Consider the following 72089-nt stretch of genomic DNA (forward strand, 5'->3'; position numbering starts at 1 on the left):
ATATATATATATATATATATATATATAAACACAAACTAAGTTAAATGGAGCGAAATATTTTGGACACTACGAGTAGTGAGTGATTTGTGATTTGAACGCTCAGAATTGTTAATATTTTATTTCTCAATATGAGGTAGAGACTCATAAGTTCTATTACACCCAAGAGTTTTTTTCTTTCCTTTCTTCTTTGTCCATTTTTTTAAAAGTAAAATAAGTGTCTTTTTTGTGTATGTCGCAAATCATAATTTCGCTTTAGCATGCCTAAGAAATAATATATGTAATTATTTTTTTCTTCTTTCCATTTGTCAATATGATCAAATATATGAAGTCTTACTAAAGTATAACTCTACGTATTCTATTGATATATAACCAAGAACTTGTGCTTTTAATATTTTCTTTATAATTATTTGTTTTGTCCTTTCCTTTTCACTATGAATGTAATAAATTATTTGTACCTTTGTAGCTAGTTTTTTTCCTTTAAACATATATACACTGTCCTGAGTGAGTGAGCGAGTGAATGCATGATAGATTTAATTTAAGTAATTTTAGTAATATCAGTTGTCATATTAACGTCTATAATATATGTGTCATGTTTTAATATATGTGTTAAGGTAAATATCCTAGGTCATGAAGGACCGCTTTTAACGGTTCAAATCGGCTCTAGGAGTGAGACGAAAATAGCAGGAAGAGCCTAAATACGACATCTTTCCTCCAGGAAGTTGAAACTCTTATTGATACGATACATAAATTTATATTGAGTTTATAACTTTGATTTTTTTTTTGGCTAATTCATATGTGTGGTCGATCCCAGAGAACAGAGACCAGATGCTGGATGGTTATCAATCATCGTTTGGAATAACATTACAAGGAATAAATTCGATTTTCTCCTTTCCTGGTTTAGGTCTGGGCAACCCCACGAGCGTGGTGCTTGGAGTTAGGTCGTGGTGGTATGTAGGAACATGTGTCTATTCCGAAACATTCTAAAATTGATTAGTCGTTAATAACACTTAAAATGATTCATCTTTCAACGACTTTCCCGACTTCTTACTATATTTCCAGTAATCTGTTTCTTATTAAAATATCCTATTTGTCTTCTTTCTTTTTCCTCCCTTTTCCTACCTCTTTCTTTTACCCTTCTACTTTCTTCTCTTTCTTTTCCTATTTCTGAATGAAAGAAAACGGAGTCATGACTGAGAGTAGTCGCTATTGGCACGGTCAATAAGTTGTTTCGATGAGTTTCTTCGGAAGTCCTATATGGGATAATTAACCATGAGATGAGTATGCGTTGAGGGACGAACAATAATAAAAAAGTTTATTGAAATTTACTTTATTGGAAAATAATCATAATTTCAATTAGTAGGTGATGTTTCGTAATCGCCCTCGTTAAAAAATTAAATCTAGCGACTCCTCTACACTCTCTCACTCTTCTTTTTTATATATATTTTATATTTTTTTTTCGTTTTCTTTCAAATCTGTTTGGTAATCACTGTCAAAGTTATCGTTGATGGACTGTGATTGGCTGTTCACTATTTTAGTTGTAATCTGATTGGTTAATCACTTCAAATCTTTGCTACAAACTTTTTTAAAAGTTTAGCTTAACATCTTTCGAATACTGATTTCATTTTTATTTAACAATCTTGGTTTGAAAAGATTTAGTTCGAAAATTTTAGTTTTAAAGTTTCATTTTGAACATTTTCGTTCAATGTTTTAGCACTCGCAAGGAAATGTGAAAATTTTTTGTTTGTTAATCGAATAGTTGAAAACGGATAAAGTTTGACGGTTAACTATCTAACGTGAAGATATGCTTGTTGCGTAAGTTCGAAATTTTGTTCTAAAATTTTAGTTGAATATTTTGTTTTGAAATTTTTAAGTTTGGAAACAGTTTAGAACATTGTTGGTTTAAATTTTTTGCTTTTCTTAAATTTTTGGTTTGAAAATTTTAGTTTCAAAATTTTGTTTAGAAAATGTTTCAAAATATTGTTTTGAAAAGTATTAGTTTGAAATTTTTTAGTTACAAAATTGTTTTGAAATTTTTAGTTTCGATAAGTTTGGTTTGAAAAATTTGTTTCAAAATTTCGTTTCAAGATTTTGTTAGAAAAATTTGTCTTGACAATTTTTTAGTTTCAATATTTTTGGAAAGTTTTACTTTAAAAACTTTGTTTGCAAATTTTTATTTTTCAAAATTTTTAAGTTTGTAAATTCTTGCACTTATTGGTAAAGAACCGTTCCGAAAAATCTAGAACTGCTTAGAACACAAAGATCTGGCAAGACTGCTTCATCATGATGCAATATTACATGACAGAACATGATACTTGCTTTAGGTTGTACTTGTAATGAAAAACAGGAATCATTGAAATGGATAATTTTGTTATACTGCACTGGTTACCACATACATCAATGCAAATTAAGGGATGCGATTATTGTTGATACAATTTATTTTGTACTCCGTGCACCAGTTTGTCTTTAGTGTAAATTTTAGTTTTAATTGAAGTCTTTTAAGATCTATTGTAATGTCAATTGGTGGAAAATCCGTGTCCATATTATCACAAATAAACTGTTTTTCAGTACAGGTATGTATCTCACACAGTCTATATACATCTTGTATCCTCGTCGCCGAAAGTGTCTTTACATCGCCGTGACGGGTATGTGACCGCGCAGTACTCCAAGGAAGGGATGGTTGCATAAGAAATTGTGATTAATTTTGAACAGTTTTTATTTTGATTAGGGAAATAACGTATGTATAAGGAGTAAAGGAACAGATTTAAAGCATCAGTACACTGTCATCTCTGAAAAGATTCGTATTTTCAGTTTTTCAGTTTATTATCTTCTATGTTCAGTTAATAACTGCTAACAATTGCTACTAGCGCATGTCACTCTTCAGGAATTCACTACGACATGTTCGCAGGACACTTTTCTAAGTCCTAAATGTATGCGTCAATAATTTCTTTCGTCTCACTGTCCTTATTTCAGAATGGAAACTGATTACGCTGAACGTGAACATGTTTCGCTGTCGTAAAGCAAGGTCCGTAATAAATGTAGATAAGGTTCTTCTTATTAAAAAAAAACAGATGTATTTATTGTTTGTATAGCACAATATAACACAGTAACTAAGCAACATGATAATCCTTAACACCAGCAAGATTTTTCTAACAGGAGGGGGGAGCAAAAGGCCGATATAGAGTTTTTCGATTTATTGCGCTATATATATTAAGTTAAAATTCATAACATTTGTAATTGATAGCATATATCGTCTTACTTTTTAAAATCGCCACTGTAGCCTATTAGTCAGAACATTCATCTCCAGACATGATGTAGAGAGAAGAGAAAAAAGAGATATGATCAGTAGCGTAACTAATTTTCCTGCGCCAGGGATCGATTAATAATCGATTTACTCATACCCGCCGCCTGCCCCACGCATTTCAGCTGCTGCGTTATATATATGGTTCTATGTCAGAAGGACAAGACGAAAGGGCGAGGACAGATAGGCCGGAGTCAAAACAGGAACGATCAAAAGGACCCGCGACATAAGAGCTCAAGGCAAAACGGACCCGCATCAAACGGGCCTGGGTCAGAAAAGGCTGGGTCATAGGAGCGGCCTCTAAAGGGCACAAGTGAAAAGGATCCCGCAACAAAAGGGCCCGAGTCAAAAGGACCGGTTTCTAAAGGGCAAGGGTCAAAAGAGCGAAGCAACGAAAAGGCCTGAGTCAAAATGGCCCAGCTTCAAAATTGTACGGGTCAAAATGGATAAAGTTAAAAGGCCCTGTGTCAAAAGAGCCTGGGTCGAAAGGAACCCTCCTCAAAAGGACCCGAATCAAAACGGCCCAGTGTGAAAAAGGTCTGGGTATAAGGGTATCCGCGACAAAAGGGAACGACTCAAAACGACCCCGCGTCAAAAGGGCTCGAGTTAAAAGGGGCCTGCGTAAAAAGAGCGCCAGTCAAAAGTATCCCGCCTCAAAAGGGCCCGGGTCAAATCGGAACAGCGTGAAAAAGTTCAGGTCAAAATCTCCTGCGACAAAGAGACCGGAGTAAAAAAGAACCTTGTGTTAAGAGAGCTCGAGTAAAAAGGGCTCTATGCCAAACGGACTGTGCCAAAAAGGGCCCCGCTACAAAAATGCCCGAGTCGAAAAGGACCGGGTCTAAAGCTCTTTGCAACAAACGTTCCCGGATCAAAACGGCCCCGCGTCAAAAGAGCTCGTGTCAAAAGTGGCCTGCGACAAAAAGACCGGAGTCAAAATGGACCTGCGTCAAACAGGCCCAAATAAAAAGGGCTCCGCGTGAAAAGAGCCCAGGTCAATAGGGCTCGGATAAAAGAACCACCCGACAAAAGGCCCGGGTTGAAAATATCTCTGCAACAAAAGGGCCCGAGTCAAAAGGACCTGTATGAAAGGGTCTCCGCGACAGAAGGACCCGAGTCGAAATGGCCCCACGTCTAAAGGGCCCAGGTTAAATGGGCTTGAGTTAAAAGAGCCCTGCGTCAAAAGAGCCCGGGTCGAAAGGATCCCGCGAGAAAAAACCCGAGTCAAAAGGTTACTACGTCAAATGGAAGCGAGAAAAAGCGGCCCCGCGTTAAAAGAGCGCAAGTCAAAAAGTCTGCAGGTCAAAAGGGCCTAGCGACAAAAGGCCCCGAGTAGAAACGGCCCCGCGTGAAAAGAAGCCGAGTCAAAAGACCCCGCGACAAATGGTCCCTACTTCGAAAGAGGCCGGGTCAAAAGGATGCAACTCAAAAGGGCACGGTTCAAACCAGCCCCGCTAGAAAAACAGCCCGCGTCAAAAGGTCTCCGCGAGAAAAGTACCCGAGTCAAAACGATCCCGCGTAAAAAGGGCCCGGGTCAAAAGAGCCCAGTGTGAAATGTCCAGGTCAAAAGTCTCCGCGAAAAAAGAGTCCAAGTCAAAATTACCACACGTCAAAATGGCCCGGGTCGAAAAGGCTTGAGTTAAAAGTTTCCGGGATAAAACGATCAAGCGTGAAAAAGACCTGGGTCAAAATTGTCCCGCGACAAAAAGAACCGAGTCAAAAGGGACCTACGTCAAACGAGTCCGAGTGTAAACAGCCCCGCATCAAGAGAGCCTAGAAAAAATAAAGAAACATTCGCAATAATGTTACCTCGCCGGATTTGAATGCTTAAGGCACCGGCTGAGAGTTACGCGGCTGAGCGAATGTAAAAAAAGAGCACAGGTCAAAAGGTCTCCTGGTCAAAAGGCCCCGCGAGAAAAGTCTCCGAGTCAAAAGATCTCCGCAACCAAAGGGCCAGAGACACAACGGCCCCGCTACAAATGGATACGAGTCAAAACAGCGGGCGCCAAAAGGGCTTGGTGAAAGGGCTCCGCGACAAACGGGCCCTACATTAAAAGAGCCCGGGTCAAAAGGACCCGCCTCTAAAGGACACGGGTGAAAATAGCCCCGCTACTAAAAGGCCAGAGTCAAAACGGCCCCCACGTCAAAATTTCCCGGGTCAAAAGGAATCGAGATAAAAAAGTCCTGCGTCAAAGCAGACTGGGTCGAAAGAACCCTGCCTCAAAAGAGCCTGAGTCTTACGGCCCAGCATGAAAAAGGTCTGGGCGTAAGTGCTCCGCGACAAAAATGCACGAGTCAAAATGGCCCCGCGTCAAAATTGCCCGGGTCAAAAGGAATCGAGTTAAAAGAGTCCTGCGTCAAAGCAGACTGGGTCGAAAGAACCCTACCTCAAAAGGGCCCGAGTCTTACGGCCCAGCATGGAAAAGGTCTGGGCGTAAGTGCTCCGCGACAAAAATGCACGAGTCAAAATGGCCCCGCGTCAACGTTACCCGGTAAATACGGTTTCACGTGCAAAAAGCCTGAGATCAAAGTAAGAGTGAAAATCAGGTACGCACGAGGAGATAATATCCCCTTCGTAAGTTGAAGTGATTGTGCCAAAGAAGGAGAAACATCTGTAGTTATTATTAACAAGTAGTAAATTTGAATGGTGATATTAATTTTGTTAATTGTTCTGCAACATTCTCTATCGCTTCTCCATCAAAGTTCGCTTGCTTTTCCGACTTTCTGAATCAAACCTTATCTATTATTGACTTTCCCCTTAGGTCTAAAATTCCATTTCCACCCCTGGATCAAAGTATAGAATGAAAAATATTCTGTGGAAAAGATTAGTTTAATGTTGCTCTGAGAAGACATATGTGGATCTCTATACAGGGCATTGGGACAGAACAATAATATAGAGTTTTTCGATTTATTGCCCTATATATATTAAAAGTCATAGTTTATCATTGATAGCGTATATCCTCATACTTTTTAAAATTGCCACAGTAGCCTATTAGTCAGAACATACATCTCCAGATATAATGTAAAGAGAAGAGAAGGAAGGAGATATGCCCAGTGGCCTAACTAGTTTTACTGTGCCCTGGATCGACTCATTCCATTGGTGATCGATTTGCTCATACCCTCCTGCCCCACGCATTTCAGCTGCTGCGTTATATATATATATATATGCAAGGTTTGTCCGGAAAGTAATAGGACTGAGTCGATTTAAAAAATATATATTGAGCCAATCGTTACAATTCTTTGAAAACTTTCAAAATAGGCTCCTTCTGTGTCGATGCAGCGCTGCGAGCGCGATTTCCATGCGTTGAAGGCGTCACGGAAGTCATTCTCCGGAATAGCCTTGAGAGACGCGGTGCAAGCTGCTTGGATCCCCTCTGTCGTCTCAAAAACCTTGCCTTTCATCGGGCGTTTCAGGCGAGGAATCAAAAAGAAGTCCGGGGGGTCACATCTGGGCTGTAGGGCGGCTGCGGAAGCGTTGGGTTGCAGGCCTTGGTCAGGTAGCTGATCACAAGAAAGGCGGTGTGAGCCGGAGCGTTGTCGTGGTGCAGCTTCCAGTCAGCTCCGATGTGTGGTCGAACCCGATTGACCCTTTGTTTGAGTCTCTTGAGCACTTCCACGTAAAACTTGGCGTTGACGGTTTGTCCAGGAGGAACAAATTCATATGGGACGAAGCCTTTGATGTCAAAAAAGACAATGAGCATCGTTTTCACTTTGGATTTGCTCATTCTTCTCTTTTTGGGCGAGGAGACGCCGGCGTGTGCCACTAGGAAGATTGCCTCTTTGTCTCGGGATCATACTCAAAGATCCACGATTCGTCACCTGTGATTAGTTTTTTCAAAAATTGGGGGTCACTTTCACATATGTTCAAATTTTCTTGGCACAATTCCACTCGTCGCAATTTCTGGTCGTCAGTGAGCACTTTTGGGACAAACTTCGCGAACACCTTGCGCATGTTCAAATGCTCCGTCACAATTTCATGAACCACAGTTTTTGGTAAATTTAACATCTGGGAAATGAAACGAATACTTAGTCGACGGTCTGAGTTCAAAACTTCGCGCACACGAGTCACATTGTCGGTGTTTGTCGAAGTCGAAGGTTTTCCAGCACGGTCTTCATCGGCGACCTCTTCCCGGCCCTCCGAAAAGGCCTTGTGCCACCGAAACACACCACTTCTTGCTAAAGCATCATCTGGGTAAGCCTGCTTGATCATATCAAACGTCTCTGTCGCAGATTTACCGAGTTTAACACAGAATTTAATCGCGTACCTCTGCTTTAACGAACGCTGCATTTTCGGCTTGCACCACTCACAGAAACACGTAGCGCGAAAAAGCCTGTCCTGACTCTCCGTGTGCTCGGAGACAACTGACCAGCCGATCGTTCGTTAGCTAGGAACGCCCTCTACTGGATTCAGTCAGTGCGCGCACGCTCCGAAGTACAGTCATGGCGAAATAAAATCAGTCCTATTACTTCCCGGACAAACCCTGTATATATATATATAAACAGTATACAACAGTATACAAAGTTATTTTTATTAAGAAATCTAAGTTTTTACTTATCTTTTTCCTAAGTTATCACTACATACTTAACTCGTAACTACTATCGAGGGGGATCAAATTTGACCTCCGCAAACACATTTCTAGCTGTGGACAATATATATATATATATTGTTTCACTGAGGTTTCAGTCGTCTATTCTCAGTTGACCTTGCTAGGGGGCCGCGGTGGCTGAGTGATAGAGTATTCACCTCTGGTGCATGGGGTCCTGGGTTTGATCCCAGCCCGCGCAAAGTGAACCTTGTGCTGGATAAACACTGTGTGCGTGGGTTTTCTCGGGGTTCTCCAATTTCGTCCCACTTTCTTCATTCCACCATTTCTCACTATCCTCCTTTAGCCTAGCCGGCATAATCGTGGGTCGTTAAACTTAACGGTTGCATTTTTTCAGTTGATCTTGATATTTCGTAGCGACTTGTTGTTCGTGTCCATGCACTTTGTTGTTTCGATAGTTTCGGACCTCTGGGGTCGAAATTTTCCCCAGGATAGTACTTGCGCTATACGTTTCCTGCATTACATTTTTTTCTGTGGTTTTCTTGGGGAGTGTTACGGAGATGTGTACAGAACTCGGAACTGGCAGATTTTGCAGAAGGTGGTTTCTTGCAATTTTCTATAGAATACTGGACGTTGCATGCTTAAATAGCCTTGTTTTTTTTACCATCTTTCCAACGAACCAAGAAGACTTCAGAGAGGAGACTTCATGAGGAGTATTACGATGACTCTTGCTCAAGATCACCTAAAAGTAAGGGGCGAATGCGGAACACTTTCTCGTAGGCTTCGGCAGTCATTGTTACGACTAACTGATAGGAACATCAATGAAGACTGTCCGCAAACAAATTCTCCAGCTAAAAGAAGGAGATGTGCTATTTGTCCTCGAATTGATGACATAAAACGTTCTTGGATTTGTTCTATGTGCAACCGAAATGTGCATAAGGGTCAATAAAGAAAAATCACTATATGTACTGACTGTCAGTAGAAGAACTAAAGTGTCTATATTTGTTCTGTGTCTAATGGATATGTGATTAAGACACATTTAGGGGTCGTCCACATATTACGTAACGCGGCAAGGAGGGAAGGGGGTTCGGCCTTGCGTTATGAAGAGTGATAAGGGGGAGGAGGGGCTTTAGGTCTTCGCTACGTAACAGTTTTTCTGCTGTATTTTTTATTTTTATTCTCAGATTTATATGCAATCTTTTAAACAAATAATTTTATTGTTTTTTTTCTTTTTTATAAATTAGCTAGAATACCCGTTTTTCATACGGGGAGAATACGTTTCATTTTGGATATATAAAGCACCAAAACTGTCACCATCAACTTACGGACTCCAAAAACTATGGATTCGACACAAATATCGGTCATATTCGATCACTTTTATATATCTCCCCTTCCCCAAGTTGCATGGCCAAATTTTAATTTAAACGACATCGAAAGTGTTACTTTTCATCTCAGCGACCCCTAACATCATGGTCTCGACTCTAATATCAGTCATTTTCGAACATTTTGTATATGTCATCCTCCACTTTACCCAAGTTGCGGGGTGAATTTGGATTTAAACTGCATCGAAAGAGTCACTGTTTATCTCAGCGACGCCGAAATTTATGCATTAGACACTAACATCGTTCATTTTCAATCATTTTTTATATATTCCCCCTCCCCCAAGTTGCACCTTCAAAGTAAAATGATAAAAAAAACATCCCAGGTCAGAACTTCATCTATGTTGAAAATTTGAACGAGATCGGTCGGGTGGTTAAGAGTTATTAAGTTACAAACATAGTCACTTTCATTTATATATATATACGAGGGTTGGAACTTAAATAGTGGCAACACTGCTGTGGAGACACTATGCAATGAAATGTACTAGTGGCGCTGATAGCGCACGTTGTTGACATATCTACCTAACCTCAGAGCAAATAGACTCGCCCGTCCCACGTCACTGGCAGGCGCACAAGCGAGGGAAGCACAAATCACATGTGAGCAAGCGGTCTAACGTAAAGGTGTCAAATTCGCTAGTGGACAGTGATCCACACCTGACGATTAGTGAGCTCGTCCACGAAACCGGATTAGCGCGTAAGACTGTGCTTCGCATTCTGAAGGAACGCCTGGGCATGCGGAAAACTGCATCACAATGGGTTCCGCATGAGTTGATGGAAATGCAAAAATGGATGCGTTACGACGCTGCTCAGACGCGCTTGGAGCGGTATGAGCGCGAAGGCGAGGCTTTCTTACGCCGTATCATAACACTGGATGAAACATGGGCCAGATCTTACGAGCCAACACTGAAACGCCAATCCAACGAATGGCGTCATTATGGGTCGCCGCGAAAGTCGAAAGTGCGTCAGAGCCCCAGTGTAGTGAAACTTATGGTGTGTTATCCTAACGCATTACGTTCCTCCAGGGCAGACCGTCAATGCCCTAATCCGGTTTCGTGGGCGAGCTCACGAATCGTCAGGCGTCGATCACTGTTCACTAACGCGGCAACAGCTTGCACTTCTTCTTCAGAGACGCTAGGACGACCTGCCCGATGCATGTCCGCCACAGTTTGCCGACCTTCGTTAAAGGTTTTTACCCACCTTGCCACTGTTCTGTACGGCAATGCCGATTCCCCACACGCCTCTTGAAGCCCTTGATGACACTGTCGTGCTGTACGACCTCTGGCACATTCAATCTTGATCCAACTCCGTTGTTCCTGTTTCGAAAACATAGTGACACCTTTACGTTAGACCGCTCGCTCACAAATGACTGTGCTTCCCTCGCTTGTGAGCCTGCCGGTGACGTGGGACGGGCGAGTCTACTTGCTCAGAGGTTAGGTAGGTATGTTAACAAGGTGCGCTATCAGCGCCACTAGTACATTTCATTGCATAGTGTCTCCACAGCAGTGTTGCCACTATTTAAGTTCCAACCCTCGTATATATATATATATATATATATATATATATATATATATATATATATATATATATATATATATATATATATATATATATATATATATCGATATAGATAAATAAATATTCCTATTGTTTTGGAAAATTGCGAACTATAGCCTATATAAATTGAATCATACAGAAGAGATTCGAAGACGCACTAGACACCAGCGTAAATGGTGGCGAATCCTGCATGTATTACAATACAATAAAACTCCGTTTTGTGGCTATCGCAGCATTGGATTTAGAGAACACGCTTTTCCGGAGTTAGTTGTTAGTGATCGTAACCACCGCCTGAAAATGCCCTCATGTTCCCACTAGTATTGCTATTTCTGAGAATGTTATCTGAAACCTTTGATTTGAATCATTACTCACTCTATTCTTCTAAGGGGTTTTGCATAGGAAACAGAAGAAATTCTTTTTCGTGAAATTATATTTTCCGCGATGGAACGATCCAGGATTTGTAGATCAAAATAAGATATTAAAAAACCTAATTCGTCGGATATTATCTCGTACTAAATTTTTGATTTTTGAATTTGAATATTTCTGAAGAAATTGAGTTTATTCGCATTCTCGCACTGATTTAGGACAAGAAGAATATGAAAAGAGGTAAACTGAAGTCCTAAGTCCAAAAAAGATGCTCGAGAGCTTCTTCACAAACGAGATGTCCCTGCTTCTTCACATGCGCAGCCACTTTGAATCTGTGGTCGACGAGGAAGGCAACTTTGCATCGTCGAAACTGGCGAATTTCAAATGCACGAAGCATCCTGGATCCCTGAAAAAGAGATCGATGTTAGTTCTTCAGATCCTGTTCCACCTTCATCTTCCTTGTCAGTACGAGGGTCACTACGAAAGTTTTCAGATGTGAAATAACTTACTTAAAATCAATTTAACACTTACATTTTCTCAAAGTATTCACCATTACACTGTACACACTTTTGCATCCTCGAAAGCTACTTTTGGAAGCAGTGTTGCCAGCCTTTTTCTTCAAGTGTTGAAAGTTCGTTCTCGTAAGCCACTACAGCTTCTTCAGGACTGCAAAATCTCTTCCCACGCAAGCGATCTTTGATCCTGGGGAACAGAAAAAAATCACACGGGGCCAGGTCAGGGCTATACGGCGAATGAGACATAAGTTTGACCTCCCTAGCTTCTAAAATCTGAATTGTGATATTGACCGTGTGTGCGGACGCGTTGTCATGATGAAGCAGGATCCCACGCAATCCAGTTCTTGGACGCCGTTCAAGAAGCTTCTGGAACACTTTTGTTAGGCAAACAGTAGTGTACCACTGAGCAGTAACAGTCCTTTGTTCTTCAAGTGGAACAGTTGAAACATGGCCAGATTTGGAGAAGAAAGTTGCGACCATATTCTTCCCCACACTTCGCGGTCGTTTCACTTTCGTGGGTGGATTTTCGTCTGGAAAGATCCAAACTGTAGACTGGCGTTTATTTTCAGAGTCAAATTGATAGATCCAAGTCTCATCATCAGTAACAATGTCAGAGACGCGTCGAAAATTGCCTCCATCAAATCTTGCAAGCATTTCTTCACACCATTACACACGCATGCGCTTCTGCTGTTCAGTCAAAGTGTGAGGCACCCAACGAGATGAAACCTTCATGAACCGAAGATGAACATGAAGACTTTTTGTTACTGCTGGCGATCCAATGTTCACTGTAGATTCAATGTCGTTGAAAGTTGTTCAAGGATTTTCTCGAATCATTTGTTCCACAGCGGCAATGTTTTCATCTGACACAGCTTTTGCAGGACATTCAGCTCTCTCTCCATCTTTAAGCGATGTCCGGCCTCTTCTGAATTCACCAAACCACGGAAAAATTGTAGCACGGGAACTAGCAAGGACCCCAAATGCCCCCTGCAAACGGTCAAGCCTTTGTGTTTCGTTCAAACCACTTTTGAAATCGTAAAGGATCATTGCCCGAAAAGGTTCCCTTTTGAGCTCCATTCTAGACAGCCGAATACTGCTCACATCAACAAACAAGTGAAGGCGATACGCCGTTGAAACCTGCTTCGCTTCTTTGCTCTGGATACCACTACCGAACGCAATTGTTGGAATTCAAATACTGTGCCACAACAATTCGTATCTCAAAACTTTCGTAGTGACCCTCGTTGTCATCATCTGACCGAAAAGGATAGGTGTGATCTCCTTGGGAAACGACAGTATGCAGTTTTGAAGAATTAGGACTGTTAATTAAGCAATCTTATGGGGTTAAAATATTATTACCATCCTACCATTTTCTAATACGTACCGGTACTTTGATTTATTAGTTAAAAATACTACAAATATATTCAGAAAAAGAGCATTTTGTAATAAAATTTCTGCTATTAAAAATAGTTTTTATTATAATAACTCCCAAAATAAGGAAAATTGGTGAGAAAACAAAAATCCAAAAGTGTTACGTAACGAACGGGGGAGGGGTTCAGCCTTGCATTACGAAGTGTGACAAGGGGGAGGGAGAGGATAAAAATTGGTCAAAAGTAGCGTTACGTAATATGTGGACGGCCCCTTAAGACTAATCATTGTGTGTATTGGTAGGTAGCCGTAGCCAGCCCAAAAATATGAGGGGGCGGTAGAAGTTAGGGGGCCGATCCAACCATATTATAGTTCATCATTATAGTATAGCAGTTCATTTGCAAGCCTACCGTGAATATTTTAGGGGGCATACGCAGGGTGGGTCCTGGGGGTCCGCCCCCCGAAATCCCGACTTTAAAAAATGTAATCTATTTTTAGGGGCAATTTTAGAAATTTTCATATAATTTAGTCTCAAATTGTATTTGAACCCCTCCAAAACGCTTTACGCCCCTCCCGAAATAAATTTCTGGGTACGTCCCTGTTAGGGGTAACAATAACACTTTAGGGGGGCCCGGCACCCTAGTTCCTTTGTGGATACGGGCCTGCAGCCAAGCAACTAATCAAACACAAAAGCATCAATTGTCAGCTTTTTGAATGACAAGTTACATTTTCTCAGCACTAATAATTGAATGCTTTTTTACATAAAAATAAGTTTATTTTCATACTTTATTTTCGGATAACAAAAAACTTTATTTCATTTAAGTATGTTCTTTCGCTTCGTAATAATCTATTACCAAAAGACCATTAGTCAAAAATATTTTGAAAATATCTTTTGTCCCCAAAACTAGTTAAGTCCATTAAAGTATAGCACTAGTAAACGGTCCACAATCAACTGCCAATGGTAACACGTATTAACATATTTTAATTTCAAAACAAATAATGGTGTTAAATCTAACCTCACGACAGTACTTATGCAGTATAAAAATAAGGATATTAGTAAAGAGTTAATATGAATTATGTTAATAGAAAATTAAATTAAAAATAGTTTACTCTACATAATCTAAGAAAAATAATGATAATAATAAAATAAAATAATGCAATAATAAAAAGATGGTAATAAAAAGTTTTTTATTGTAATCCTGGATTCTCTCGTGTTGAACAACATGGTTTTCCTCAATGCAGCCTCCAGAAGGGCGATAAATACGTATTATGAAGCACTCCAGTTCACATTTTTGGTTAGCCAACCACATATCAAGAAATGTCTCAAATTTATTTTTCAGACCTGCTCCCCCCCTCAAAACTTCCTGGATCTGTCCGTGATATCGGTTGTTGCCAATTAACTGATAATAGTCATAGCGTACCTTTTGAAATGTTTTCAAACGCTCTTTGCATAAGGAACAGTTTTCCGTATTCTTTATTTTTTCTTTTCTTTTCTTTTCTTTTTTCGCCCTTTTACTGTGCTGGAAAGGGACTCCATGAGCAGTGTTTGGCACACGACCCACTCGGGAGAGTAATGCTCCCAGAAGTACGTTTTTTTCGCGCGCTAATCTAGCCAGCTGTTCTAAACGCTATCCTAGCCAGTTGTTTTAAGTTGGTCACAAAATTTATATCATGGAGTACAAGGGGAACAAAACGAGCCCTGCGGGGTTTCTAACCCGTTCCTACTACTACTACTACTTATCTGCACAAAAGTAAGTAAATAACTTTTTTGAATATTATTTTCATATTATTTTAATTTAAAAAGTGTTATAAAAATATTTTAAAAATGTAAAAAAAAAAATCCTCGAGCCGGGTTTGAACTCACGCCAAAAGGGACTTTCATCAGTAGCATATAGCGCTAGCCCTCTTAGTCCAGTAAAGATAAGGTTAAGAAAGGAACAAATTAGTAACAAGCTGAAAATTGGTATGGATGTAGGGGAATGTGTCAGAAATAACATACTAAAAGTCACCTAAAATCCCACTGTAGCTTTTCCCGCAATTTTGAAAAATGTCTGCCATCTTTAGACGACAACAAGGAATTTAAGGAATTCGTCAGTCTTTACGTTTATCCCTCTACCCACCGTTCTAAGTATCACAAATCCATGAATCATATATGGTTGCAAAGCCTGAAACACAGAGAATTTAAGTAAATAACATATATGCCCATCGTGCTAAATTTGTAGAAGACGAGGAAGAAGAAAACAGTTTTTCTTATTAAAAAAGATATATTTTCAGAAATCATGATAAGTTTGCAACACTAACAATTATTCCACATCAACAAAACAACACCAACAGATGTACTTGATATTTATCTCAAACATAGCCAACAATGACACAAATCAGTACAATACAAGCTGATAACCAATATAACCAATGTTACTTTCTGACCTCTCTGTACAAAAGTGCATAAAGGTGATATTCACTTACATGGCTCTCGTCACATTCTATTTTTGCATAGGACCAAGAGTTATACATCATTGGAAATCTTAAGAAACATAAATTTGAACAAGGTAAAACTTATACTAATCAAGCCCAATCTGTGGAAGAAGCGTAAAACCCAAAATTTCGGGACAAAACATGATTTTCATATAAATAGTTTAAAATTTGCAACACTAACAATTATCGTACATTAACAAAACTCCACCACCGTTTCATTATCATAATTATTAATTTATTTTAAAATGGGGTACATTTTTGCCAATGGAATAAGCTTTTATGACAGTATTACATGACGTAAATATAGCAAAAAAAAAAAAAAAAAATGTATTAACAGTATTAGGAAGTAGCAAAAATTGGTAGTCGCCTTTGCATTGTAAAACTTTAATTCACACACTTAAAATCACTCTCAACTACAATAGTCATTTGAATGTAATTGTGTTTTAAATGTCTTGTTATAACTAGAATGTAATTTTCCTGCTAGTATTCTTTAAATCGAACTTAATGTTTACATTAGACGTTAGTATGCACTTTAAGAACATTTTTGTAACGAATTGATTCAGACCTTTTTTATGAGATCAATCAATGAGATTATCATTGTTATCTCGTTCATCTCCATGGTCTTCATCATTTGGTTGTGTATTCATACATCCAATTCCTCGACACTAACGACATAAATTAGATCACACAATTCCTGCTTTCCGACAACCACACCTACGATCACAGTCATTTTCACATATTAAATGCATGACAATTACATGGAGAGGGTTCCTTGTTCATTCTTTCTGGTACAAGAATATCTCGTAATAAATTCCATCCATATTCAGTCGCTCGCATATCGTTGAGCTATACCTCCGCTTAAAGAACGTACACTGCGAAAGAATGAATGCAATATACCAGTTTCAACGTACACACGAAAAGGTTATGGCCTTTCGGATTTAATCATTGAAGATATAAGACACATTCGTGTTCTGAATATCCAAACTGAAGCCCACGTTCTGTACAATGTAATATGGATTATACTCATGTGGTTGAAGACACCAACGTGCCCGAATTGGAATAGATTCATGCGGCTGATGACAAGCAATAACAGTAACTACCAAACATCGCAAGTAGTGATTCTACCTTTCATCAATCAGTCAACAAGCGTAGATGCTATGTTCTTGGAACTTATGTGTGTGAGCAAAGAATGTGCAGGAACCAAGCAAGAAACGTGCGTAGTCACGTTCAATCAAATTTGTACGTTAAAGCATGTGATTGTGTAGAAATCCTGATGAATTACCGTCGGTGGTTGTTAGACTTGTGGGGTTTCGATACACTAATGTCATTTATGGGAGCAGTTACATTTATAATGAAAAGTAGTGGCATTGAAGAACTTTGGTGTTGTGTGTATGCTAGTAACACCATTTCACAGATGATGTCAGGCCATTCTTATGCTCGTGCTTTGTGAGCTCATTTTTTAACACAATTAGCAACTGTATTATATATATGTCATGAATTAGATCACACAGAGGAGTTTGTACGTCAATTGCGAGATGTTTGTGTTCCTCTAATGACCAAAGAAGATATCGATGCTGATGTAGTTGTTCAATGGACGCTGCTGCAGAAAACAGCCGTACCTCTAAGTTATTTGCCCCGTACTTTCAACTAGTAGAAATTATGCGTCTTTCCATTTGTGTCGAAAGACTGGAGATTAGAATCTCCATCTTCACTGCATACGAGAAATGCTACTGTGAAGATATGTGTATTTGGATACATGGCAAAGTTTCTTATTTTGAACAACGGGACATTTCATTTTAAAAGAACATTACAGTAAAAAGAATAACTATTCATTTTAAGTTAAATCACCTTTCGATTTTTCTTTCTAAGTTCATTTGCCTTTGCTGTCTGTCATTTACTTCCTACATTTGTACTTTCTTAATTAATAAAATAACAGATTGCTTCCCCGTCAGCATTCCTATCATCACCTTACCTTGGTTAATCTACGAGCATGCACTTTTTCCATCGAGACGCAAATCAGAGTGAATAACCCAGGACATGAACCCGGAAAGAACGCCATACAAAATCGATTGAGAGACTATTGGAAGGGTCAGTCGACATGGAGCGAGGGACGAGTTAGAATGTAGACCGCGAACTTCATTTTGAAATTTACGTTTGATAGCCTTGCTCTGTCCCATAGAGCACCCTTGTTTCGGCTAACGCCAGATAGCCATCTACGACGATGTATTGCTCTTTGAGAAGAAGTTTTTAAGTTTAACTAAAGTTGCGGTCTTCGTGAAGTTGGTTACTCTGTCCGGGTTTCGCCAACTCTTAACCTTGGTTACTTGAACGACCAGCCAGCCAAACAGAGGGATGGACGGACGTCGGCCTGTTGGAGGAATCGTCGAGAGGGCAACGATCAGACCTGCAAGTAAGTGCGAGTAGATTAACCTATCCCGAAAGTTACTCCTTTCTTGCCCCTTTTCACCCCCTTTAACATCACAGTCTGTTTCTTTTGTACGTGTTGGATTTCATTTAAATGCAACCCAGGTTGGATCCCGTACCTCATGTTTTGTTAAGTTCTATATTTACGAAATCCTGGGCGCAACTTGTCGAATCTGACATCCCCAAACACGTCAATTATTAACACATCATCTGAGCTCTCAGACCGACAAGGGGCGACTGCACACTACCATACTTCCATGCAACTGGGCATCTTTCATGGGCCAAATACCCACATCTATACTTATAAGAAATGTTGCAGTTGGGGGATGAAATGGATCCTATTTACACGAGACGGTTACTTCACTATTCACAGGAAAGATGTACTTTGGAGTGGTATATGGTCTGATATGACGATTGAGCAGATTTTAATGAGAGGAATGGATAGCATTAGTGGACTAACCCATGGGAAAGGCATGACTGAAAAGGAAATATAGGTGGGGCTAGTATGCCAGCAGCATGCCATTTAAAAATGTCTTGAAAAATTAATAAGCAAAGATAGGCATCAAATTCACACTGGTCGGCATGTGGAACTGCACCAAAGCAATGAATCGCGTGATATATTACATGTAGAGAAATTCTTGCGATGATTTTGCCAACATTCGCCATTGCCTTCATATCCGGAGCTCGTGTCCCTAAGCACTGGCATGATAGGTAATGAAATGGTCAACTATGATAAAGCTAAGGAAATCGGATTGGCTGCTATGGAAGGAATGTTTAAACAGATTTTTGTAAATGTGAAACTTAAACAAACAGATAAAGTCATCCCACTATTTGCAATGCACAATGCAGTGCGCATCCGTGATGAGGTACTGACTATAAACACCATAGTCTTCAACCAAATCATATACATAGTGAAGTCCGAAGAAGAATTCAGACAGTGTTTTGCTTACGAGCTTGCACCTTACCCACTTTCTCTCTTCACAGAAATGTCCATGAGGAAAACGAAAAAGTCTGCTTTGTGTAATATTTGAATATCGGACAGATTCTAAAACTTACATTGAAAACACTGTGTACGTTATAGATGGAGGCTGGCTTCTACATCATGTTGTTTGGCCACAACATGGAACATACTTGACGTGTACAATTCGTATGTATCCTATGTACTCACAAACTTTGGAACGAAAGCAACAGTTATTTTTGATGGGTATTGTACTGAAAACTGTACAAAAGCCGCCGAACGGGAACGACGTAAGTCAAAAGTTCACTCAGCCTTGGTGTTATTCACAAACGAAACCGTATTATCAAGTTGATGGTTCATTTGACACAAGCTGGAATTCAAACCCAGCAAGCAAGAAGTGATGCTGATGCACTTACAGCTAAAAGTGCTATAGCCAAGCCTTTAAATCCTTGTAGGAACGTCGTAGTAATTGGCGAGGATGTTGACATTTTAATTCGTTTGCTTGCACAAGGTAATAATCAGCACGACATCACATTTCGAAAGCTAGGACGTGGACAAGAAGTGACAAAAAAATTTAGTACTAAGAAGTTGGAAGATACATGGGCAAATGTGCTAATTGTTTTGCTCAGTTACATTAGTTTAACTGGATGCAACATGATGTGGTTTGTATCGACAGAGAAAGAAAAATGCATTGTAATTATCTCAAAAACAGGAAGATTTATGCCGACCACTTGTAGTATCCAACCACGATAATGCTAGTGTATGTTCTCTGATTGAAGCTGGCACATCATTTCTATTAACACTCTAAGATTGTCCAGCAGTAGTAACCTCATTGGATGAATTCCAGTATCAATTATACATCAGTCCAGTAATTCACTTCCCTATTCACAACGAAATACAGTTAGCAACATTGCTACCCACAAATGATGCCGCGGAACATCATATCTTGAAAACGTATCATCAGGTTCAATTGTGTCGTGGAAGTGATATGCGAGCGTTTGAATATGGATGGAAAATATCAGGAGATATTCTTGTACAAGAAAGAATGAACAAGGAACCCTCTCCATGTAATTGTCATGCATTTAATATCCTGTAACGGTGAAAATGACTGTGATCGTAGGTGTGGTTGTCGGAAAGCAGGAATTGTGTGATCTAATTTATGTCGTTAGTGTCGAGGAATTGGATGTATGAATACACAACCAAATGATGAAGACCATGGAGATGAACGAGATAACAATGATAATCTCATTGATTGATCTCATAAAAAAAGTCTGAATCAATTCGTTACAAAAATGTTCTTAAAGTGCATAGTAACGTCTAATGTAAACATTAAGTTCGATTTGAAGAATACTAGTAGGAAAATTACATTCTAGTTATAACAAGATATTTAAAACACAATTACATTCAAATGGCTATTGTAGTTGAGAGTGATTTTAAGTGTGTGAATTACAGTTTTACAATGCAAAGGCGACTACCAATTTTTGCTACTTCCTAATACTGTTAATACATTTTTTTTGCTATATTTATGTCATGTAATACTATGTCATAAAAGCTTATTCCATTGGCAAAAATGTACCCCATTTTAAAATAAATTAATAATTATGATAATGAAAACGGTGGTGGAGTTTTGTTAATGTACGATAATTGTTAGTGTTGCAAATTTTAAACTATTTATATGAAAATCATGTTTTGTCCCGAAATTTTGGGTTTTACGCTTCTTCCACAGATTGGGCTTGATTAGTATAAGTTTTACCTTGTTCAAATTTATGTTTCTTAAGATTTCCAATGATGTATAACTCTTGGTCCTATGCAAAAATAGAATGTGACTAGAACCATGAAAGTGAATATCACCTTTATGCACTTTTGTACAGAGGTCAGAAAGTAATATTGGTTATATTGGTTATCAGCTTGTATTGTACTGATTTGTGTCATTGTTGGCTATGTTTGAGATAAATATCAAGTACATTTGTTGGTGTTGTTTTGTTGATGTGGAATAATTGTTAGTGTTGCAAACTTATCATAATTTCTGAAAATATATCTTTTTTAATAAGAAAAGCTATTTTCTTCTTCCTCGTCTTCTATAAATTTAGCACGATGGGCATATATGTTATTTACTTAAATTCTCTGTGTTTCAGGCTTTGCAACCATATATGATTCATGGATTTGTGATACTTAGAACGGTGGGTAGAGGGATAAACGTAAAGACTGACGAATTCCTTAAATTCCTTGTCGTTGTCTAAAGATGGCAGACATTTTTCAAAATTGCGGGAAAAGCTACAGTGGGATTTTAGGGGACTTTTAGTATGTTATTTCTGACACATTCCCCTACATCCATACCAATTTTCAGCTTGTTACTAATTTCTTCCTTTCTTCGCAGAAAAATGAGCTATCTTTACTGAACTATCTCGGCCACGAAGACTGACAACAACAATTATTTGATTTCTGCTATTTAAATGCAACGTGGCAAGAAATGGATAACACCAACCAATTAGAACTGTGTTTCTCGTTCGTACTTCCGAGAGCATTACTCTCCTGATCTAGTCCTTTTGGCACAAGCTATGTGCGAGCAGCTCTGAAGTTGAATGTTTTCAAGGCCAAGGCCACCAACACATTTTGATAAGTACACTGTCGCGTGATTCACCCTTAGGGAGTGAGTATGCCACAGCAGTTGCATTGTGTTTCCGTATGATACTGAGATATTTCTTTGGCAGGAAAATAGTTTTGTATGGAACCAAAGACGACTGAATATAAAAACATTTAAAAGGTATACTCGGCCTGCAAGAGTTACATGACGGGCTTTACTTTGATGAATAAGGACAACCACTACCACAGTGCATGTTGTGGCACGAAAGTTGTAGCCTACGTGTCTGCCATGAGTTGGTCTGTGTTTGCACACATCAGGCTTGACTTTCGTTTGTTGAGTACAGCACCTGAAATCCATTCATAATTCGATATGAAGGTTTCAACAAGTGACAGTTCTTGTGGATTGTTAATATGTTTTAGCTACTAAATGAGTGCCTTCATTATTCGATTTAAAAAGAACAAATAAAGCTTTTTACTTTGGGTTTTCTGTTTTCCAAGGCTAGAAGCATTGTAGAATACGTTAAGTATGGTTTCACGCCTTTCTGCGTCGAGACATAGGAAGTGATGAATTCAAAACTTTAAAAAATATTTTTTTACTAGGCCGATATTTATCTTTTTTATTTTTTGGCGGATTTCCTTTTGCAACTAGAAGATTGAAATTTTGCACAAACATGCAGTCCACCGAACAAAATTTATCAGATTTTTTCAGGTGATCTCTGCGTTAACACTGGGGGTCCATAAAGGCAAAAAGGTAAAAAAATATTTTTAATCAAAAAATCTCTTTTTTTTTCGCGATTTTCACGCCTTAGATACACGATGGAGACATGTGAATGGTATCGTTTGAAAGCCAGTTCTGAAGAGAATTATGTACGACCCACGATTCTAGGATAAATAGGGATGTCTCAAGGAAACTTCTACACAAGATCGTGTTTTATACGGGAATCTGGGGTATTATGGATATATATATACCGGGTGAGGCATTTAAAACTGTTTTTTTTTAATATCTGGAAAACTACAAATCGGATTTTGATAAAGTTGTAATAAAAGTTGTTCGTCTCGAAGGGGGACATCCAATGATACCACACTCGACCCCCTGCCCCCAACCCCTGGGGCGGGAGGGGGGGCAACTTTGAAATCTTAAATAGGAACCCCCATTTTTTATTCCATATTCTGATTCTCCGTGAAAAAATACGTAACTTTTGTATTGAACATTTTTTTCGTTGCGTGATAGATGGCGCTGTAATCGACAAAAATCAAAATGGCTCACAAACATTTGAAAAATGAGGCATTTAAAACTGTTTTTTTGAATATCTGGAAAACTACAAATCGGATTTTAAAAAAGTTGTAATAAAAGTTGTTTGTCTCGAAGGGGGACCCCCTGCCCCCAACCCCGGGGGCGGGAGGGGAGGCAACTTTGAAATCTTAAATAGGAACCCCCATTTTTTATTCCATATTCTGATTCTCCGTAAAAAAATACGTAACTTTTGTATTGAACATTTTTTTCGTTGCGTGATAGATGGCGCTGTAATCGACAAAAATCAAAATGGCTCACAAACATTTGAAAAATGAGGCATTTAAAACTGTTTTTTTGAATATCTGGAAAACTACAAATCAGATTTTAAAAAAGTTGTAATAAAAGTTGTTCGTCTCGAAGGGGGACATCCAATGATACCACACTCGACTCCCTGCCCTCACCCCCCGGTGGCGGGAGGGGAGGCAACTTTGAAATCTTAAATAGGAACCCCCATTTTTTATTCCATATTCTGGTTCTCCGTGAAAAAATACGTAACTTTTGTATTGAACATTTTTTTCGTTGCGTGATAGATGGCGCTGTAATCGACAAAAATCAAAATGGCTCACAAACATTTGAAAAATGAGGCATTTAAAACTGTTTTTTTTTGAATATCTGGAAAACTACAAATCGGATTTTAAAAAAGTTGTAATAAAAGTTGTTCGCCTTGAAGGGAGACATCCAATGATACCACACTCGACCCCCTGCCCCCACCCACCGGGGGCGGGAGGGGGGGCAACTTTGAAATTTTAAATAGGAACCCCCATTTTTTATTCCATATTCTGATTCCCCGTGAAAAAATACGTAACTTTTGTATTGAACATTTTTTTCGTTGCGTGATAGGTGGCGCTGTAATCGACAAAAATCAAAATGGCTCACAAACTTGAAAAATGAGGCATTTAAAACTGTTTTTTTGAATATCTTGAAAACAACAAATCGGATTTTGAAAAAGTTGTAATAAAAGTTGTTCGTCTCGAAGGGGGACATCCAATGATACCACACTCGACCCCTTGCCCCCACCCCCCGGTGGCGGGAGGGGGGGAAGCTTTGAAATCTTGAATAGAAACCACTATTTTTTATTCCATATTCTGATTCTCCGTGAAAAAATACGTAACTTTTGTATTGAACATTTTTTTCGTTGCGTGATAGATGGCGCTGTAATCGACAAAAATCAAAATGGCTCACAAACATTTGAAAAATGAGGCATTTAAAACTGTTTTTTTTTTTTGAATATCTGGAAAACTACAAATCGGATTTTAAAAAAGTTGTAATAAAAGTTGTTCGCCTCAAAGGGGACATCCAATGATACCACACTCGACCCCTTGCCCCCACCCCTCGGGGGCGGGAGGGGGGGCAACTTTGAAATCTTAAATAGGAACCCCCATTTTTTATTCCATATTCTGATTCTCCGTGAAAAAATACGTAACTTTTGTATTGAACATTTTTTTCGTTGCGTGATAGATGGCGCTGTAATCGACAAAAATCAAAATGGCTCACAAACATTTGAAAAATGAGGCATTTAAAACTGTTTTTTTGAATATCTGGAAAACTACAAATCGGATTTTAAAAAAGTTGTAATAAAAGTTGTTCGCCTCAAAGGCGGACATCCAATGATACCACACTCGACCCCCTGCCCCCACCCCTTGGGGCGGGAGGAGGGCAACTTTGAAATCTTAAACATGAATCCCCATTTTTTATTGCATATTCTGATTCTCCGTGAAAAAATACGTAACTTTTGTATTGAACATTTTTTTCGTTGCGTGATAGATGGCGCTGTAATCGACAAAAATCAAAATGGCTTACAAACATTTAAAAAATGAGGCATTTAAAACTTTTTTTTGGAATATCTGGAAAGCTAAAAATCGGACTTAAAAAATAAAACGTAAAGAAATTCAGTCATCTCGAAGGGGAACATTGAACAATATCACACTCGACCCCTGCCAACCTCCCGGGGGCGGGAGGAGGTCAACTTTGAAATATTATACGAGAACCTCCATTTTTTAATAAAGGTTTGGATTCTCTGGGAACAAATACGTAACTTTTGTATTGAACATTTTTTTCGTTTCATGATAGGTGGCGCTGTAATCGACGAAAATTTGTTACGAACAATTGAAAAATATCCTAGAAATACGCATCAGATTAAGAAAATTAAAGTAGATAGTTTTGATATCTTTGTAAATGCTATCAAATGACACCATAGTTGACTACCGTAACGCTATCTCAGTTATTCTGAAAGGTGGTTATTCTAAAATCTTTAATGAGAAACTGTAATGTTTTAAGCAAAACACTTGATTCTCCAGAACATAATTCATTACTTTGCCCAAATTTTTGCTGTAATTTCTGTTACCGATGTAGGTGAAATTTACTTCAATTGGACTACGTGGACGTAGTATCTATTAGTTTGTTGCCTTTGGTTTGCTGATTCAATGTGAGTCCCCTTGATTCTCAATAAGGAGATGCTTGTTTCAGGTAAGTCGCCTTGAGTCTCATCATCGAGGTGTTTGTTTTAGTTGAGCCTCTTGCATCCTACCATTCGGGTGTTTGTTTTGGGGTTGTCTCTTTGCCTCTCACACATCTTCATTGTTTACTGAACAAACGAACAAACGTTCGAAATGGTCCCCCTTTTCTGCAATAGACTACACATTGCAAGTAGGGATAGGCGCGAGTCGAGCTTCAACTCGACTCGAGTTGAATTCGAGTCGAGTCAAAGGTAATTTTCTCGAGTCGAGTTCCAAGCCGAGTCACTGTTTTGAGCTCGAGTTTGATAAATGGCTCGCACATTCAGCTCTTTTTAACTCGTTTTTAAATTATGGCCTGTTTAGACTGGAAAGCGAAAGCCATGAGAAATGTAAGCAGTAATGTCGAATACTTTTAATATTTCTCACGACAGAGGTACATCTGGTGGGGGTACGTTTAGTATATGTCATCTCGTCTCGAAAACGAGACAACAATAGATTTTTATAACGAGACAGCTTCAAATTTCGTGAGCACCAATACTGTAGTTCTTACCGTCTAGGCTTAGACCTGCACGGTCGACTTTTTGAGCCCCAGAAGAAGCCCAATCCGTGCAGTGATGTCAATAGGCTCGGCTGGTTCAACTGAGCGAACAGCTCAAGCCGGCTCGGTTGGGATGGAAAGCCATCGGCTCGGTTCAATTGAGCCGGCTTGGTTGGGACGAGCCAGCGACTCGGCACAATTGAACCGATGGCTCGAGCCGGTTCCATTCGGATCAGCCACCAACTCGACTCATGTGAGCCATCGGCTCGAGCCAGCTCCATTAAAAGCAGCCCATCGACTTGGTTCGACTCAGCTGAACTGAGCCGGCTCGCTTGGGTGAGCTGTTGGCTCACTTTTCTGTTTGGCTTGATAGTGAATAAGCTGTGAGCCGACCGCTTGAGCCGATGACAACCCTAAACCCGGACCAAGCAGTTTTGAACATGTTTGACCGACACCCTATAACTTTTATCAATTTTTGGCTTGCTCCTCCGGAACTCAAACCCAGAACCTCATGACCGATGTCCTTGCCTCCTAAAGACTTGTCGACTACGCAGATAGACAGTCACTAGTTTTTAGTATTCAGATACAAACCGCCTATCTTTCGTATAGTAATAATAATAATAATAATAATAATAATAATAATAATAATAATAATAATAAGTTGTAGTAGTGGTAGTATATTACTAGTAATATCATTGATAATTATATTATCTACGTAGGATATTTGAAAAGAGTATTTGGAACTACACACAGGATTTAGCTCGAATTGACTCGACTCGACTCGAAACTTAACCCGAATTCGAGTAGAATTTCGAGTAGAGTTGGAGGAAGTTTTTCGAGTCGAGTTTCAAAGAAAACTTGCTCGAACTCGCTTGTGCCCATCCCTAATTGCAAGTGTTACACCTACAGGAAATCTAACCATGGACTGCTACGCGTGGTAGCAGTTCTTGCTTCGTAGACGGTAGTTTGAATAATGCAATATATATCGCAAAAAATAGTCACAATTTCGAACATTTTCTTATCACTTGTAAGCGGTGTTTACTCATTTTGATTGTTGTCTATTAGAGCGCCATCTATTAGACAGCACCAAGAAAGACAATGTTACATAACGTACTCACAAAGTACGTTCACATGTCATTCAGGGTTATGTCAGTATTATTAAATTATTTATTGAAACTGGAAGTATTCAACCCAGACAACGAGTCCGATCACGGCCTGTGACGAACGAAAATGCCGCAGTGAATGTTTTAGCTGCAGTTGCTGCAAATCCTCACATCAGTTCTCGGCAAATCGCACGAAGTTCAGGAATGTCGCAAAGAAGTGTTTTGCGCATACTGCATGAACACAGATTCCATCCATATCACGTTTCGTTGCATCAGGAACTACATGGGGACGACTTTCAACACCGCTTGAACTTTTGCAATTGAATACAACAGCAATTAGCAGTTAATGATGATTTTATTTCACAGATACTTTTCTCTGATGAGGCAACTTTCACGAATACTGGTCAAGTGAATCGGCATAATATGCATTATTGGTCAGTAGATAATCCTCATTGGTTAAGGCAAGCCGAGCGTCAACGTCCATGGAGTGTGAACGTTTGGTGCGGTGTTTTAGGTACTCGAATAATACTTCATAGACGGGAATTTGAATGGTCAAATGTATGCCGATTTTTTAGATAATATTTTGCCAACACTACTGGAAGATGTCCCACTTCAAACAAGAATGAATCTTTGGTTTCAACAAGACGGATGTCCAGCGCATTATTCACGGATATCTCGTGAGGTTTTGAATAGAAAATATCCTGATCGATGGGTTGGACGAGGTGGTCCTCAAAATTGGCCTGCACGATCCCCTGATTTAACTTCTTCCGACTTTTTCCTGTGGGGAACGCTAAAAGCAAAATGTTACACGGAAGAACCAACAACCCCAGAAAATATGCGGCAGCGCATAATCAATGCATGTGCAAACATTAGCGAAGAGACACTTAGAGCAGTAGAATTGTCCTTCAGAAACAGAGTTGTAATGTGTATTGCAGAAAACGGACACCATTTTGAACATTTGCTTCGGTAAAATATGGAGCTTCCGATGGTGAGAGGCAAGGGGACTCACCTTAAACAAGCACCCCGATGGTGAGAGGCAAGAGGACTCACCTAAAACAAGCACCCCGATGGTGAGAGGCAAGGGGACTCACCTAAAACAAGCACCCCCATGGTGAGAGGCAAGGGGACTCACCTGAAACAAGCACCCCGATGGTGAGAGGCAAGGGGACTCACATTAAAAAAGCACCCCGAAGGGAACAAATTACTACTACGTCCACGTCGTTGTTCCTGGGTAACGCTAAAAGTAGTTTTAATTGTCGAGTTTATTTTCAAAACGGATCTTGTCCATTTTTTCTTTTTTAAATTGAGATATCAGTAGCTTTGAAATCTTTGAGGTCGTATCTTTCTGTTTATGAATTGGTTTCTTGCCAGAACTGTCTAAAACATTTTAAAAAAAGTAATTTGAAAAGTAGGTTTTTCTTCATAAGTGATATTGTCCACAACAACATGGCGCACTGATAAGGAAAGGATTTTTTAATTATAAAACGGCTCTTTTCTATAACCATTGAATGACTAGTTGCCATTTTCGGTTCAAATTGTCTTTTGTCCCAATGCTATGCATTGCATCAGCAAGCAAGATAATAGTGATAAACAATTAAATTTCACGGGATTTACATTCATTTCTCCTTCAAGAAAGAATATTGTGTTATCACCGGCTATAACTGAAAATTTGATAAGGTTTTAACGATAAGGTTGGTTTTATTTACTACGACGCCATTGTTGGAGTAGCAAAAGTAGCTTGAAGAGTGTAATGAAATCACTCTGTCCTATTAAAAAGAAGCTTTCCGGCGTAAATGGCCACGGAGATGGAAAGATTAAAAGATTTGAAAGAGGAGGATGTTATTATTACACCAAGTCCACCTGGAAACGGCAGGAAGAAAATGCGTAATCCTGACAAGTGGAAACGCAAAACGTAAAAATTAAAAGAGTCAACCTATTCACCCAAATGTTTGCACGAAACACTTTAACTGTAACCATGTAGGAGGAAAGACTTAGATGTACAGAAATGTGTATGCAAGATATTTGCAAATTTCACCAATGCTTCTATTTGGTTAAAAATAAAATAATCCAAGACAATTTCATATTAAAGCATACGAAACCTTCAACACCACAACGAAAAAGACCAAAGAACAACAGGGAAGAAGCAACACAGCTTTGGATTCGATATTACGATCCGAAATGTGATAGTGACATCAAAACACTGCTGATAGTGTGTAAGAATTTTTTTGTTGTGTGTTAGGAGTATCTGAGAAACGGTTTAAGCTAATATGTAAACGGAATTTTGAAAGTGGATAGCTGGCATCAGAAAACAGAGGAGGAGACCATAAGTCCCATATGTTTGAAGCCAAGAAGAAAACTGTTAAAACATTCATTGAAAGACCAGGCCCGTATTTAGGTAAGTGCTATTCTATGCTCGAGCACAGGGCGGCAGAATTTATTGGGCGGCAAAATTTTGGAATTTCTCTAAGATTCACAATAAAGTAATATTTAAAACTAGCAATCTGCAGAGTCCCGCGCAAGGGCGAGAAAAGATATGTTAAAAAAGTCATCCTTTCCCACCACCCTTCCAAGCGGTGAGGATGAACTTAAAACATCATGAAAAATGATACCGTTAAACTTAGCGACCTCGAAAACTATGAATTCAACACTAATATCTGTCGTTTTCGATTACTTTTAAAATCTCGCCCCCTTCCTGGGGAGTGGAATATGACCTTGAAGTTGAAATGTATTAAAGCTGTCGTTATACATCTCAGCGACCCCCCACCCAAATAACTGAATTCAACTATAATAATATTGGTCGTTTTTGAGGGGGCGGCAAAATTGTGCGGGGAGGCAGCAAAAGGGCACATAGGCGCACAATATTATAAAAACGGGCCTGTGAAAGACTAATTCCTGTACAGAAACATTATTGCAGACGAGAAAATGGAAAGAAGCATTAGCTGCCAAGTTATTTGTCTGTAGCAAAACTTCACCAACTGTACAATAACGATGTGGAAAACGATCTTCGGGTTCCATACTCTTATTTGTAACTGAATACAATATAAGTTTTGGAAGTCCTGCTGTAAATAAATGTTCGAAATGTATGCAGTTTGAGTTGAGACTTCAATCAAGGAATACCTCTTGTGAAACTGAATTTTCGATACATAAGAGAAAGGTGAAGCCTTTCATTCCTTATTGAAAAGTAGAAACAATGATGCAATCACTTTATTATTCGACTCGCAAAAGAATCATGTTCTTCCTCGAGTTCCAGATCAAACCGCCTATTACAGCAGCACAATTTTAGTTGTTTAATTTTACGATTTACGAAGGAACGTCAACCGATAGGCAAAGAACAAATTGTTTACACAGTATATTATTGGACAGAAGCACACGTAGCCAAAGGATCATCGGAAATTGCATCAGTAGTGTTTCATCGTCTGCAAAACACGTCATGTGAAGGCGTATCAGAAATTCGACACTTTGTAGATGGATATGCAAGGCAGAATAAGAACTCTGCTAAGATTTGCATCTTGTTTCATTGGCTGAATGAATGCACTATATTTAACTTCTCCAGGACACTCCTATCTCACTTCTCATCGTGTTTTATAATAGGATTGAGCTTGAGCTTAAGGGTCGTGATACAATGATACAGCCTAAAGGATATGCTAAAGTGTTCCGTAATCATAAATAGTAATCGAGATGTTTGACGAAACTACCTTGTACAACTGGAAGTAAGTATCGTAAGAAAATATGAAGAATCCAAATGAATGGCACTTCAAATTCCACAACTGTTAAAATAAAAGTTATGTTCTTGCAACAGTACCAACTTCACCCATTGCAGTAAGGGGTTCGTATTTAAGATTTCAAATTTGCCCTCCTCCCACCCCCGGAGTGGGGGCAGGGGCTCGAGTGTAGTATCATTGGATGTCCCCCTTCGAGACGAACTTTTATTACAACTTTTTCAAAATCCGATTTGTAGTTTTCCAGATATTCAAAAAAACAGTTTTAAATGCCTCATTTTTCAAATGTTTGTGAGCCATTTTGATTTTTGTCGATTACATCGCCATCTATCACGCAACGAAAAAAATGTTCAATACAAAAGTTACGTATTTTTTCACGGAGAATCAGAATATGGAATAAAAAATGGGGGTTCCTATTTAAGATTTCAAAGTTGCCCCCCCCTCCCGACCCCGGGGGGTGGGGGCAGGGGGTCGAGTGTGGTATCATTGGATGTCCCCCTTCGAGACGAACAACTTTTATTACAACTTTTTCAAAATCCGATTTGTAGTTTTCCAGATATTCAAAAAAAACAGTTTTAAATGCCTCATTTTCCAAAAGTTTGTGAGCCATTTTGATTTTTGTCGATTACAGCGCCATCTATCACGCAACGAAAAAAATGTTCAATACAAAAGTTACGTATTTTTTCACGGAGAATCAGAATATGGAATAAAAAGTGGGGGTTCCTATTTAAGATTTCAAAGTTGCCCCCCTCCCGCCACCGGGGGGTGAAGGCAGGGGGTCGAGTGTGGTATCATTGGATGTCCCCCTTCGAGACGAACAACTTTTATTACAATTTTTTCAAAATCCGATTTGTAGTTTTCCAGATATTAAAAAAAACAGTTTTAAATGCCTCATTTTTCAAATGTTTGTGAGCCATTTAATTTTTGTCGATTACAGCGCCATCTATCACGCAACGAAAAAAATGTTCAATACAAAAGTTACGTATTTTTTCACGGAGAATCAGAATATGGAATAAAAAATGGGGGTTCCTATTTAAGATTTCAAAGTTGCCCCCCCTCCCGCCCCCGGCGTTGGGGGCAGGGGGTCGAGTGTGGTATCATTGGATGTCCCCCTTCGAGACGAACAACTTTTATTACAATTTTTTCAAAATCCGATTTGTAGTTTTCCAGATATTCAAAAAAACAGTTTTAAATGCCTCATTTTTCAAATGTTTGTGAGCCATTTAATTTTTGTCGATTACAGCGCCATCTATCACGCAACGAAAAAAATGTTCAATACAAAAGTTACGTATTTTTTCACGGAGAATCAGAATATGGAATAAAAAATGGTTCCTATTTAAGATTTCAAAGTTGCCCCCCCTCCCGCCCCCGGCGTTGGGGGCAGGGGGTGGAGTGTGGTATCATTGGATGTCCCCCTTCGAGACGAACAACTTTTATTACATTTTTTTCAAAATCCGATTTGTAGTTTTCCAGATATTCAAAAAAACAGTTTTAAATGCCTCATTTTTCAAATGTTTGTGAGCCATTTTGATTTTTGTCGATTACAGCGCCATCTATCACGCAACGAAAAAAATGTTCAATACAAAAGTTACGTATTTTTTCACGGAGAATCAGAATATGGAATAAAAAATGGGGGTTCCTATTTAAGATTTCAAAGTTGCCTCCCCTGCCAACCCCGGGGTTGGGGGCAGGGGGTCGAGTGTGGTATCATTGGATGTCCCCCTTCGAGACGAACAATTTTTATTACAACTTTTTTAAAATCCTATTTGTAGTTTTCCAGATATTCAAAAAAACAGTTTTAAATGCCTCATTTTTCGTTTGTGAGCCATTTTGATGTTTGTCGATTACAGCGCCATCTATCACGCAACGAAAAAAATGTTCAATACAAAAGTTACGTATTTTTTCACGGAGAATCAGAATATGGAATAAAAAATGGGGGTTCCTATTTAAGATTTCAAAGCTGCCCCCCTCCCACCCCCAGGAGTGGGGGCAGGGGGTCGAGTGTGGTATCATTGGATGTCCCCCTTCGAGACGAACAATTTTTATTACAACTTTTTTAAAATCCGATTTGCAGTTTTCCAGATATTCAAAAAAACAGTTTTAAAAGCCTCACCCGGTATATATATGTATATATATATATATATATGACAGGCTTAGTTTTGCACTTAGAAGATTGAAATTTGGACAAATATTCACTCCACCGAATAGTATTTATCAGATTTCTTTAAGATCTCTGCGTTAAAACAGAGGGGTCCAGAGCGGCAAAATTTTAAAAGGATATTTTGATGAAAAATTTCTTTCTTCGCGATTTTCCCCGGTGATCTCCGGTGATCTCTGCGTTAACACTGGGGGTCCATAGGGGCAAAAAGGTAAAAAAAATATTTTTAATCAAAAAATCTTTTTTTTTTTTTTCGCGATTTTCACGCCTTAGATACACGATGGAGACATGTGAATGGTATCGTTTGAAAGCCAGTTCTGAAGAGAATTATGTACGACCCACGATTCTTGGATAAATAGGGATGTCTCAAGGAAACTTCTACACAAGATCGTGTTTTATACGGGAATCTGGGGTATTATGGATATATATATATATATATATATATATATATATATATATATATATATATATATATATATATATATATATATATATATATATATATATATATATATATATATATATATATATATATATATATATATATGACAGGCTTAGTTTTGCACTTAGAAGATTGAAATTTGGACAAATATTCACTCCACCGAATAGTATTTATCAGATTTCTTTAAGATCTCTGCGTTAAAACAGAGGGGTCCAGAGCGGCAAAATTTTAAAAGGATATTTTGATGAAAAATTTCTTTCTTCGCGATTTTCCCGCGTTAGATACATGATAGAGACATGTGAATAATACCGTTTGAAAGGTAGTTCTATTCTCAAGAGAATGATGGCAAACCATGATCCTAGAATAAACACGGATGTCTCAGGAAATTTTTTACCTGCCATCAGGGTCTTTTGCGGTAGTCTAGGGCACTGTGGGGATTACTGATAAATGAAATACTTTTCCTGCCCTTACTATTCAAGATAGAAAATTGAAATTTTGTACACACATATAGTATTTTGCAGTTGATTTTAAGATGTCTACGTTTACACGGGGCTCCAAAGGGACTAAAAAAATTTAAAAACCAGAAAAAATTCTGATTTCACTCAAAATTTCTCACTTCAGGGACAAAATAGGGAAGTGTAAATGGTACACTCCGATTCAAAAACATTGCGACAGCTAACGCCGTGCAAACTTTGTTTAACAAATGGTGTAGTGTTTCTTTCTGAGAACGACAACACGAAAAGTTCATACTGCAGATCAATGATGTCTTTGGAATGTCCTGGTAATTCCCTTGCCCTTTCCCAACCAACATTCGTAAATCGTCTCTATCATGATACAGGTGTTTGCTTTCATATTCTTACGTAATGTTTGTCCAGTATGATAAGTCGATTCTTCACAATCACATTGTAAAAATATTAACTTTGACGTGAATAAGATTTGAACCTATGTTAGATAGCTGTATTATGCATAAAGCCACTGCGTTACCCGAACACTTTCATGCCACCTGAAATTAGAAGCCAAATATTACTTACTTTAGGTGTGATCTTTGGAACGAATTAAAGTGCACAACGAAATTGATTTATTCGACGGCCTAGAGAGAAATTAGTGCCCACTAATAAATGAAGGAAATGCATACAATCCAGGGAAAATTACAGAAATAAAACATATTTTCAGTAATTTCGTCTTGCAAGTTCAAAAGTACGGTAATAGTAATAATAATAATAATAATAATAATAATAATAATAATAATAATAATAATAATAATAATAATAATAATAATAATAATAATAATAATAATAAATGTGTACATTCACACTATAGTAGTCTATTATTATTATTATTATTATTATTATTATTATTATTATTATTATTATTATCAATTACCCGCTTCATTGGGTTAAATTGAGAAAAAATATTAATATGGTCCGTTACTCAGTCACTGTTTCGTGTTCTAAAGCCCTCTTTGATATCGGCCATTTTCGTTGTGTTTTTTATATCCTCTCCCATCCCTATGTTGTGGGGCACGGCATCTGCAGTGTCATTGTTGATCTCAGCGAGCCGGAAAACTGTTAATTCGACATTGATATTGGTTATTTCGATCATTTTTATCTCTCTCCCTCCTCCCACTAGAGGAACTGAATTTGGGTTTAAACAGCATCAGATGTGTCACTATTAATCTCAGCGAATCCAAAAATTACAGATACACCACTTATACCAGTAATTTTTCGTTCTTTGTTAAATGTCGCTCCTCCTCTTCATCTCTTTAGTTCCAACGTCCAAGTGATATGACAGAAACCATCTCAGGTTCGAACTTCTTCATCTAGGTTGAAAATTTGTTCGTGATGGATCATTTGTTTCGCGAGTTATCAACTTTTATTTACACTTTTTAACTTCTCCCTCTCCACAACCCTAAGCTATATCGTCAAAGTAAATAGATAAATGCTATCTTAGGCCCGAACCTGATCTGTGTTGAAAATTTGAGATCGGTCGGGTGGTTCAAGAGTGATGAAGTCACAAAGACAGCCACTTTCATTTTCAGTTTTTTTTACATGTTCCTCCCTCTCACCGGCCCCTACGTTGCACCGTCAAACTGAAATGACAAAAGTAGTCCCAGATCCGAACCTTATCTATGTTGAAAGCTTTATAGAGATCAGTTGGGTGGTTCAAGAGATTAGGAGCCACACACATAGTTACTTTCAATTTTATAATATAGGTTATTATTATTATTATTATTATTATTATTATTATTATTATTATTATTATTATTATTATTATTATTATTATTATTATTATTATTATTATTTGCTTACTTTTGAACTTGCACGGAGAACTTACTGCAAAATATGTTTTAAATTCACATTCTTTCCTCGATTGCTCGATTGTAAGTTTTTTTTTTTTATCAGTGGGCACTTATTTCTCTCTAGGCCGTCGAACAAATCAATTTTGTTGTGCACTTTGTTGCAAATAACGTTACAGGAAGAAGCCGATTCGTTCCAAAGATCAGGGCTAAAGAAAGTAATATTCGGCTTGAAATTTTAGATGGCATGATAGTGTAGTGGTAACGCAATGGCCTTATGAATAATATTGCTATCTACGAGAACCATCCAGAAAGTGATACCCGTTTGCGCCGCTTGAAGCGCTGACGACTCGGAAAGCCGCTGGGCAAGGTCATAACGCGTCAGTGGCTTGTCTGCCTGCTCTGTGCGAGGTTGCGTGATGCTAGCAGTGCCTGTGTTATGTTTGTGCTCATTTATAATGATTAAACGAATTGAGAACCCCGCCAGTTGTGAAGTGAGGGCCGTGATTAAATTTCTTAATGAACGAAACGTTCGACCTTGTGAAATTCATCCCCAATTAAAGGAGGTGTATGGAGACAATGCGATGGACGAGTCGTCTGTTCGGCGCTGGTGTCGCAACTTCAACCTGGGGAGGGGGAGTACACACGACGAGGAGCGTTCAGGGAGACCATCTGTCATTACAGACGAACTGCTGAGGTCAGTAGACGAATGAGTGAGGAACGATCGGCGCGTCACAATTGATGAACTCTGTGAAAATTTTCCTAATGTGTCTCGACTTTCTGGCGGGAAAAAGATTTGACAGTGATGACGAACTTAAAGAAGGCGTGACTACGTATCTCAATACGCTGGTGGCGGAGGACTATGACGCTGAAATACAAAAACTCGTCACACGGTATAACAAATGCCTAAATTTGCTTGGTGATTATGTGGAGAAGTAGTGTAAAGTATGTTCTTTCCAATCAAAATCTGTATATTTGTTAATATGTACTGCTGTGTCTTTATTGCACAAACGGGTACCAATTTCCGGATGACCCTCGTAGCATAGTGATTGTGAAGAATCGACTTATCATACTGGGCAGGCAATACATAACAATGTGAAAGCAAACACCTGTATCAGATAGAGACGATTTACGAATGTTGGATGGGAAAGAGGACAGGAATTACCAGGACATTCCAAAGACATCATTGATCTGCAGTATGCAATTTTCGTGTTATCGTTCTCGGAAAGAAACATTACACCATTTGTTAAACAAAGTTTGGCTAAAGCAATCGGTGATGTAGTGGTAACGTGTCAGACTTCCAAATGAAAAATCTTGGTTCGATACTCCATCAGGTAGTATGATTTTTTGCATAAAATAATGGCTGCAAACAGAGACTCATCTCCTGATGGAGAACTTACAAGGCATCACTAGCGGTAGTTCGAGTAAATAGTGTGTGCGCTCTATATCATACACTGCAATAGTAAGTATGCTTCATATTTATATTCGTCCCGTCCCTCTCTCTTTCTTTCTTGACGTTTCCCTGTCTTTGCATCTTTCACTTCTCTAGCTCTCTCCCTCTCACACATGCATGCAGTTCATATTCCAAAGTTAAAACGGAGCAGAAGCCTGGTCCGGGGAATCTAATTAACTGTTAACGTCGGCGTCGTGTTTTTCGTGCTCTGGGGATAACATCAACGGCCTTAGTCATATCTGACAGAAATACTGTTTAAACGCAAGGAAATAAGTAAAATCTCTCTTTTATCCTCTGGGTTACCGAATCTCAGTCGAATTACTGGTTCACTACGGATTTAAATTCCTCGATCCAGTGGTGGTCTATAACCTAACCAACATCATACGACTGAAACGATGATGCGTATGAGCTCTTAGCGTGTTCTTTCTCTCTGTGCAAATTACGTTATATTCGGAAGAGATGAAATCAATGCTGGATGTTCGGAACAGATAACTCTTCGGAAATGACTAGAAAATAGTACCTGTCTGGTTATTTGAAAACAAAATTTTATTTTACTAGTTCGACACAATATTTGTTCCCGTCCTATAATTCAATGTGTTTTATTAACGTTGAAATTTGAAAGATGCTACATCTATGAGAAACATGAACTTTTCCTTTCCAACATTTGTAGCTTTCCATTACGATACAGTTTGGACTTTTAATACAGGTTATATCTGATAGATATTTAGCAATAAAATAGCACTCTTCAATTTTCTCTTTTTTCTTTCTTTCTCTTTTCTTTTCGTTTCGTTTCGTTCAGTTCGCATTAGTAGTCTGAAATGGAAGATATGACCAACGCTCTCTACTGGGTATATTAGAATGTATTTTGGATCATTATGTCCAACGAACACTACCGAATTTGCAGTCGAATCACGCGGAAACAAAGCATGTGTGTTAAACCTTTGACATTATCCTAGATGTATCTCGGAGATCTACAATTCTACTTGAAATTGAGTATGCTATCCATTATGAAAGTAACGTAATAAATATTTAAAGGATCGTCTATATATCCGAATAGTTCTGAAAAACTATGTAAAAACAAACATTATTTCTATATTACTGTTGGATTTCTGCAAACGGAACTTTATAATGTTAGGTTATTTTCTTACTACGTTTGAATTCCACAGTTTTATCTGTTCTCCCGTTACTTTTTCTTCTTCTCCTCTCCTTTCCTCTTCTCTCTCTCTCTCTTTCTCTCTCTGCTCATTTCTGAATCTCTGTGTAATAGACATTCATTGGTTTCAATTTTTCATTATGGGTGTTTCAGTTTCTCCCTACATCAACCTATGAATCTTGTTTCGTCTCTTTTTTGTTATTTCTTTTTATCTATACTAATACATGTATAGTTTGAAATAAGAATTGCGTTCATGTTGTTAGCTAATTTTAGTATGGAAGAGAAGAAAGGAGGTGAGAGAGGGGTCTCTTTACCTGACACGACTATGTGATAAGATGTATATTTGGTGGCCTAACTGCACGGCGTTAGCTGTCGCAATGTTTTATGCGGAGTTTACCATTTAAAAGGCTGCTGTATTGTGATAAAACGAGACCTGAAGTATGATCATACGATAAATAGGGATGATGCTGATGTCACTTTACTGAATGTCTGTAATTTACTTTTAAACATCGGACACCCTCTAAAACAGAGCATACTCTGTCCCAAACAGATGATGTGTCACAAACGAGTTCACATTCTCATTTGTAGGAATATTAAGATATAAGTTAGTCTAAAAACATAACTTTTTATATTTAATAATATTGTGTGATATGCAATATGGCGGAATTCAAGATCGGTTCGAAGGTGATCCCACTCCAAGTCAATGCAATAATGCCAATTGTAACATTTTTTGCCTCCATCCACGCACGTCGTTATTATTGTTCTGTCCCAATACTTTTCACTAACCATGTATACAGCTCCACATGTGCCTTCTGACTGCAAAATTAAACTAATCGCTTTCACAGAATATTTTTCATACTATACTTTGATCTAGGGCTAGAAATCGAATTTTAGAACTAAGGGGAAAATGAATAATATATAAAGTAACGAGAACACAGACTCCGAAAGACAGTAGTGCAACCTTACTTTAATGGAGAATGACTTAAGTAATAGCATTTGTTGCAGAACAATCAACAACCAAACAAAACTTATATCACCATTCAAATTTCCTATTTGCTACTAATAACTACAGATATTTTTCCTTCTTTTGCACAAAACCATCAACTTACCAAAGGGACAATATACACTTGTGCATGCTCGATTTCCTCTCGTGCTTTGATCTCAGGCTTTTTAGCCGTGGAACCGGGCCCTTTTGACGCGGGGCCTTTTTCAGTCGGAACTATTTTACGCGTGGCACTTTCGACTCAAACGGTATTGGTGCGCGGCCGTTTTGACTCCGGACCTTTTGACCAGGGCACTTTTGAAACAGCGCCCTTTTGACGCGGGCTCATTTGTCGCCGAATCCTTACCCGGGCTCTTTCTACTCGGGGCCGTTTTGACTTGGACCCTTTTGACTCGGCCCCTTTGGTCGCCGAGCCCTTTAGACGCGGGACCGTTTTTTACTAGGGCAGTTTTGTCATGGGGCCCTTTCGCCCGGGGATCTTTTGACTCGGGCATTTCGGTCCTCGCCCTTCTGCCATAGAATATATATTCACCAGCTGAAATTCGTTGGGCAGGGGGAAGTTATGAGTAAATAGATGTTCAACGATTCAGGGCACAGTAAAAATACTTACGTAAGTGGTCATATATCTTTCTTTCTCCTGATTTCCACTCTTGATCTCAGGCTCTTTAGCCGTGGAATTGTATTTACCGAGCCTTTTATCCCGGGGTCTTTTTGACGCGGGGCTTCTTTGACACGGCCTCTTTTAACGCGGGGCCTCTTTTGACTCGGGACATTTTGTAGCGTGGCCCTTTCGACTCGGGAACTTTTGACACGGGACAGTCTTCACTCGTGCCCTTTTGATGCGGTGTCCTTTTTCACCGGGCATTTTTAGATAGTACCCTTTTGTCGCGACGACCTTTTGACTTGGGCACTTTTGACAGCGGGGCCCTTTTGACTTGGACCCTTTTGTCGCCGGTCCCTTTTGACCGGGGTCCAGTTTACTTGGGCATTTCTGTCTTCGCCTTTTTGTCCGTGTCCTTCTGACAGAACTATATATATATATATATATATATATATATATATACATCAACTCTGTGTGGGGCAGGGCAGGGGCAGGTATGATTAAATACATGATCAATGACCAGGGCGCAGTAAAATTTGTTACACCACTGATCATATCTCTTTCTTTCTCCTGATTTCCAGTCCTGATCTCAGGCTTTTTCGCCGTGAAATTATATTGCCGGGCCCTTTTGACGCGGAGCCTTTTGAGTCGGTCCTTTTTAACGCAGGGGTCTTTTGACTCGTCCCGTTTTAACGGAGGCCTTTTTGAGTCGGGCTTCCTTTCGCGCTGCCCTTTCGCCTGTAACCCTTTTGACCCGGGACCGTTTTGACTCGTGTCATTTTTGAGGTGAGGTCCCTTTTGACTCGGACATTTTTGATAGGGGCTTTTTGTCGCGACGTCCTTTTGATTCCGACCCTTTTGACAGCGGGGCTGTTTTGATTCGGATCCTTTTGTCACAGGGCCCTTTCGACCCTTTTTATTCGGGTATTTCTATTCTTGTCTTTTGTCCGTGCCCTTCTGACATAGAAATATATATATATATATATATATATATATATATATATATATATCAGCTGAAATGCGGGCGGCAGAGGGAAGGATGAACGATCAGGGCACGATAAAATTAGTTACGCCACTGGTCATATGTATCTTTCTCCTGGTTTTCACTCCTGATCTCAGGTTTTTTAGCCGTGGAATTGTATTTGCCAACCCCTTTGACGCGGGGCTCTTTTGACTTGGCTCCTTTTGACGCGGGGCCTTTTTGACTCGGGGCCTTTTGCCGCGGGGTCATTTTGACGCTGGTTATTTTGACGCGGGACCATCTTGATCTGTTCCCTTTTGAAACGGGGTCCTTTTTGACCCGGTTTTTTTGACATAAGGCCTTTTTGACTCGGCCTCTTTACTCGCAAGGATCTTTTGACCCGTGTCTTTTTGAGGCGGTGTCCACTTTGTCCGTTTTTTTACATAGGGCCCTTTTGTCTCGGACTCTCTTCTCGCGATGATCTTTGACCCGGGCCCCTTTGACGAGGGGAACATTTTCACGCTGTGCATTTTCGACTCGGGCATTTTTGTCGCGGGGCCACTTTTGAACTTGCTCTTTTGACGCGGGGCCTTTTAAAACCGAGCCCCGTTTTGACTCGGGCCTTTCTATCCTAGACCTTTTTCGGGCCCTTCTGACATGGAACCATATATATATATATAATGCAGCAGTTGAAATGCGTGGGACAGCGGGGGGGGGGATGAGTAATGGATTATCCAGGGTGCAGTAAAATTACTTACGCCACTTTTCATATCTCTTTCCTTCTTTTCCCTCTACATTATATCTGGAGATGTATGTCCTGACTAATAGGTTAAACTGGCGTTTTTAAAAAGTAAGAGGATATACGCTATAAATGACAAAATATGACTTTTAATATATATAGCACAATAAATCAAAAAACTCTATATCGGTCTTTTGCCCCCCCCCGTTCGAAAAAAAACCTGCGGGCGTTAGTGATTATCGTGTTGGTTAATTACTGTATTATATTGTGCTATACATGGAATAGATACTTCTGTGTTTTATTTAATAATAAGAACCTTATTTACATTTATTACAACCCTTGCTTGACGACAGCGAAACATACGTTCAGCATAAGGACAGTGAGACGAATGAAATAATTCACGCATCCATTTAGGACTTAGAAAAGTGTCCAGCGAACATGTCGTGTTAAATTCCTGAAGAGTGACATGCGCTAGTAGCAGTTGTCAGCAGTTATTAACTTAACATATAAGAGAATAAAATGAAAAACTGAAAATACGAATCTTTTCAGAGATGATAGTGTACTGATGCTTCAAATCTTTTCCTTTGCTCCCTATATCTACGTTATTTCCCTAGTCAAAATAAAAACTGTTCAAAATTAATCACAATTTCTTATGCAACCATCCCTTCCTTGGAGTACTGCGCGGTCACATACCCGTCACGGCGATGTAAAGGCACTTTTGGCGACGAGGATACAATATACATAACACATTTTTCAAAATAGTACTTTTTCAAAAATACACTTGTTTTGATGTATATTTCAATTGAATGTTTTTTAAAAAGTATGTAGCAAACATTTGAAAGTGACCATCAGCCAATCAGATTACATCAGCAATAACGTTTTCAGTGATTAACCAATCAGATTGCACCATCTTAGACAGTGAGTTGTGATTAAAGTTCAAATTGGATTTCAAGTTCATAATTTAAAGCTTGAGAAAAAATCAACTAATCCGATTTCAGAAAAATAATTTTCCACAAATAATCTTGGACTATGAGTTATGACTAAAGTTCAAAATGTTATTTCATATTAATCGAGTATTAAAAATATCTTATTGAACGTTAAGCACAACATTCAAACTTTGCGCCTCATATAGAACATCTACCGAATTTTGTTTATCACAATTCCCAAATTTAAACGAGGCATCTCTCCCAAAAAATTTTAAAAGGAAAGTGCATCAATACACTTAAGTCTTAGAATTAATAATGTACTTAACCATATAATCATATGTTGTAGTTATGTCTCATCTAAGAAGATCAATTAGGACAATAACCTCCAATTTGAATTTTTGACAATTGTTTATCCTTAGAAGCAAATAAGCAGAACCACCCAAATTTACATTGGAGTCTAGAAATGTGTTATTTGGTACCTGTCAAATTTAAGGAAAGTGGTTCAAAGTACTGCTTCAAAAGTTTAATGCATCAATGTACCAATGTCCTGGGCCCTTATATAACCATACAAGATAATAAAGTTTCATCAAAGAAGGTGAAATAGGTCATACTAAAATTTGATAATTATTTACTCAAAGAATGCTAAGGTGGACCACCCATTTTTTTTACAATTACTAGCTGAACCTGCGCTCTCTACACAGCGCATCATTCGCATATGAGCATAAGTCTTCTTATCATTCCTTACAACATCTGTACATGTCCCTTTACAGACACAAGTGAAAGACGTATTGATTTTAAAAAAACAAGGGGTATCATAAAGGGGAGAATTTTTTCGATTATTATTCTCAATATCTCGCACCGTTTCCAAGAATTGAGCCTGCTTCCGGCTGGAGTTTCTAATTCATGTATGACCAAGGTTTTCTTTCTTCTTGCATGCAGTATGTAATAAGCAAATACATTACATACACAATTAATTATAATGTCAGTTATATATGGTATTCATTGGGGAAAACACTCTCAAAAAAAAAAGTTCATCTTACACTGGAGACATGGTTATCCTTTCTTTTATATTATTATTTGGCCATGAAACAAACGCCTGAGACATATACAAGCCCTATATACAACATTGTGGAGTTGGAATGTATAATGCTTAGGACGTGATACTTTAGTTTTTTTTTAATTTCAACACTTCCAATGAACGCGTAAAAATGTAATAAAGAAATAGTGGCCATGTTTTTTTTAAATATTTAATTAGAAGTGGACAATCTACATGAAATTTGCAATCGATCAGTGAAAACTTCATCTTTCTAGAGCCTGTAGTTTCAGAGATCTCATTGTCGAAAGGATTGGCCATAAACATACACACGCAGTTTAAAAGAGCCCCAAAGATGGCAGCACAATTCATTTGCATTTATTTCGGAGAAGGCTTATTAAAGGCAAAGGCCTTCGAACAATAATTTAAAAGGATACAAATTTTCTGAAAAATATTTCTTTAGGTAATTTATTTAAAATACAGTCTTTTAAAAATATTTGTCTTTGTTATAAACGTGAAATCACAAATAACCGTAAATCAAAGAGTTGAAAGCTAAGGTTATAGGTTAGAGCTCGATACTGAAATCTGGCACACGACTTTCCCAGAGCTTGCTCTGAAGCGTTACCTTGTATATGGTGACGATTTTTGAATTAACCTTCCTTTTCCATATCCTGAGCCTCTTTCTCTGTTTCTTTCTAGAGATCCGTCCGTCAGACTCATCAAGCCAAGGGCGTCCGGATCTACGGATCGAGCCAGAGGAGCCGCTCCTCCTGGGCAACTATCCAAACGGGTTGTCCTACCTGCATCATATTCATCACTCATACACATCATTTTCGGGTCTCACGGCTCTCTCGAAATCTATCGGTCTCTGCTATGGCAGATCAAGCTGCTTCTGGACCAAAGGTGGATGGAAGAAAGTCTTTCTCTTCATGAATATTCGCTCCTTACCTACCAACAAAACCCTTTTCGAAGCACTGTTACTCGAAGAACACGTATCTGTATTTTTGCTGAATGAGACCTTTCTCACCAAGTCTACCGTATGTAATATTCCTCGCTACACACTCACTCGTCATGACAATACAGCTCCTGCATTACGGGCCAATGGGGGAATAGCAATTGGCTTTCGCAATCACATACCATCTCGCCATCACATTTGTCCTGTTCCACACCTCCCTGAGCATATCATCATAACATTGTACTTAGGGTTTTTTCCTTTGGAGGCTGTGATTAAGTGTGGAAGTGTGATTCTCGCTGCTCCACAAAGGAGCAACAAAAAGTGGGAAAAAGTCTAAGTAGTGCGAAGTGCTTTATATCAGTGAATGCGTAAACTTTTGGTGAACACTATAGTGTAAAGCATATAGAATTTAGAACAGTGGCTCCAAGATATAAGCCCAAAACTACACGAAAATTTTCCTATTTAAATACATTGTAATAAATATACAGCATACATGTGGCAATAAGTTTCTAAAAAGTAAAAACAAACAGCTCAGCAGTTTGTGTCAGTGATCGAAGATCAACCAGTGAATGAAGTTCCAAGTGCGGCTCGTTATCTAGAGCACATAGGAACATCACTCCGGTGAGTAACTTGGAAATTTTTCACTTTTCTGGACTTAGAACTATTTCAAGCATGGAGAGGTACACCATGGGCTTTTAATCTAACTTTGGGACACTATGGCACATGGACCGAAAGGGCCAGGGACCTGAAACATTGGAGGTGGGTCCTCAACCCCCCTCACTCCCCCCTATCCCCCATCTCCTACCCTTCCCGAATTATAGTCGACCAAAATTATTTAAGTCTTGACCTTTGACCCTTTCTTTTTGGAGAAGTATCGGTATCCCCTCCCCCGACTTTTCTCTTTTTTTTCCTTTTTTCGTTTTCCGAAAAAAAAGCAGCTTCGCGTAACCCCCCAGACCAACCTACCCTTCTCAGGTCTCCCCTTTCGGAAAGTGTGTCCAAGGTGTCCCTATCAAGTCTCGAGTTAATCGGTACACACACACAAAAAAAACAAAAAAACTTTTGTTCATTATAATTATTTAAGTGTACTACGAATATTGACACTATACTACATAGTGATTTAAAAAACTTGTACACAGACATCTATAATAGGCTATCCGAAAATGGCGATGTATCGTTCTCCCCCGGGGACACCATCCAGAGACCAGTCTCCAATCAACCCTGCAATACGACTCACAAGAGCAGAAGAAAATGAACAAAGAAAAAGAGCACGAGAGGAGTCTACAGCACTAGAAGAGCCAACTAAGGGAAAGACAACCGAGGATTTGGAATTCGACACAATGGGACAGCTAGACCAAGAAATGAATTACATAGAAAACTTATTGGACTGGAAAAAGATAGGGAAGTCCCACCTCGAAAAATTAAAAAAGAGAGCGGTAGTCTGGGTCAAGGATAGGGCCCAGTTACTTGGAAGGCTAGACCAAATGGAGAAAATAAATGTAAAGCTTCAAGAAAAATACGACAACCTTCAAAAAGAAAAAATTAATAACAGAAATGGAAATGATTGTCGGGACAAAAAGGTGGTCGCATCGAAGACAAAAAGCAAATGGAAGAATTAAGGCAAAGGAATACAAAACTAGAGAAAGAAATAGAGGAATTAAAGGATGAGAAGGCAGAAATTAAAAACGACAGAGACAGACAATATAAACGGCTTGAAACAGAAATCCAAGAAATAACGGAAAGTAGAAACGAGCTAAAGAAACAATTACAAGAAAAAACGAAACAAGTACACAAACTGCAGGATGAATACAAATATCTGGAGAAAAAATACGAGCAAGTAAAGGAGGAGTTAATACAGACACAACAATCTTTTGGCAGAGAGGAGATAGCATGGGAGAAACAGAAAAATATCTACAGGGACAAGATTGAAGAATTAAGAAACAAACAGGGAACCGACACAGACGCAGTAATACACGAAATACAGGCACTAACAAAAAAGATTGAAGAAAAGCAGGAAAAGATGGAAACAGATGAGGGACAAACGTGGTCGGAAGTAGTGAGAGGGAGAAAAGTAACAGAGAAAGAAAAGAAAATCCTAGAAGTAACAGCTAAAACCAAACCTACCTTAATATTTAGACCCAACGAAGGGGAGACAGTTAAACAAACTGTTCAAAGACTAACAGAAACAATAGATCCAAGGAAGGAAAAGTTAAAAATAACTGGCATGCGTACGACAAAGGATATTGTGGTATTGGAAACCGCAACAAAAGAAGACCTAAACAGGATAAAGGATAAAGAACAAATAAAAAGAGATTTCAAGTTTGAGGAAAGTAGGAAACGAAACCCATTGATGATAGTGTATGGCGTACCGGCTGAAATAAAAGACAACGACCTCATAGAAGCTATCATCCAACAGAACTTTGAGGAGGAAGAATTAGCGGAAGCCCAGAACATAAAGGCAAGATTTAGAGCTGGTAAGAGAGGGCAAAAGAAATGCCACCTGGTTATAGAGGTCACACCAAACATAAGGAAAATGTTGATTAATAAAGATCGCATATATATCGATTATGAATCACATAAAGTTAAAGATTTCATTGTGGTACCACAATGTTACACGTGCCAAGAATTTGGCCACATCACGAAATACTGCGAAAGCAAGGACAAAGTACGATGCAGATATTGCGGATCCCTTCGCCAGAAAAGTGAAGACTGTGAAGATAAAGGCAAAAAGGTATGCATTCCATGTAAACTCAGACACAAAATATGCCAAACTCCAAATACGGAAGATTGTGTTTCATATCGGGTAGCGCGTGAAAGGATAATCAGCAAAATAAATTATGGATAAAGGACACAAAGAAGTATGCAAGAAAAAGAAAAACAAATCACCAAGCAAGGCCAAAAGGGACAAAAAACGTTTGGAGGAATTTTTGGATAGAAAAAGAAGAGCTATGGTATCTACAAAGGATAAATGTATACAAACTGAAATAGAAAAAGATAATAATACTATTAAGAAACCATCTGACATATATTGGAAGAAAAAAGACAAAGGAACTATTCCAGATCCAGCAGCAGAAGAAAAAACAACACTTAAGATAAATTTTGTGAATGGCGAGCAGAAATATCTATTTCCAATCAAAGAAGAACCAATTCAAGATAACAAAATTACATCAACTCAATCTCCGAAAGAAGCAGAAAATACGAAACCAATTTTGATGGAACCAAGACAATTATATGATAATATGAGCCATCAATATAGATTAGCCAAATTGGAGGACAAGAACATTCTTAGTGTGGCATTTCGACAAGTAATTAGAGATCTACATGACAAGGGACGGACGATAACATACCCTACGCTAGAAGAAATCGATAGAATAGAACTGAGAACATACGATCTTCCCGCTAATGGATGGGAGTTAGTAGATCTAATAAATGAAGTATATGAGAGAAGAGGTATACACTGGGAATTAGAGAACGTATACAAACAGATGGTGAACGCCCACGGCAGAATTTGTTTCGACTACAGCAAAACTGGTATGGACGCCTTTGTATATACCAAACATGCTTAACAGCTTACTAACATTAAAAATTGCACAAAACAACTCGCATAGGTCGAAACTCGCGACAATGGAAGCAAGAAGATTTGTGGAAACAACAAATATCGATTTAATCGCTCTACAAGAACCATATACTTATAATAACAGATTAGTAGTTTTCCCAGCATCAGCGAGAATAATTTATGGTGGTGAGGCCTCCCTAGCAGTGATTGTGGTCATGAACAAAAATCTAGAAGTATTAAAAATCTCACAATACTGTGATAATTGGACTGTATGTGTTGAAATTACACAAGGAACTGATTCAATCTGGCTAATCAATTCTTATTTTCAATATAGTAAGGAAATTAAACCATTTCTAAATAAACTACAGCAAATAATCAGACAAAACCCTGGGAAAAAGATCATAATAATGTTAGATTCAAACGCCAAGAACATAGCCTGGGGTTCACCATATACCGATCAAAGAGGAGAGGAATTGGGAGATTTTATCATGCAGAACGATCTTGCAATTATAAATACTGGAAACAAGCCAACCTTCGTAGGATCAAGAGGTGAATCATTTATAGACATAACAATCAGCACAATAAACATTATGGACAAAATAGAAAATTGGATGGTTCACGATAAACAAACTACCAGTGACCACGAAGTCATAACCTTCGACGTAAAAATGGATAAAGGAAGGAATAAAGAAAGATTAAATATAAAGAAAATAGATTGGGAAGTTTTTAAAGACAAGCTAGACCTCCCCCAATTAGAACAAACAGAAGATGCTAACAATATGGTAATAAAGGTAGAAGAAGCCACAATAACCGCGATAAGAGAATCCACTCCGAAATTAGGGCAAAATGTAGGATACGGTGGCTTTTGGAAACCAAAATTGGAAAGATTAAAAAAATTGGTAAAAGCAAGAAGAAAAAGTTATCAGGCAACCCTAGAACCGAGGCTCAAAAATATTAGGCTCCAAAATTATAGAAAGGTAAAGGATGAATATGAACAGGCGGTATTACTGGAGAAAAAACGAAGTTGGGAATTGTTTCTGGCGAAAAACATAGAAATGGATCCTTGGGGTTTTCCATATAAATTAATTATGCAAAAGATTAATCCTACAACATTATGCACAATTAAAAATGCAGATGGAACGTATACAAAAACAAGAGAAGAAACACTAGACAAATTAATGCAGAAATTTTTTCCTAAGGACACGGTGGAAGATGATACAATGGGACAGATGCAGCTAAGAAGAAATCATGCAAGAGAAGCAACAGTAGTAGATGTGGACGACTCCGAATTGGTATCAAATGATGAAGTAGAAAAAATTATAAAGAAACTAAAAACAGGTAAGGCCCCAGGCCTCGATGAAATAACAAATGAAATATATAAAAGGAATAAAGATATATGGGTCCCTTACTTAACAAGACTTTACAACATATTGTTAAAGAAACAAACATTCCCAAATGAATGGAAAATTTCGAAGTTAATTATACTACTTAAGAGCCTGGACAGAGACCCCTTAGAAATTGGTGCCTACAGACCAATATGTTTACTAAAGAACATAAGCAAAATTTATGAGAGAGTTATAGCTAATAGGATAAAGAAGTATAGAAATACACAGAATGACACCTTACAATATGGTTTTAGAGCGGGAAGATCGACTGAGGATGCACTGAATGTTTTTAAAGAACAAATACAAAATAGTAGCTACCAAAAGAAATATGCTCTAGCGTTGTTTGTTGACATTGAGGGAGCATTCGATAATCTATGGATACCAGCGTTATTAGAGAATTTGAAGAAATTAAGGCTTCCACAATATCTGCAAAACGTAACAAAAGATTATTTCCAACACAGAAAAATAGTTATAAAAACAGAAATGGGAGATAAAGAAATACAAAATGAAAAGGGCTGTCCACAAGGTTCAATCTTGGGACCCCTGATGTGGGATATACAACTACAGCCTTGCCTGGAGAAAATGGCAAAGAATGAGTCAATAGATAGAATCATAGCCTTTGCTGATGATATTGTAATAATAACCTCGGCAAATTCCAGAAGAGAAATAGAAACAAAAACTAACCAAGTAGTGGAAAGTCTATATAACTGGTGCTCTGAAAATAAATTAAAGCTATCAGCGAAAAAAACTAAGTTTATGCTTTTTGGAACCAAATTAACTAGGGAACCACAAATAAAAATATTAAATCAAAAAATAAAAAGAGTAACAGAATTTAAATACTTAGGCGTAACAATAGATGAAAATTTAAACTTTGAGAAACATGTACAATATATAGTTGAAAAAAGTAATAAAATTGCCAACAAACTAATGACAACTGGCAAAAATACATACAAGTTACCAAATAAAATATTAAAGCTATACCATGATACAATACTATGTGCGACTATGGCATACGCTTCAAGTCTATGGGTACATCGAATTTTCGAGAACAAAAAAATTAGAGATTCCATAAATAGACCTCAAAGAAATTTACTTATAAGACTAAGTGGAGCCTTTAACACAGTGCCAAATGAAGCATTATGTATACTACTACATATAAAACCACTACATCTGGTAATACTACAAAGAGCAGCATTCTACTGGCTAAAAAAGAAAGAAAACGAAAAGCTAATAGATCTTCTTGGCAAGGCAGTAACAACAAAGAAGGAGATCGAAGAAACTATAGAAGAAATATGGAACTTAGAATGGACAAACTCAAACAAATCAAGAAGATTATGGGATATTATTCCAACAATTAATAAAAGGAAAAAGTTAAAACATCTAGATCCAAGTCCAGGTGTCATTCACTTTCTAAGTGGGCACGGCCCCTATGAAACTTACCTGTATAGAATAAAGGCCAAAGAAAATACAATTTGTGAATGCGGCGAAATTGGAACACCAGAGCACCACATCTTTTGGTGCCCTCTGACAGAAGATGTAATACCAGAGAGGGAAAATATCAGACGTAAAAATCTAATACAAATAATCGAAAACGAAAATGATTTTAACATCTTAAAGCGAATAGCAAAACAGCTATTCTGAAATAAGAAGAAGAACTTATTACAATGAAAACGAATAAGCATTGCATAAATGTAAATAGAATTAGAGTGGATGTGTCTTTGAGTGTTTTGAATGAATGAAATCTTCCGGACCGAAGAAAATCTTCAGGATGGCACTGGTATTCCGTGCCCCCCGGGGGAGAGGAGCGAGTGGATCATCGCATCCCCGGTTTACACCGGATGGAACTCCGGACGCGTATGGTCTTGTGTGTGTGCGTCGCATGTGTGCTTTTGTGTTCGTGGTCTCCGGGTTTTCGGTTTTCGGGTTTTTGGGTGTACCTCATTGCGTCATGGACGATAAGTGAAGAGGAGTGTCTCAGAGATAGTGAACTTAGTGACCGCTTCAGTCGATCTCGGCCGAAATGACGGTCCCAGCCTGGGTGTGCGGGCGGAAGGACACAACGGACCAGGATCCACACTAAGTGCTCTGAGTGGGTCCTGGACCACAAGTCAGCACATACAGGACTGTGATATGGCATGGACACGAAACTGAGAACACTCACAGAACACTACATGAATAACTATTAAATTTATGTCATATAAGAGTGGAAGTTATTAGTGAAGTGAAATGTTAGTGTAAATGTGTTCCGTGTCCACAGGAGAGAACCAATCATACAGTGAAAAACCATAGTGATCTGTTTTGCTGTGAAAGTGAAGAGAAGTGCAGTTTGATAAATAATCATACAGCATACGGGAGAGGAACCATTGTCATACGGTGAAAACCGAAGAAAGAAGATGAAGCAACACATTATTAAATAAAACTTAACTAAATAATATAACAATTTAAACAATTAATAAAGTAAATATAAAATTAATTAAACAATATCATTAACCACTCATGTGGAATAACAAGAGGGGAAAACGGATAAATAGTAGCCTAATTAATAAATGTATTAATACATGATAATAAATAATATAATAAACCATTAAACAAGAATAGGAAACCATAATTACATTTTAAAAAAAAAAATAAAAATTAGAAACTAGGTAACTAAAAAACATAATAAGACTATAATCTTTAAAAAAAATCTTAATAATTAAGAAAAGAAATCAATCAGTAGGAATTAAATGGTTAAGAACTATAGGGAAATAATATATAAAAATAAACAAATAACAGCAAAATAGAAGAGTAGATTAGTTAGATAATATAGATAGATAAGTAGATAAGAATTAATAACAATAGAATATATATTTAAGTATTTTATATCGTATTCCATACTATTACAGTTGTTGGATTAGGAATTGAAATACTAAGTAGTATAGTTCAGGATAGGTGCAGATAGATTTAAGCTGAGTAGCACTTTGCAAGAAAATTGTTTTTATTTTTTTGTCTCTCATAGTTTATTCTTGTTGTTTCTTTGTTTTTTGTTTGTTTTGTTCTTGTGCTGTTTTTTTTGTTCTTTCCTTTTTCCCTTTTCCTTTTCACCTTTTTTCTTTCAAACATGGATACCCAATAAAGATAAGAAAATAAATAAATGGCAATGATGATAACCCGTTCCGGTCAAAAGTTTCAGATGCCGGATCTGAAAGACGGGCCTGAGCCAAAAAAAAAAAAAAAAAAAACATTGTACTTCAAGTCAATCATCATCACTTTTGCTACTATCTATGTTTGACCCGGTCACCCCATCCCACTTGAATTTTTCAGTCATATTTCTAATACCTATAAACATTTCATCATTCTCGCCGATATAAACTTTCATAGTCGCACTCCGAATGAACGCACACGCTTTACAGATCATATCACCACTCACACTACCGGCATCATACATACTCTCCCATCTGCTACTAGACCTGTGTCCAATACCACTCCCGACATCGCCATCACCTCAAATACACTCGCTGCTAACAGTACATTCACAGTTCTTGATCTTCTTGGTAGTGACCACGCCCCGGTCAAACTTTCATATCATTTTGGCACCACTCGTTCACATACTGCACTTCCTCCACTACGAACGCCTCGCTTTGATAAAGCCAACTGGAATCAATATCGCACATATCTTACCCATGCTGTCGCAGATCTCCACCCTCCTACATCATCTGACGAGCTATATGCCCACGTTTCTACTATCACTTCTGAGATTACCCGTGCATCCGAATTATTCATCCCAACTTCTAGCTCCACTCCATACCAACCTAAATTACCTCCGCACTACCTAGCTCAGATCAAACGCTCTCGTCAAGCATATCGTGACTACGTCCAGACACGAAATCCCGAAGCACTACGTCTTCACAATCAGCTCCAACGTTCTGTAAAAAACTATATTGAAGCGTACAAAAAGCGCCAATGGATTAAAGCTTGTAACACACTTGCAGACACAGCACATCCATCACGTTACTGGAAACGTTTCAATGCGCTTTGTGGTAAATTCAGCAAAACGTCTTATCCACTCATCATCAACAACAATCAAGCCGCTTCTGATCAGGACAAGGCGAATGCGTTTGCCGACTACCTTCAAGATATCTTCACCCCTCAACCCTCTGATCATATTTTTTCTCATCCAGTCGATAAAGTCAACACAGCGAGTCATCTCTTCCAACCTAGTGTCAGTCATACATTACCGCCCAATGAACTCACTTCTCCCATTACTGTTGCCGATATCACTTCCGTTGTCCGGACTAAACGAAACTCTGCTCCAGGTTTTGATTCAATTACATATCGCCACATCAAGGAAAGTCCGCCGTCACTACTCCTTTTATTAGCCTCTATCTTCACTTTCATCCTTCGAACAGGCTTTTTTCCTGCCGAGTGGAAGATGTCTAAAACGCTCATGTTCCTAAAACCGAAGAAACCACCCAGTGCTGTATCTTCCTATCGCCCTATACAACTCACTTCAACTTTTAGCAAAGTACTTGAACGCATTCTAGTCAATAGGCTCCACCCTTCTCTCAGTGCACGCAGTCTCATCCCATCTTTCCAAGCCGGTTTTCGCCCATCATACTCCATCAATGATCAGCTCCAACACCTAAGCACCCTTATCACAAATCATTATAATTCTGTACGCCCATCCTGTCTTGTGCTTTTTGACCTTGAAAAAGCATTTGATAAAGTCTGGCATCTCGCCCTCATCTTCAAACTCATCAAACTTAAACTACCAACATCATACATCCGTTTCGTCTATCACTTCTTGGTTTGCCGCATTACATATGTTCATATTAACAATCATTTATCTCATCCAATCTTTCTACACTCAGGTGTCCCTCAAGGATCAGCTTTGTCCCCCTTACTCTACTTGCTATTCGTTTCCGACTTTCCACCTCTGCCTGCAGACGTACATATCTTTCAATATGCCGATGATACCGCCTTCCTTGCACTCGGCCGTACTATTAGACACATCAACCTAATATTGCAGGAATCAATTGATCGTTTCTCTCAGTGGTGTCGAAAATGGAAGCTCACTATAAATGCTTCAAAAACTCAAGCCATAGTATTTCTTCCACCACGCACACGCTCCAGAATTCACAGAAATCCATCACTTCTCTCTCTCTCCATACTTAATTCGCCAATTCGTCTCAGCAGAACAGTAACTTATCTCGGCATTATATTTGATCAACATCTTACTTGGACTCCTCATCTGAACTACGTTAAAACTAAAGTCTATAGCCGCCTCAATCTCCTAAAACGTCTGACAGGCACGACATGGGGACTTACATCGCACCTCGTTCTAAACACGTATAAGGTTTTTCTCCGTCCCGTCCTGACCTATGGGTTCACTGCCTGGATATCAGCTCCACCTTCGTTCTACTTCAAACTGGCAACCTTCGAGCGCCATGCCTTTCGTATCGCTCACCGTATTTCTCTTCCCAGTCCGACTCGTTACTTGTACTCTCTCATAACCTTTCCTACATTGCTCTATCACATTGAATCTCTACGCCGAAACTTCATCACCATTCGCTACCAGCAAGAACAATCACTGCTTTTCGAAACTATGCATCACCTCGCCCTCTCATCTATTCGCCCCCGATACTACCATCTCCCACTTAATTTACTCTTCACACTATATTGCTATACCCTACCGCCTAATCATCCAGACTTAGCACTTGTGCACGATCACCGCCTTCATGTCCATCTTCCGCATATCTACCCGTCATATCAAGCACAGTAACCCCTCTGTCATCTAACAGGGCCTCCTCTGTCTACATTGGCCTAGCGTCGCCCCTAGGCAGAAGATAACCCGCTTTTGTCTTTATTAACAGTACCTATGTGTTGTGACGTGCATCGCACCTCATTTCATACCTCATATTCATTTATACACATTTGCATTATTTGCACAATAATGTATTATATCGTTGTAATCATCATTATTGTATTTATAACTATATATAAAATTTTGTTACTTACCTCACCTTTAAAATGATTATAGTCGCAAAGACTATAATGACCAAGTATATACAGTAATAAATAAAGTAACATCTCTTAGCCCATCGAATTATAACATTAAATTCCTTAATTTCCATTCCATCCCTTTCCTTAAAGAGGGTGTAGCCCTCTACAGGGTAGCTAGCCCAAGGGCTAGCAAAAAAAAACTGAAATCTGAACTGGCCACCTGGAATCTCTAACCAGGTAAAAAAAATAGGGTATCCGTAGCTGGCGGAGAAAAATAATCAAGTCACTTAGTGTGTCCATCCCCAAATTGTTATTTTTATTCGCGATCTTCGTACATACGGTTGGAATACTTGCCTCTTTGGGGTTTAGGAAACAACCGTCGAATTGTATTCTCATACCTCCACGGAGGTTGACACCCTGATTTGATCTTAACTGTTGACAAACTTGCTATTCTCTAGGCTTACGATTTATTTTTATACTCTCCTCTTCGGAGGTAGAGATACCTAAAACCTCGTTGACGACTTTGGCATCTCTACCGGCTAACGATTAGTAGTGCTTCCTCTTCGGAGGGAAAGCACCTTGGTAAATTAAAACTTAGAGCACTGCTCTAAGATCATAAAACTTATTGGGAACGCCACTACCCTTATTGCAAGCTGGCGTCATCCCCCACTCTCACAATCAAGATGGCTTCTCAGAAGACATCCACCAAATCTGAGAAAAAATCGCAATCGACTAAGATTCCTGCTACCAGGGGTAAAATAATCCGGGCTACATACAAACCAGAAGACTTTCTTCTGCCCTTGGGCAAGAAGAAGCAAACAGGCATTCCAGGGGAGCTCAAATCGAAACCAAATACACTCAAGCAATCAAGTGCCTCACAACCTTCTACTTCAAATAAGCCTGAAGATATGGACTTTACAGTAGTTGGAACACTAAAGTGACGTAGGTCTTCATTGGAAAACCTCAACAAGGCAGACTATCCGCCTCTCCCAGTCAGCAACAGGTTTGATGTTTTGTCTTCCAACCAAGTAGATAATGCTCATGCCAGCAATAATACTGCTCTGCCAAAGCAGCCGCCCACTCATAAGCCTCCTCCGATTTTCATATACGGCATTACAAATACATATACTTTTATAAAGACCTTGTCACGAGCATTGAAGGAGCCCCCTCTAGCTCAGCCCAATAAGGAGCGCATTCGTATTCAAGCAGCAAACAGAGATGATTATAATTCTATCAAAGCTTATTGCGAACAAACAAAAACTGAGTATGCTACAGGCGTGGCAAAAAATGAAAGGCCTATTAAGGTCGTTATCCGAAAACTGCCTATAGACACCGACTTAGACGATCTGAAGGAAGAACTATTGCGTCTCGGTTACAAACCAATAAACGTCCACCAAATGTCTCGCAAAAGCAAGACAGAAGACAAGAAAATTATGATGCCACTGTTTTTGGTTGCTTTGGAACGAACTGCAGCTGTTAAGGAGATATATGCTATTACCAACCTTCTTCATTACAAGGTCCACATCGAACCATACAAGCCTCCCTCAGTGCTGCAATGTTACAGATGCAAACGCTTGGGTCATTCACAGGACACCTGCCAAGCCCACCCGCGCTGTCTCAAATGTGGGCAATTTCATTTCACCCAATCCTGCAGTAAAGCAGACTCCTCCACACCCGCCACTTGCGCCAACTGTCAGGGAGATCACCCCGCAAATTACCGTGGCTGTCCAGTCTTTAAATCCTATTCTGAGGCTCTTAAATTGCCGGCCCAGCAGCCGAGGAAACTTCCAGAAAAGACTAAGAAAACTTCCAACAAACCATCAAACCATCAGAAGAAACGACTTCCATGCCCACTGCTGTTAATATCCAACCTATAGCTACGGACAATGAAGACGCTGAAGCTTCCACTTCTCTCCACACCCAATCAGCTTCTGTCGAACAACAGGAGGGCCCGAAAGAAGACCTAGACTTAAAGTCCGTTCTTTCATTTCTCAAGGGTTTAGAATTACGCAAAATAATAACACATATTAAACGTGGTATTACCCGTTTCCGCCAAGCAGCAGACTCAGCTTCCAAGGCTGCAGCAGTAATAGAAACAATAGCGGAAATGGTTGATGATGGCTGTTTCTAAATCCAGCGTATTGCATCACACACTTGTCCTTGCTACATGGAATGCAGATGGTCTCGAGGGGCAGAAACAAATGCTTATGAGATTTCTCAAACACCATAGAGTTGACGTCATGTTTATTCAAGAAACACACTTCACTGCTCGTATCACTACTTGGCGACTACCCAATTACATTGTGTATCGACAGGATAGAGTGGGCAGACAGGAGGGAGGATTACTACTCATAATCAAAAAGGCATTCCCCGTCAGGTCAATTACAATACCACCCTTACTAACTTTGGAGGCACTTGGTGTTGAGCTAATAACTCCAGGCGTTCCGTTAATATTGGTCACCGGGTACAGGTCCCCGGCTACACAACTAGAGCACACAGACTTCGATGTCATTGCTAACTTAGGGCCCAAAGTCATCTTAGCTGGAGATCTTAATGCTAAACATGGAGAATGGAACTCCATTACTCCAAACACTGCTGGAGATGCTTTACACGAATATTTACTCACGTCCAACTTCATCATCAGTGCTCCGCCAGATCCTACTCATCATCCAAAATTTGGCGGACAGCCCGATGTGCTTGATGTCGCCCTTTGCAAAGACGTATCCTTTACAGTCCATCCATATGTCATTTCAGATTTAGATTCTGATCACGTTCCAGTCATTTTTCACGTCTCCCACCGCAGCATCGCCCATTCTGCCCCCATCTTCAAGCAAATAGACACTGACTGGGACGTATTTAAACAAGAACTAAACACCATGATCGATCTACAAAATAGGCCTGCCACCATTGCGGACATCGATCAAGCGGTCTCTCACATCACGCTAGCACTTCGTACAGCAGAGGCAGCGAGCTCCACTACAATAATCTCTCCATCGCAAACCAGTCATAGCGACAGTTTTCATTTACAACTTTATCTTCATCTAAAACGTTGGGCTAGACGTCGATGGCAGTACACACTACATCCCGCATATAAGACTTTATGGAACAAACTTTGTAAGAAGCTCAAGATGCTCACTACAAGACAGAATCAACAATACTGGGAAGACACTTTTGGAAATGTCACCCTAAATGACCGTAAAATTTGGACGTACTCCAAATCATTCCAACGTGCCACAAATGCTTCCAAAGCCAGAGTCATACAAGGACCTCAAGGACTGACTCAAGATCCTCAGTCGCAAGGGGACATTTTCGCTGACTCTCTGGAAGAACAGTTCCAGCCCAATAGAGCACGCCTCGATCCCTATCTGAAACAGCACATCCGAACCACATTATATAGCATAAGTACACAAAACCCTACACATGGCATCACCTTAGTAACACCCCGGGAAATAGAACGACATATAAAATGTCTGCCGGCAAGGACAGCATCTGGGCCTGATGGGATTCGATCTGAGATTCTTAAACATCCAACTAGAAAACTACTGGTCTTTTTAACTTACTTATTTAACGCCATCTTTCAATTATGCTACTTTCCCAAGACCTGGAAGGAAGCTCGTGTCATCACAATCCCCAAGCCTGGCAAGAATCCACTGCTTCCGGAAAACTACAGGCCGATAAGTCTTCTATCGCACTTGAGCAAACTCTTCGAACGGGTATTTCTCTGGAGGCTGAAACATCACGTAGATAATAAAGACCTTCTACCTTCTCATCAGTTTGGGTTTCGTGCACAACATAGCACTACAACGCAACTCGTACGAGTAGTGGATCATTTAACAACAGCTTTCAACAGGAAACAATACACCCTTGGAGTATACCTGGATGTGTCAAAAGCCTTTGATAAAGTATGGTTAGCAGGACTATTATATAAACTATACACCCAAGGTTTTCCAGATCGTCTTATACATTTACTACGTTCATACCTGACTGACAGAAAATTTCATGTATCTGTTGACGGTGTCAAATCCACGTCCCGATCTATCAAAGCAGGTGTTCCACAGGGCGCTGTACTTTCACCGCTTTTATATAATCTGTACACGGCAGACCTCCCGACCTTACCACATTGCTTTTCCGCAACGTATGCTGACGATACTGCCTTTTTTACAACCAGCAGCTCACTTGCACAGTGTTACATCTACATGCAACGTCAACTCAACAGCTTTCAGGAATGGGCAAGGCGTTGGAGAATTAAAATCAATGCAGACAAAAGCTGTGCTGTCATCCACAGTCGACGACGCATCCGCGTCCCTCGAAATTTAACGTATGAGAACGCACACATTCCTCACGCCACACACGCTAAATATCTGGGTGTGACATTAGATCATGGGTTAACGTTCGCCTCACACATCAAAGACATAAAGCAACGAGCATTACGCAAAATATCAGCATTGTACCCCATCTTTCGTTGCAGTTCAATTTCTCATGTGGTCCGCGTGCACATATTGAAGATGATAGTTCTATCAACTCTTTCTTATGCATGCCCTGCCTGGCAACATGCTGCTAACAGTCATCTTCAAACACTTGAAAGTGTGCAAACAAGAGCCGGTCGAATCATCACTGGTCACGATAGATATACACGCAACAGCCAAGTTCTGGAAGATTTAGAGCTACCTCCTGTTAAGGAAGTTCTACGGCATCTCCACTATAAGTTCTGGCATACTTTGCCAAGGCACATAAATCCAGCTATAGCTACCATAGGAACCAAATGCGCCCTACGGAACGTTCATCGCACGCCACGCCTTTAATATCTTTCCTTAGATCGTAATGACTTCAACATCAGCTACTCTGAGACAGTTGCAGATGTAGTCTCACAGACATAACAAAACAATAGTATTACCCAACAAGCCACCAGCACATCTGTATATATTCTTTCTGCCATCTTACTCATGGAGTCAGGGGCTTCGGCCCGATACTCTACACAAAAATTCAACATTACCATGACCGTGACCGTGACCGTGAAATCTGAACTGGCCACCTGGAATCTCTAACCAGGTAAAAAAATAGGGTATCCGTAGCTGGCGGAGAAAAATAAACAAGTCATTTGGGTTTTCCATCCCCCCTTGATTGAATTTTATTCACGAACATCTTGCATACGGTTGGATTACTTACCTCATCGAGGTAAAGGAAACAACCGTCGAATTGTTTTGTGCCTCTACGGAGGCGGACACACTAAATTGATCTTATCTTTAGACGACCTTGCTATTCTTTAGGTTTCACGAGTTATTTTGATACTCTTCTCTTCGGAGGTAGAGATAACTGAAGGAAGAAAATAGTTGACGACTTTGGCACTTATACCGGCGAACGATTAGTAGTGCTTCCTCTTCGGAGGAAAAGCACCTAGGCAAATTAAAACTTAGAGCAAAGCTCTAAGATCATAAAATTTATTGGGAACGCCACTACCCTTCTTGTAAGCTGGCGCCATCCCCCACTCTCACAATAAAGATGGCTTCTCAGAAGACATCCACCAAATCTGAGAAAAAATCTCAATCGACCAAGATTCCTGCTACCAGGGGTAAAATAATCCGGGCTACATACAAACCAGAAGACTTTCTTCTGCCCTTGGCAAGAAGAAGCAAACAGTCATTCCAGGGGAGCTCAAATCGACATCAAATACACTTAAGCAATCAAGTGCCTCACAACCGTCTACTTCAAATAAACCTGAAGATATGGACTTTACAGTAGTTGGAACACTAAAGCGACGTAGGTCTTCATTGGAAAACCTCAACAAGGCAGACTATCCGCCTCTCCCAGTCAGCAACAGGTTTGATGTTTTGTCTTCCAACCAAGCAGATAATGCAAATGCCAGCAATAATACTGCTCCGCCAAAGCAGCCGCCCAGTCATAAGCCTCCTCCAATTTTCATATACGGCATTACAAATACATATACTTTCATAAAGACCTTGTCACGAACATTGAAGGAGCCTCCATTAGCACAGCCAAATAAAGAGCGCATTCGAATTCAAGCGTCCAACAAAGATGATTATACCACCATCAAAACCTATTGTGAGCAAACGAAGACTGAATATGCCACAGGTGTAGCAAAACATGAACGACCGATTAAGGTAGTTGTCCGAAAACTACCTATTGACACAGATTTAGACGACCTAAAGGAAGAATTCTCCCGACTGGGGTACAAACCAACCAGCGTCCACCAAATGTCTCGTAAAAGCAAGACGGATGACAAGAAAATAATGATGCCACTGTTCTTGGTAGCTCTAGAAAGAACTGCAGCTGTCAAAGAGATATTCGCAATTAATACCTTGCTACATTACAAAGTCGTAATTGAACCATATAAACCTCCTTCAGTGCTGCAATGTTACAGGTGCCAACGCTTGGGACATTCGCAAGACACCTGCCAAGCCCATCCGAGATGTCTCAAATGCGGGCAATCACATTTAACGCAGTCTTGCAATAAAACAGACACATCCACACCTGCCAATTGTGCAAACTGTCAGGGAAATCATCCGGCAAAATACCGTGGCTGTCCAGTCTTTAAATCTTACTCTGAAGCTCTCAAATTGCCGGCACAGCAGCCAAAGAAACAACCGACTATAACCAAACGAGGTTTCTATACACCTTCAGCAAAGGAACATTCGATTCCCGCTGCTGACACCATCCAACCCATGATTACAAATACCGAAGATACTGAAGCTTCCACTTCTTCCCACACCCTGCCACTTACTGCCCTTCCTCAAGATAGTTGTAAAGAAGATCTTGACTTAAAGTCCGTTCTTTCCTTACTCAAGGGCTTACCTTTCCGCAAAATATTAACCCATATCAAACGTGGTATCACTCGTTTCCGACAAGCTGCAGACTCAGCTTCCAAGGCTGCAGTAGTAATAGAAACAATAGCGGAAATGGTTGACGATGGCTGTTTCTAAATCCAGCGTATTGCATCACACACTTATCCTTGCTACCTGGAATGCAGATGGCCTAGAGGGACAAAAACATATGCTTATCAGATTTCTAACCCAACATAGAGTCGATGTCATGTTCATCCAGGAAACACATTTTACTGCTCGAATCACTACTTGGCGCCTACCAAATTACATTGTGTACCGACAGGATAGAGTGGGCAGACAGAAAGGAGGATTGTTATTAATAGTTAAAAAGGCATTCCCAGTCAGGTTGATTACAATACCACCCTTACTTACTTTGGAGGCACTTGCTGTTGAGTTAATAACTCCAGGAGTTTCATTAATATTGGTCACTGGGTACAGGTCCCCGGCCACACAACTAGAACCTACAGACTTTGATGTCATAGCTAACTTAGGGCCAAAAGTCATCTTAGCTGGAGATCTTAATGCTAAGCATGGAGAACGGAACTCCATTACTCCAAACACTGCCGGAGATGCTTTACACGAATATCTACTCACGTCCAACTTCATCATCAGTGCTCCACCAGATCCTACTCATCATCCAAAATTTGGCGGACAGCCCGATGTGCTTGATGTCGCTCTTTGCAAAGATATGTCTTTTACTGTCCATCCTTATGTTATTTCGGATTTAGACTCCGATCACGACCCAGTCATTTTTCACGTCTCACATAGAAGCATCGCCCATTCTGCCCCTATATTCAAGAAAATAGAAACTGATTGGGATGTATTTAAACAAGAACGAAACACTATGATCGACCTACGAGATCGGCCCGCCACCATTGAGGATATCGACCAAGCAGTTTCTCACATTACACTAGCACTTCGTACAGTGGAAGCAGCTAGCTCCAGTACCAGAATCTCTCCAACACACACAGGTCAAGGCGACAGTCTACATCTGCAACTTTATCATCATTTAAAACGTTGGGCTAGACGCAGATGGCAGCACACACTTCATCCTGCATACAAGACTCTGTGGAATAAACTGTGTGGGAAGCTCAAGATGCTGACTCAGCGACAAAATCAACAGTACTGGGAAGACACTTTTAGAAATGTCACCGTCAATGATCGTAAAATTTGGACGTACTCCAAATCCTTTCAACGTTCCTCAAATGCTTCCAGAGCAAGAGTCCTACAGGGACCACAAGGACTGACTCAAGACCCTCAGTCGCAAGCGGACATATTCGCTGACTCTCTGCAAGCACAGTTCCAGCCCAATAGAGCACGTCTTGAGCCCTATTTCCGACAGCATGTCCGAACCACATTATATCGCATGAGTAATCAAAAACCTACACATGACATCACCTTAGTAACACCACGCGAAATAGAACGTCATATCAATTGTCTGCCTGCAAAAAGAGCACCTGGGCCTGATGGGATTCGAAGTGAGGTACTAAAACATCCAACCCGAAAATTATTGGTCTTTTTGACATATTTATTTAATGCCATCTTTCAACTATGCTACTTCCCAAAGACCTGGAAGGAAGCACGTATCATCACCATCCTCAAACCTGGAAAGAATCCGCTGCTTCCAGAAAATCATAAGCCGATAAGTCTTCTGTCCCATTTGAGTAAATTATTTGAGCGTGTGTTCCTCTGGAGACTGAAACAGCATGTCGACAATAGTAATCTTCTACCCTTCCATCAATTTGGGTTTCGTGCTCAACATAGCACGACTACGCAACTCGTAAGAGTAGTAGATCACTTAACTGTGGCTTTCAACAGAAAACAACATACTCTTGGTGTGTACCTGGATGTCTCAAAAGCTTTTGATAAAGTCTGGTTAGCAGGACTATTATATAAGCTACACAACCAAGGTCTTCCGGATAGTATTCTGCATTTACTTCGCTCTTACCTCTTTGGCAGGAAATTTCATGTGTCTATTGATGGTGTCAAATCCTCATCCAGACCAATTAAAGCCGGTGTTCCACAGGGCGCTGTACTTTCACCACTTTTATATAATCTGTATACAGCCGATCTTCCAACCCTACCACATTGCTTCTTAGCAACGTACTCCGACGATACGGCCTTTTTCACAACAAGCAGTTCGCTTATACAGTGTTACATCTATATGCAACGTCAACTGAACAGTTTTCAGGAATGGGACAGACGTTGGAGGATTAAAGTAAATACCGACAAAAGTTGTACTGTTATACACAGTAGAAGACGTATACGCACCCGTCGAAATCTAATATATGAGAACGCATACATTCCTCACGCCACACATGCTAAATATTTGGGAGTGATATTAGACCGTGGGTTAACATTCGCTGCGCACATCAAGAACATAAAGCAAAGAGCATTACGCAAAATCACAGCATTATATCCAATTTTTCGCTGCAGTTCAATTTCTCATGAGGCCCGAGTGCACATATTCAAGATGATAGTCCTGTCCACACTTACTTATGCATGCCCTGCCTGGCAACATGCCTCATCCAGTCACCTTCAGACACTCGAAAGTGTGCAAACTAGAACCGGTCGTATCATCACTGGTCACGACAGATATACTCGCAACCGCCAAATTCTGGAAGATCTAGAGCTTCCCCCTGTTAGAGAAGTTTTACGCCATCTCCACCATAAGTTCTGGCGTGCCTTACCCAGGCATATTAACCCAGCTATTGCTAATATCGGCACCGAATACGCTCTCCGGAACGTCCATCGCATGCCACGCATATACTGACTCTATAAAGCTCGCCTAAAGTCACCATCAGCCACTCTGCGACAGTTGCAGATGTAGCCTACCATACCTACCAACTCAATAGTAATATCCAGTTTTTCACCTGTACCTCTGTATTTTGAACTCTTTCAATCTACTCATAGAGTCAGGGGCTTTGGCCCGATACTCTGCATACAACTTCAATATTACCGTGACCGTGACCGTGACCGTGAAATCTGAACTGGCCACCTGGAATCTCTAACCAGGTAAAAAAAATAGGGTATCCGTAGCTGGCGGAGAAAAATAACCAAGTCACTTAGGTATTCATCCCCATTGGTTTATTTTAGTCGCGATCTTCGTACATACGGTTGGATTACTTGCCTCCTTGAGGCTGAGGAAACAACCGTCGAATTATATTTAATACCTCCACGGAGGTTAACGCACCACATTGATATTATCTGTTGACGACCTTGCAATTTCTATTGGCTAAACGATTTCTTAAGTTACTCTCCTCTTCGGAGGGTAGCTTATACATTTGACATCTCAGCTTCACTCGTCATCTGAGCTCCTATGATGGCTACGTCCAAGCCAGTCATCTCGAAAAAGAAGACCAAAATCCCAACGAAGATAGTCAGCCGATCTCAATACCGGCCTGAGGACTTCCTTGTTCCGCTGGGGCGGCCCTCCACCTCCGGCGCTACTGCCAAGTCACGATCATCCTCGACTAACCGGTCGACGACAGACGTTCCATCCCTTGCTCCACCGCAGGACGACAATGCCATGGACTTTACCCTGTTTACTACACCCAAGCGACGTCGCTCGTCCTTGGAGTCCACACTGAGCCAACAACATTCATCAGACTTCCCTGCTTTACCGATGAGCAACCGATTTGAGCCTCTCTCTACTCTCACAGCTGACGAGTCTCCTGTGATAGAGCCACGGCCCAAAAGCACCAAAGAGATTAAACCACCTCCTATTTACATTTACGGCATCAAAAACACTTACAACTTTACCAAAAGCCTTTCCAAGACCCTCAGAGAATCGCCTCAGGTTCGGCATAACAAAGAACGTATCGTGATTCAGGTGTCTTCTAGGGACGACTTCACAACTATAAAAAACTACTGCGAACAGACGAAAACTGAATACGCTACTGGCATCGCCAAAAGTGACCGACCCCTAAAGGTTGTCGTTCGCAAATTGCCCATTGATACAGACGTCGTTGACCTTCAGTCTGAACTGTTCACCTTAGGCTTTAAGCCACTCACGATTCATCAAATGTCTCGTCGGGGCCCCACTGGTGGAGATAGGGTTCCCATGCCCCTTTTTCTCATCTCCCTTGAGAAAACTCCAAATATACAAGAGATCTACAACATATCAGCATTGCTTCGTTATAAAGTTACACTTGAGCCGTATCGACCGCCGAGTGTTCTGCAGTGTTACCGGTGCCAACACCTTGGTCATTCACAGGACACTTGCAAAGCTCAACCTAAGTGTGTCAAGTGTGGGCAAAGTCATTTTACAAAAGCCTGTGTCAAACCAGATGCATCCACGCCAGCAACCTGTGCAAACTGCGGAGGGGACCATCCAGCCAATTATCGCGGTTGTCCCGTCTTTCGCTCCTACTCAGATGCTCTCAAGAAATCAACTCCTTCTAGCCGCAGCTCCGGTCCTACTGTATCAACTTCACTGGACGATAAGGCACCTCGCAGCGACCGTCCTCCACCACCAAATCAGGATGCTCCCTCTACGTCGAGCACACCAGATAATGCGTCTACACCATCCATTAATGACTTTAATCTCCACTCACTCCTCACTTACATCAAAACCTTCAACTTTGGCCGCATTATCTCTCATCTCAAGAAGGGATTTACTAGACTTCGGGAAGCCACGGATCCTGCGTCTAAGGCTGCTGTCGTCATAGAGACATTCGCTGACATGATTGCTGATGGCTGCTTCTAACCTACCACTCATTCATCACACCATAACTGTTGTCACCTGGAATGCAGATGGTCTTACCGACCAGAAGCGTCTCCTAATCCGTTTTCTAGCAGAACATCAGATAGATATCATACTCATTCAGGAAACTCACTTCACTGCCCAGGTTACACACTGGAGACTGCCAAACTACCAATTATTTCGTCTCGATCGAGTTCAAGGACGGAAAGGAGGATTACTGATTGCCCTGAAACGAAGTTTCAAGGCTAGACAACTCCTTTTACCCCCGTTACACACACTAGAAGCTCTTGCTATAGAAGTCTTCCTCCCCGGGATTCCTCTCATATTGGTCACGGGCTACCGTTCTCCAGCACATGACTTAGATCCCAATGATTTCGACGCCATCTCGACTTTGGGCCCCAAAATCATATTGGCAGGGGACTTCAATGCAAAACATGGGGAATGGCACTCCAGACGTTCCAACGAAAACGGACGAATATTACACCGGTATCTGCACACATCTCCATTCATTGCCTATGGGCCACCTGATCCAACTCACCATCCTAAAGCAGGTGGAGAACCGGATGTGTTGGACATAGTTCTAAGCAAAGATACCATCTTAGCTACACGTCCTTACGTGATCTCAGCACTGGACTCAGATCATGATCCGGTCCTTTTCAAAATTTCGCATCGTCATATATCCCGTCCTGCACCCGCTCATATCTCCCGAACTACGAACTGGGATGTCTATAAGCAGGAATTAAACTCTTTGCTCGACATAGCCGCTCGTCCAAATTCTCCTGCGGAAATTGATCAGGCGGTCGCCCATCTCACACTTGCTCTACGTACGGCTGACTCCCTCAGCACATCAATAATTCCTGACTCGCAGTCCGATCCACAATGTGACTCTCCATTACTTCGTCTTTATATCCATCTCAAACGCTGGGCTCGAAGTACTTGGCAGCGCACCAGACATCCACTCTACAAAACACTATGGAACACCTTAAGCCGCAAAATCAAGACCATTACTAGACGACAAACCGAGCAGTACTGGGAGACACTTTTTCGTGGGGTCACACTTAATGACACTAAAATCTGGCAGTATTCCCGCCTTTTCCAGCGCCGAGAGACTTCTCGTCAAACGCAAATACTGCAAGGTCCGCACGGGGTCATACATGACGACCAAGGGCAAGCAGACCTATTTGCTGCATCTCTAGAACGCCAGTTTACACCTAATGCGACTCCTGTCGCTCCTCACATTCGGCAGGATGTTCGGGCCACCATGCGCATGCTCCATTTTCAACCAATACTTCCCCTGCCTGAGGTCGTAACACCAAGAGAAGTTGAGCGTCAAATTTGTCACTTGCCCAACAAAAAAGCGCCTGGAGTTGATCAGATCCGCCCAGAACTACTGAAACATGGGACACGGAAGCTACTCCTCTATCTTGCTGCTTTATTTACAGGCATCCTTCAGGTTTGCTATTTTCCCCGTGCTTGGAAAGAAGCGAAAGTCATTCTTGTCCCTAAACCAGGTAAAAATCCGACTCTCCCAGAAAACTATAGACCAATTAGCCTATTATCTCATGTGAGCAAACTCTTCGAACGAGTACTTCTCGCCCGACTTCACGAGCACGTCACCACTCTGGATATACTCCCCCACCATCAATATGGTTTTCGTGCTAACCACAGCACAACAAGCCAATTAGTGAGGATAGTCGACCACCTGACTACCTCTTTTAATCGACGACAATATGTTGTGGGTGTATACCTTAATATTTCGAAGGCGTTTGATAAAGTGTGGTTAGCGCGAAAAGGGTTAGCGCGTGTGGTTAGCGCGTGTGGTTAGCGCCTTATTTATAAACTTCGCTTACAAGGCTTCTCTTTACCTTATCTCAAACTCCTCACTTCATACCTCTTTCATCGCTTTTTCCATGTCTCTGTGGGACGGACCAAGTCTGCTCCCAAACCAATTCAAGCTGGTGTGCCTCAAGGCGCGGTTCTTCTGCCTCTGCTTTACACCTTATACACCGCAGACTTACCCATTGTGCCACACTGTTTTCCTGCAACATACGCCGATGACACTGCTTTCTTTACGAACAGCAGCAATCTTCGTCTTTCCTACCACTACATGCAGCGCCAACTCAATGTCTTTCAACGTTGGGCTTCCATCTGGCGCCTAAAAATCAACGCGGATAAGAGCGTTGCAGTCTGCTATAGCAAAAGACGCAGCAGAGCCATCCATCGTTTATACTATGACAACATTGAAGTTCCGCACCGTCTACATGCTAAATACTTGGGAGTTATATTAGATAGAGGCCTTACTTTTGGTCTTCATATCAGGGACATTAAACACCGAGCCCTTCGAAAATTGTCTGCCCTCTATACTATTCTGCGTTGCAGTGCCTTAAGTCATGAAACAAGACTCCACGTCTTTAAAATGGTAATTTTGTCCACAATCACCTACGCATGTCCAGCATGGCAACATGCGGCACTCAGTCACTTGCGCACGGTCGAGAGTGTGCAAACCAGGGCAGCTCGTATCATAACAGGCCATGACCGATATACGCGCAATCGTCAACTTTTAGAGGACTTAAACATATATCCTATCCGGGACGTGTTACATCAACACCATACTCGTTTTTAGGCCAACCTCCCCCGCCACGTCAACCCCGCTATAGCAGCCATTGGCACAGCGCATACACACCGACGAACTTACAGGACGCCACGTTTGTAGCATAACTCTTTACCCACACTCTCCCCCTCACTGCGACAGTTGCAGCTGAAGGTCACATGACGTCGTCGTATCTCATATTCTAACTCACCCCCCACAGGTCTAATCATTTTCTTTTCTATAGCTGTCATCGAGTCAGGGACTTTTGTCCGATACTCGACACAAAACCACACTTTCAAGCTAAGCTAAGCTAAGCTAAGCTGAAATCATACTGAATCAAGTAGCCTAACCTCTCTTGTGCTAGTTAGTGTGCCAGCGAGGAACAAGTGTTGCAATACGCATTTGGGAGCAAAGCACACATACAACACTTAGAGGGTTGACGGAAGTTCTCACTTTCGAAGGGCGACTTGCTTTTTGAACTTCATCTCATCTCATCATCTTTTACTTCACTTTCATTTTCCTTTGGGCTTCGGCCCTTGGCTACATTATTACGATGGCGGACTCTGGCAACACTAACGGACAATCGATTCTAGGACGACATTCCGGATTACCTGCTATTCTTCTTGCAAACTCAAGCTCTGCACTTGCACAACCGGCACCCATTGTACCTTCTCGTCGCACTCGGCACTTTTCTTGGGGAAGTCAACCAATCCCGTCTACATCTAGAGAGAGACATCCATCAAATGATTCAATACAGTCAGCAAAACGGATACGGTCACGGTCTCCAATAGAATCTATGGACATTCAAGTCAATCCACAGTGTAATAATACTGTTCCAGAGCTTCAAACTACTACTGCTGCACAGTCAAATACCAATCCTCTTTATCATTTCATTCTTACAGACTACGATACAAAGTTCACCAATCCTAAAATGATTTTTCTACAAATTATGAAATACGTTCCACGGGTACGGGATACTCTTGTTCAAATCGTCCCCACTAGAAACGGCTATATTCTAAAATCGAAAGATCCAGATTTTGGTATTACCATTCGCAACAAAGCATCCTACGAAATCTTCGGTAAGAGCGCCAAACTTACAAAATTAACAGATAAACGGCAGAAACAACCTCCACCACCTCGCAAACCACCATATCTCTCGGTTGTTATCAGGGGTGTTTCCCCTGAACTTACCGATGCTGAAATTCAAGAGGAGCTAAAACAGGAGGGGATTACAGTAGACAGGTGCATTCGTATTCGAAATAATAATGGTCCGACCTACATGGTCCGGGTGCTTTCTAAGCAACAGGAGACAATCGATTATCTGTTACGATTCGGTGCTCCAATTTATAAGAAAATACATTGTGTCGAACCCTCTAAAACTCAGGGACCTTTACCTATACGCTGCGAAAAATGTCAGGTGTACAATGACCACATTACAGCAAATTGCTCTAATCCATCTAAGTGTGGATACTGCTCGGGTCTACATGAAACCAAAGCATGTCCAAACTTAAAAGGACCACCCAAGTGTAACACCTGTTGCAGTGGACTTCATCCAACCTACAGTTATCGCTGTAAAGCTAAACCAGAGCCAACTCCCGAGCATCCGGAGCTAGCAGTACCGCTAAAAACGACTGACACGGCTACTAAACCAAACCAATCCATCTTACCACCGCTAACAATCGAAGATTTTCTCCGCTACATCAGTCTGGTGCTTCAAAATATATTTCCCTTTCAGCGAGCCAATATTCTTCATCACATCATTTCTGCCGCAAAATCCATCTTCCATATCAATCTACATGCAACATATTCTAACAACTATGTCCATTTTCATATTGGTTCTCTGGAAACTGCTGTTTAGTACAATCTGCATAGTTTTTTTCATTATGGGGATTACTTTCTTATTTGTCAATATTCGATCCTTTTCGCAGCATAAACTGTTATTAGAAGCAATGTTGTTGGAGGAACATATCAATGTCTTTGCGCTTAATGAAACTGCTTTAAAACCGAGCATGGTAGCCCGCATTCCTGGCTATCAACTAGAACGTCATGATTATCATGATCACCTAGCTCGTGCTCAAGGCGGAGTTGCAATAGGCTTTCCTCCAAAGTATCCAGTTCGCTCGTACAACCCACAAGCTTTTAGTACTTTGCCGGAATACCTTCTTTGTTCCATATATTTTCCGTCCATAATCATCAATTTTAGTACGATCTATATTCGAACACGACAACCTATCCCGCTAGACTATTTCGAACATATTGCCAATAATTATCGAAATATTATTATCATGGCGGACATTAATATACACAGTCGAAGTGATCGTGAGAAAGCAGAGTTTCATCAGTATTTAACTGACAATCTCCAACTACATCTCCATGTTCTTCCTTCGCACACCAGACCTATAAGTCAGACTACACCCGATGTTGTCATTACATCGCTAAATCTTCTTACTGACTGCCATCTTGAAGTTCTGGACTCAATCGGGAGCGATCACCATCCAGTGAAACTAACACTCACTCGAGGACAACGACCACGCCAAGAAATTGCACCTCGCTATGTTCCACGATATGATAAGGCAAATTGGTCTCTTTTCCGGCAAGACCTTGAGCGCAGACTTCACAGTGAAACGCCTCCAACTAATGAAACCGAGCTAGCTTCTTGTATTACAACTATCACCTCGGCAATACAAACTAGTGCTAAGCATCATATTCCAACCGAACAAGTGCATCTGCACAAACCGAAATTACCG

This window comes from Thermobia domestica, chromosome 8, assembly GCF_964235325.1.
Source record: "Thermobia domestica chromosome 8, izTheDome1.hap1.1, whole genome shotgun sequence".
Taxonomy (NCBI): Eukaryota; Metazoa; Arthropoda; class Insecta; order Zygentoma; family Lepismatidae; genus Thermobia; species Thermobia domestica.